At 39.1% G+C, this 72,089-nt stretch overlaps 4 protein-coding genes across 9 annotated transcripts in view; 2 read left to right on the top strand and 2 right to left on the bottom strand.

Moving 5' to 3' along the window:
- Positions 1–18,049, bottom strand: part of ano3 (anoctamin 3) — a 50,481-nt gene extending 32,432 nt beyond the window's left edge. The window contains exon 1 of one of the 4 annotated variants that reach the window (XM_034685080.1): positions 17,544–18,049. In XM_034685080.1, the coding sequence (XP_034540971.1) occupies positions 17,544–17,658 (115 nt within the window). In that variant the 5' untranslated portion in view covers positions 17,659–18,049. The remainder of the gene's footprint in view (positions 1–17,543) is intronic. The other 3 variants (XM_034685078.1, XM_034685081.1, XM_034685082.1) reach the window with 3 other exon arrangements.
- A 15,413-nt stretch (positions 18,050–33,462) lies between these two features.
- On the top strand, positions 33,463–42,528 carry svip (small VCP interacting protein). Of its 2 annotated transcripts, none has more exons than XM_034685130.1 (5): positions 33,463–33,598; positions 33,907–33,970; positions 36,585–36,635; positions 37,432–37,545; positions 39,325–39,374. In XM_034685130.1, exons 1-5 carry the CDS (start codon positions 33,576–33,578, stop codon positions 39,328–39,330), a joined length of 258 nt encoding a protein of 85 aa, XP_034541021.1. In that variant the 5' UTR covers positions 33,463–33,575; the 3' UTR covers positions 39,331–39,374. The 2 variants fall into 2 exon arrangements, with proteins under 2 accessions (XP_034541021.1, XP_034541020.1); XM_034685129.1 differs by lacking the exon at positions 39,325–39,374 and adding an exon at positions 41,443–42,528 and having other exon boundaries at positions 33,465–33,598.
- A 2,495-nt stretch (positions 42,529–45,023) lies between these two features.
- LOC117814009 (growth arrest-specific protein 2) lies at positions 45,024–67,505 on the bottom strand. 2 transcript variants are annotated; one of them, XM_034685113.1, is made up of 8 exons: positions 67,282–67,505; positions 62,476–62,637; positions 59,818–59,948; positions 54,876–55,020; positions 53,467–53,530; positions 53,119–53,323; positions 52,917–53,024; positions 45,024–46,537 (listed from the first exon to the last, which is right to left on the bottom strand). In XM_034685113.1, exons 2-8 carry the CDS (start codon positions 62,618–62,620, stop codon positions 46,325–46,327), a joined length of 1,011 nt encoding a protein of 336 aa, XP_034541004.1. In that variant the 5' UTR covers positions 62,621–62,637; positions 67,282–67,505; the 3' UTR covers positions 45,024–46,324. The 2 variants fall into 2 exon arrangements, with proteins under 2 accessions (XP_034541004.1, XP_034541005.1); XM_034685114.1 differs by having other exon boundaries at positions 54,876–55,017; positions 67,282–67,502.
- Positions 67,506–68,812: 1,307 nt separating this feature from the next.
- On the top strand, positions 68,813–70,466 carry fancf (FA complementation group F). The gene is made up of 2 exons (XM_034685112.1): positions 68,813–68,901; positions 69,193–70,466. The coding sequence occupies exon 2, from the start codon at positions 69,244–69,246 to the stop codon at positions 70,273–70,275; it is 1,032 nt and encodes a 343-aa protein (XP_034541003.1). The 5' UTR covers positions 68,813–68,901; positions 69,193–69,243; the 3' UTR covers positions 70,276–70,466.
- The last annotated feature ends 1,623 nt before the right edge of the window (positions 70,467–72,089 follow it).

Here is a 72,089-nt window from a genome sequence, read left to right as displayed (position 1 = left end):
TGATTCAAAAGTGTCAGAACCCAAAAAAATCCCAATAAACATTTGTTTGATCTCATTATTAACTCCATTGAAATCAATATTTAGTGCATTGGTGTTCTTTAATTCTCACAGATCATGGTTTAATGAGGACAATTCACTCATATTTTATGAAAATTCATGTTAAAACTTTTTTTTAAGTACATTGGAAAGTGATTTGGGTGAAATATGTCACACAGTTGCAAAGAAACATTTTGTATTTGACACTTCTGACCCATTTTAGGCTCCACTTTGACTGCAGGGTCAAATTGACCCACAAATAGTAACTATGTAATATAAACCAGGGGGGGTTGCTAATGTGTGAAATTAACCATTTACATGTTGTTCACATTAATTAAGCCAAGCAGAAACATACTTTCAACATTTTGTGTTAGATTTTTTAACTCTAAAATGGGTAAATTTAACCCGCAACATAACAGGAGGGTTAAGCACGAAACCTTGAGTAACGCTAAATGACTAATGGTGATGATGATCAACATAAAAGAACAATGATTGGATTATGGGCCAATAAAATCTCACAAAAGTAGATTCAAAATACTGACCAAAACAACAATCATTAAAGTAGAAACATGCCGGTCTGTCTTTATGTATATATTTACAGCTACATTATGTTTTACATATTTAATTGTTAATGAGTATCAGTGTCATGCTAAAATCAAATGTCTAATAAATAGTGTTGTACTGAAGGGAGAGAGAGATACACCAGTCCATTAATCCGATGTTCGTTAATTACCTTCTTTTTTAAATTTTTTTTATTCTTTCTTTATTGAGGAAGAGCAAACACTTTACAGTCAGTAGTTATTCTACAGCAGAATGTAACATGTATAGTAGGCAAAACATACTTGGTAGTTCTAAAGCAATTTAGCTTTTCAATTATTATTTTTTTTAAAGAACTTAAGACATACAACAGAATATGTGAAGATTACATTTTAAGGGTATAGATGGAAGAGATTGCAGAAATCAAATAAAGAGCAAGCCAAGGATAAAATAGAAGTGAACCATATCTTCACTCCTTCACAACACTCAGTCAGATGAAATCTGGCCTCACAGGTTTAACATATTCTGTCCATTTGGACCAGATTCTGTAAAATCTTTCCTTTTGAACCTTGAGGGAGAATGAAAGCCTTTCCAGAATATAAATTTGATATATTATTTAAATCCAGTCATCAATAGCAGGGGGATCAGGTTTCAACCATTTCCTTGTGACAGATTTTTTGCTTGCTGCCAAAAGAATTTGTGCTAATTTCTTATCACTTATATTCCATCCATCACAGAAAAAGTCACCCACATAGACTGTGTCACAACTAAAAGGGATTTTAATTCCAAAAGTATTATTGACGTGCCTGTGAATGTTATAACTGGCCAAATATGGTAATGATTGACGTTCATTAATTACCTTTTCATTTGAAAAACAATCATTAAATCTGTTTTTTGTAATGTTGTCATTTTTCAGTTCCCTGACTTCACTTCCACATACCTCTGTAATGGCGGCTACTTTATGGCACCAGTGTGCCACTGACTGCCTTGCATTGTTCGAATCGGTGCAACAGTGAAGTCGTACAGGGTTTGTTATAGTGTATGGGGTTCACGCACAGTCAGGTTGTTTACCTAAGTAAAGAGAGGGATCCAGACTCTGCTCTCACACTGTGAAATGGATAGCATACAATCTAAGAAAGAGCATACAACCTTTATTGATTCGGAGATGTCTCAGAATCTTTACTGGTGAAGTCTATTTGGATCAAATCTGGATCACTGGGACCTTTTCTGTTGCAGCAGGATGAGGTGCACATCATCAGATTTTTAACAGGTTCAAACATTAATGTTAACTTCCATTAACATTAAACAGAATTAACAGAACAATGATCAAAGTTAACATTAAGAGATTAACTACAGAGTACAATCTTTGATGAACTGTCCACCTCTGACTATAAGAGATCAGTTTCATTGCATTTATTTCCTCCTTAACCATCCTGTTATGTTGTGGGTCAAATTGACCCTTTTTAAAATAATAAAAACAAATGTTAATAGTATTTTTTCGGTATGAAACTTCTTCTGCTTGGCTTAATAGGTGAAATGAACATATTAAATGAAAATGGTTGATTTCACATATTTGTAACCCCCCTTGCATGTTTATAGATATAGATACTGTTTGTGGGTCAATTTGACCCAGCAGTCAAAGTGGAGGCTAAAGGGGTCAGAAGTGTCAAATACTGTTTCTTTGTGTGACATATTTCACCGCATTCCCACACACACCCACACACAGACCTTTTTATTTTACTGTATTTCCCCCGGGATAAATAAAGTATTTCTGATTCTGACTTAAACATGAATTTTCATTAAAAATGAGTGAGTTATCCTCATTAAACCATTAAAGAACACTATTGCACTGAATATTGATTTAAATGGTTAGTAATGGAGTTTATAATGAGATTAAAAACTCTCATGGGGGGTGGTTTGGGACTCGCAAATGGAGTCATAAGCCAGGCCATATCTCATGTATAAACTACAACATTTTAGCATAAACAGGATAGAGACTTAAGCTAAATATAATATAAAATATGCTCAGCAATTAGTCATCCTTTTCTTAGGGCAGGGGTTCCCAAAGTGGGGGTCGAGACCCCCTGGGGGTTGCGAGAAACAAATGGGGGGTCGTGAGATGTCTTCCAGAATGTTTATTTTTAAAGTTGTCTAAAATAGAACATTTCACCCATTACAATAAAAAATATATTTGTCTTTTACTGAAAGTAGTTTAAATAGGTCTTGCAATTAGTTAAAAGAGTATGTGTTTAAATTTTCAGAGAAAGTTGGTCATCATCATTTGTGCGTACACATGGAAGTTCTAAATTTGTTTGTAGTGTAAGAACAAATTCAAGTAAGAATATATTGATGAATCCCAGATTTGTGCTTCAAACACACAGTTTAAGCACGTATTTGTGCGTACACACTGTTAGTGAATGAGGCCCATTGTTTGTTCTTGAAGCTGCTTAAGAAGTGCCATGTTTGGATGAAATCTGGCTTCATGTTTGTTTGTTTTCTTTTCCTCCACCTTGTATTTTCTGTCTGTATAATTTTATCTCATCAGAGTCGGAATGAACTACACTCCCACTATACCAAGCTACAATAAAAAAATCATTTGACCATGACTGAAACTTAATTACAGCACTACGTAGATCTAATGCATGAACTGAACCGAGAGTGGAAAAAGTGAGGCAGGGTGAAATCAGTCGAGCCATCAGCAGCGTGTCCATCCTTTTATGGTCTCCAGTGCTGGTGATAATGCCTGTCCTTCATAGAGGAGTGCATTAAACCATCAGCACTCCCCCTCCATTAAATCACTCAGCTCAATAAGACAAGCAGCATGATGATGCACCAAAGAGCTAAACTACTCATACATGCCTGTTAGTGCTGCTTTCATTTTAAAAGCAGACACGTGTGATAGCGGCACTGATTCATGCTGTTTCAGAGCTCTCTCATTAGCATGTCATTGTTTAATTAAAAAGTAGCAGAGGTCTTTTCCAAGGTTATTCAAGCAATAAAGGAGCAATATGACGAGAGTGGGGCTGACAGATGATGAATAAGTGAGTCAACAATACTGTAAAGATGAATTGTGAAGAGAAACTGGATTGTTAATAACAATAATGAATATCCAGCACAGGAGGCAGGTCGACCTTCACAGCAGGCAGCAGCTCCAGTTCTGCAGCTGCGACACATTTATTCATGAAATGAATGAAGGCGTTTTCGCTCTCTCTCTTTCTTTCTTTCTTTCTCTCTCTCTCCGTCTTGTAAATTGGAACGTGACCTCCAGCGAGGAATTCTCGCCTGACCTTCCTGAAAACATTCAACTGCATTGATAATTCACTCTCAGCATCCTAGGGGTATGTACTGCAAGCTGCACAATAACTCATTCTCAAGTCGTAGATCGCAATGGGACTTCCCTGTGCTGTTGGGTGAGAACAGAGCCAGTTAAAGATGTGAGCTCAGAGGCCCAGGGGAACCTCTAATCGCACTGTTTATTAACTGCAGCCCCTCAGAAATGAAATGAGTCAAATTTGTGAGCTCCGGCTCCACTGTTAATAACTGAGAGTGAAAACTAGAGAGCATGGTGTGCATTGAAACTGCTTGCAGCTGGAGTTGAATCCACTCATAAAACAGTCTGTCCTATAAATAATATACAAGGGCATACACCAATCAGCCACAGTGTTATGATCACTGAAAGGTAAAGTAAATAACATTATCTCTTTACAATAGCACCTGTCTGTGGATGGTATATGTTAGGCAGCAAGTGAAGCCTTTTTCCTTAAAGTTGATGAGTTGGAAGCAGGAAAAAGGGCAAAGGAAAGGATGTGAGTCCCTTAGACAAGGGCTAAAATGTGATGGCTATATGACGGCCGATAAGAGATCAATTTAAAACTGGGTTTTAAACACAGGGGATGAGCTGAGCAGCATCCTTTGTGGCCCCTACAATTACTAGTGATTTAAGACTCAAACAACCCCACTCAAAAAAACTGAAATATCCCTTTAAAACAAAGCTAAGTGAAAGATTAACATTTCAGTCATATTGAAATTTTGGAAAACTTATACCGTAGAAAACTTTAGGGAGCTATTTATTTATTCTCAGCCATACAGACTCTGACATGAACAGTACAAAAAAACGGACTACCTCAAAACTTGTACATTATACATTTGCACATTGCACTAGGACATAAATAACTTGATCAGTCCATGCACAATATTTATATTTGTACTTATATTTTTATATTTATTACTAATGTCTTCCTTTAATTTTTTGTTCTTTGTGGCTTTATACGGGACCTGAAAAACGAAATTTTGTCCCATATCATGCGACAGCTTGTGTTGGTATGACAATAAAAAACCTTAAATCCTTGAATCCTAGAATCCTATGTATTTGTTTAAGTTTTCATTTAACTTTATAAGACATGCTGCTGAGACTGGGCTCTCCCTGCACTTTTGTTAGAATTCTAAAACAAAGATGTCTATTGTCTAAGATAAAAAAAACCTTTAACATGTTGCAAATCTGAAAAGCTGTTTCATAAACATATGCTTAAAGGCATTTAAATGAAGTTAAGTGTTGGAGTTTGTATTATTCAAAATTTTGACAACATTTTCCCTTTTACTGCAAATAAATATTGGCTCCAAATATCGGTTATCGGCCTCCTTGACTACTAATAATCAGCATCAGTATCGGCCCTGAAAAAAACATATCGGTCTATCTCTAGTCATCAGTACCGACCAAAAGTGGTCAAAGGAAAGAAAACCAGTTATGGAAAGCCAAGGCTCATTGATGCATGTGAAGGGTGAAGGCCGCTGAAAAAGTCAATGGTAGTTCTGAAAGAATGCGGCTAATGTCTCAGTGCCAGATACCACAGCACACCTTCAGATGTTGAGTTGAGTCCATGGCCCTTTTCAAGGCACAGTAATTATGTCCTTGTAATATCTTGCCTTCAGTAAGAATGTCACATGTGAGACCATGGGACCAAGTCGTCCCACTGTAGTATCATCCAAGGTATTAACAGAGATGATACAGGGGGCGAGATGGTCTCACTGTGAGCCGGTGGAGCAGGCAGAGTGGAACAGGGTTATGTGTATGCATGTGAAGCTCTCAGTGTGTGTTTACTTCTTGTGCTACGGCAATGCCTTGTGAAATCACACAGTGGAACAACAACATCAAGGTGCTGCTGGACCAATATGAAAGTGCAATGCCGTGATGACAGGGTAGCTGCATTACAGCTCTGTTGTATTCAGAATATGAAAGGGCTCATGTCTCGTCAGGTGAAGGCTGTTGTTGGAGCCATGAAGGATTGAATTGTTTATTGTTTCTTATTTTGAAGTGTAGGGTCGTTTATTGTTTGTATATTTTTTGTGGTGTTATTTTGTTGTTTGTTTATGATATGGTTTATTGTGGGGTCATTTAGGTACTACCAGCAATCCTTGCTCAAAGGTATATTTGTCTGTTTATCCATTTGTCTGTTATTCATCTATGTTCATTATCTGTCATAATCATAATCTATTCATCATTCTATTTACATTAAACTTCATATATTATAAAGGAATTTGTCTGTATATTCATTTCGAAACAGGGTGGGCCACCGTGTTTGTAAAGAATTCATAACTTCAGATTTAAATTGTACGGGACTGATTAAAGTTATTAAACGTAATCAAAGCTAATTGTATAGATAATAAAGCGTGACTTAGTCCCAGGTTTCGACCCTGGGTGGTGCCCCATTGATTTATACCAGGAAAAGTATACAAAATATTAATTTCATAATTCATACATTTTTTGCTTTTAGGGCGTCTGACACTAACTAGGCCCAACGTCAGCCTCTCAGCAGCTTTTGGCTCTTTGTAGTTGCTAAAGCTGTTTTGGCCCCAACCTGATAAGAGGGGGCCTACACAATGTTAGGGGGATGGGCATAATACCATTGCTAATTGGTGTAAGTATTTAATCAATCTATCAGTTCTTTTAAAGAATTATTTTATGTTTTTATTATTTTATCATTTTCAGAACAAAATAACAAAATTCAAGGCTCATTTTTAGTACAAAGCAGATTTTCAGATAAAGATATGTACTGTTGACCCTTCCCCCAAGCACAGAGAAAAAAAAAAAAAAAAACCAAATAAATGAAATAATAACAAAAGACCTTTGACTCAAAAAGAAATGACACATGTCAAAAAGTAAGATTAGCAAAGACAAAAGAAACAACCAAACAGACAAATAGCAGAGAGAAAATAACAAAAACAAAAAACAACAACAACAACACAAGTTTTGGCACATAATAATAAGTCGTCCTCCAACTCCCATCCATGAAGAATTCCATGAAATGTGATTTTGGATTCGTCATCTCTTATGTAGTTCTAGGCACCATTTTCTTCCACTCTGAAGGGTACTGGCCTTTCAACAGTGTATGTTTGAGGTCTGAAGGTAAATAATCCAGAACAGGATTTTAAGGAATGAGCCTTCATTGGTCCTAAGAACTGCACTTATCCTTTTAGTGAGGCATCACATTGAAAATCTCCCTATACCACAGTGTGAGTGGGGGTGGGGTGTCTTTATTTTCTTGCTTTTAATGCCGTGGATCAGATTTGAACCCTGACTGCCAGATTCAAGGCAGCCTCTGTTACATGGGGCATGCGCTTGAACTGCTGAGCTGAATCAGGGCTCCGTCAATCAATTTTCATATACACTAAATCCGACTGTGCTCTTTGTTATATTATTCAAAGAGACTCAACATGAATCTATGATGAGTAAGCACTTGGCAACAAGCAGAAACCTCGAGCAGAACCCAGACTCATTGTGGGACAGCCAACTGCCAGGACTAGACGGGCTGAGAAGGTGGCAATACTTGGCACAAAATATGACACAAGTAAGCTTTGAATAAATTCATTTGTCAAGTAGAAAAATTTAAACTGTCCCCATGCCAACACTTAATATCTCCACACTTTAATTACTTCTGCAGTGAACATCAGTACTATGTTCCTCTTCACTGCTTTTCATCTTTTAATCAATTACAGAAAATCCAAATTTTCAAATCAATCCTGAGCTGCAGGTTATTGCATAATGACTGTGAAGAAACATATTGTGCTGTTTACATCAGCCATGTCAAAGAGGCAAGATTTTATGGTCCAGTGAGTCACAAAGTTTGTTTCTCCCTGCAACAAACCCACATCAACAGCAAGCTTTACGAGAGGCAGGAAAAACAGACTATTTACCCTGTGCTTCCAGCCTAAAGTGCCAGTTTCACTCTCTCTCTGTATTATTTGATGCATTTTTATTTAATATAACTGTCAAGTTAGAAGACCCTGCGATCTTTCTCTCCATTATAGTGATCAATAGCATATGGCTGGTGCTTCATATCCGCACAGTATTGTCAAAAGGGTACATTTACTGGATTCCAAGCTGTGTGGATAATCCCAGGAGACGTCGACAAGGCTCAAAATGTCTGAGATGATACATCAGAGCACAGCTAGCTAATGGGGCCTGTAGGGGCGAGGCTCAAAAGTCCCAAAGGATACCAGAAGTTTAATATAGACGCACAAATTGGACAGGGTTTGTGTTGTGTGAAATTGGTCCTATGGAAAATTTATCCCAGGTGCAGATAAAATAATATTACTGGCCAGATTTCTCAGCCTCTGTGGAAATTTAAGATGTGATAGTGGTTATCTGAAGATCACTGCCCCGTTCTGAAGATTCAGTTTGGTTTCGTCATGCAAGCACACGGCGAACTCTGCCCCCGTTTAGAGCAGTTTCTGAAAACAGTGCATTGTGTAAGTCAATATAAATATATAAAGGGTTCATCTAATGTGAAATCCTGTGTTTAATCTCGCTTTGCACTGGCACAGGCTGGTTTATCAGGAGAAAGATAATCCTGTGTGTGTGTGTGTGTGTGTGTGTGTGTGCACAGATTCCATGTGTGTGTGTGTGTTTATATTTCAGTTGGTATAGGAGTCTGTGGGCTGTCACAGTGTTTGTGAATCCTGCGCAGAGAGGTGGAGACGCAGTGGTGGCGATTAAAAGAGAAACAGATCAAGAGACCCAGGAGGTGGACGCTCGCTGAGCTGTGATGCTGGGAAAAACACCTCCAGATTTTCTGTGCATCAGCATGACACAGGGCCTGTACGACAATCCTGTGTGTACTCTCACACACACCCACGCAGACCCAGAGGAAGGCGAGCTGGACGGGTTTCAGGGAAGGTCGTGATCTGGGATTTGGAGTCCTCCTGTGCAGCTTGTGCATGACGTTTTTGTGAAGTGAGATTAAACAGAATCTATGTGTGGGTTTGTGCATGTACAGAACACCGTTGTTTCTGCTTGTGTCAGACAGAGAATTTAAAAAAAGGCAGTTGTGTTCACTTCATACATTTTTGTTATGTTCCTCATGTTTATGTCTGTCATTAAAGCGAGCACATCCCAAGCAGTGTGACATCATGCCTCTTCTATATGTCTGTGTGAGACTGTCGCCAACACACTCTAAGCCAGCTGGATGAAAAAATTGTATCATTTGAAAAACATCAAGGATTTTATGATCAATTACAAGCTGTCAGATATCGAGGAAGTGAAATACGCGCTGAAAATCAGTTGGAGGAGTGAAAAATGTGTAAAAAAAAGGAACATTACTTTTGCTTTTTAGTCACGTTTTTACCGCAATCACTGCCAGAGACCTGAAAAGAAGCCACTGAGACTTTCTCTGCGAGGATGTTGCACAATATAGCAAACAGAGAATTCAGGTTAGTGGGTTGTTTCCCATCATGCCTCTATGTTTCTATACCTTCAATTATTCATCCGTGTTCAGCCCACAGCGCTTTCAGTGTCACAGCCAAGGAACATTCTGCATCAGGACGTGTTTAAGCCCAACACATCACTGCTGCCTCCAAGTACAGAGGGCATTTCAGGGGATCCCTGCTGCAGAGGAGTGGGCAACGAAGAAGAACTATTTCAAAAACACACACGCTCAGAGAAGATGGTCCAAACGCAGCCGTGGTGTGTTTATAAAATTGATAACGTGGAGGCGAGGCCGAGGCGAAGCCTGCAGCTTCACCTACAGAAACGTTCTCCAAGCAATTAAAGTGTGTTTCATCCTCCGTCTGGCACTGTATCAAAGAACGTAGAGACGGAGCAAGCTCACGGGGAGCATTTAGAGCGGTATCATTAGCTCAGCTGAATATTCTGCTCATATCTTATGTTACATAGCAAGTGCTACAGGCACATCAATGATTCCTGCTGACCAAGTATGAATATCAAATTATGACTGATCTGTGGTGCAGATAACAAGAGCGCTTCACAAGATACAGACCTATATAGAGATTTCTATTTAATTATTTAGAAATGTGCTAATGTGCTAAAACTAATCAAAAAAGAAGTAATAACAATAAAAGTAAAGATTCAAAAAGTAGTTTGAGGTTAGAGTGTTTTTGAGGTAACCGCAGATAATCATCACAGTTACTAAAGAAAAGCTGCTGAGCCACTAATACATAGTAAAACTGTGACTGCAAGTTTTTAGCTTAAAAGGTCCGTTCAGAACACCGGTGTAATGTGATTTTCTATTTTGGAAAACTATCTTTTGAAATACCACAACAGCTCTCAAAAGCTCATTTATTTAAAGCCACGTTAAATATTAAAGTAGTATCCAAAAGACATTGTTGCAGACACAGAGTGCATCTGTTCTCATTGGGTAAATCTACATTTTTTAAGGCATTTTTCATACTTTTTAGATAGAGGAAATGTGGGGCATAGAGAGCCTGGAAAGAGCAGTGGCGGTTCTAGACCACTTTTACTGGGGGGGGGGGCAGGCTGGGGCCAAGGGTGTTGTCAGAGGGACACATTCAACCCTGACAAAAGAGACTGAGAATGGCGAGGACCAGCTGAGAACAAACTGGCAAAAATCAGTGCATCCCTATACTAGACATATATACTACTGTATACTATATCAAAATACAGACTGACAGCAGCTGTTTGGCTGTTTACACTCAACATGAGTCCCTGAGCGCTCTAAGGGACTGGAACCAAGTGCCACACGCATGTGTTCCGCCTGTAACATCGGCACGATACTGAAGCTTTTTTATTGTATAATATTTGTTTGGTGTGGAGGGGGGCAACAGGGGGGTCCAGGTTCAGTTTTACAGGGGCACTGGCCCCTGTTGGCCCCTCCCCAGAACCACCACTGGGGAAGAGGTGCAACATGCAAAGGTCAAGGCTGGCTGTTGATCTGCTGACTTATGGTGGAGTCCAATTTTTTGTAGAAACAATAACTTATGTTATCAGGAAAATATACATTATGATGAACACACATGGTGGCTATAAAATGGTAGTTTTTTTTCCAGCCAATGAGATTTATAGAAAAACTGCCAGTTTGTTTTTTTTCTTACAAAAATAAGAGAAATGGTGTGGCATGGGTCAGTGAAGAAGGTCTCACACTCTGAAATGGATCTGAATCCAGCTCATGAACAAGCTTTTGAATTCCTCAACAATTATAATATTGACAAAATTCTATCACTTTTCTAAATTAAAGTGAACAACACAAAATGCCTTCCTCTTGTACATCATTTTTCATCAAAATTGTTTGTGACGAGAAGCTTCTGTGTTCATTGTGATATTTCAGTCTTAACCTTTAGAACTCCCGCTGGTGACTGTCTGCAGCATAGGTCATAAAGCCCACCTCCTTCATTATAAAAGATGCAATATAGGTCAAAATAGAAAATTAAAGTACATGGGCACTGGTTTGGCCTTGTGGTTAAGTTTAGCGCCCCATGTCCAAGCAATATAGTTCTCAAGCAGTTAGCCCGGGTTTCATTCCAACCTGCGGCCCCTTTCCTGCATGTCAATCCTAACTCTCTCATTGTTTACTGCTTTATCCACTGTCCTGTAAAAAAAACAAAAAAATAAATAATAACATATCAAATCAACATTTGTTTTGGATTAGTTAAAGATGCTAAAAAGATGATTGATTGACAACTCTGTTGACAAATGCAGAGGAGGAACGGTGAGAGAAAACACAAGCCGTGTGTGTCCGCCTCAAATCAACACAAGAATCTGTTCTGCTGCAGATTGTATCCTCCTGAGAGGTCTTTGCGATTTTATGGGTGAGTTAAATGTGTGTTTTAGATAGCAGAAGGGGTGTGACGTCAGTCTCGCAGCTCCAGCAGCCGGATCGCAATATGTCAGCGCTCATCAAGGTGGTATTTGGCTTCGCTCCTCACAATGGGAGGAGATGGAGCTGTGCAGGATACAGTCGATGTTTCAGATTTGATGCATGCAGAAAATGCAAAACTGAGATGATGAAGCTTCAGCGAGGCAAATTCATTTTTACACATCATCCATACATTATCTATACAGCTTATCACACTCTGGATGGGTGGATGGGTGGAGTTGATGTCAGCTGTCATTGGGCGAGAGGCTGTAAAGGTTACCAGTCAATCACAGGGCTTTCAGATGGAGACAGTCAACCAGGCATGCTCACTTTCACCTTGAAATGAGAGCCACCAATTAACCTAAGAGGTGTGTTTCTAGACTGAGGGAGGAAATATTATGCATACATGGGGAGAACATCCATGCACACACAGAAAGGCCGGGATTTGAACCAGGAACCTGTTTTGCTGTCTGACTGCACCTCCACCAGCTCATTTCTACATCAGTACTTTGTTGAAGCCTCTAATTGCAGCAGTCAACCTTTTTTAACCTCTAAAGGAAAACACAACTTCATTTCATGGTTCACCATTAAAACTATTCACCTCCTTGAACCTTCTCTTTTTTATTTTCTACATGATTTATTCACAGTGGACAGATTCGGCCTTTTGGACTCTGATCAACAAGTTTCAAAATCAAAGTAAATCACAGACACTCCGCTCAGACATGTTGTCTGTCTCGCACGTGCAGCCAAGCCACAGCAGCCTGACCGCTAACACACCTCAGAGCAGATGGCACTTTTTAGCCCCGCTTTAAACGGTTCAGGACCTCATTACACAATCCTGGCATGACCTCTAAGTTACATCATTTGTGCAGCAGCAGATTAAGCATCTTTCTTTTCTTTCAATCTCTATATTTTACCCCCCACTGCTGCTTTAACGTCACAGCATCTCTTTTTGAGTCCTGATTGCTTCTGGTTTCTACTACGTCACAGGATTTTCTGATAAACCTCAGCTGTCCACGTAAACACCTCACCGGGGACAGGAGCTGCTAAGGAGCTGCTCAGGAGCCACTCTGTATGTGCAGTGACAACAACACAGAGCGCAAAGTTCCCACCAGAACAATTCAATACCAACAGAATTAGTTTATTTCTGCAGACGTGATCAAAATGTTGAATAAGTTTGGTTTCCAGCTGAACTTCTGCCGGTATTGTTCTCATAACCTAGCAACAAAAACAAAGGCTGACTATTTAAAGATTGTGAAAGTGGTAACTGCCACACTGTAGACACACACACACACACACACACACACACACACACACACACACACACACACACACACACACACACACACACACACACACACACACACACACACACACACACACAGAGAGAGAACAAAAACAGCCTCTTTGTGTTGTCGTTTCGTAAACTGTCTACCTGGCATGCTACAGTATGAACAGGCATATTTATGCACAGCTCATCTCACATCAAACTAATGTCTGCCTTACACTCTGCAGAAGCCTGTGAGAATCACAGAGGATACTGTGGACTCGCTCTGCCCAAATCTGCCCTGAAATTAATGTCTCTATCTATAAAACCATCTGCCGGCTTGCATAAGAGGACAGGTGGCCTGCTTAGGACTCTGCGACTAAAGGTTCACGCATGAACACACACAGGTTCTTCTAACACACATTTACTGTACATGAACACTGACAGAGTTCAAAAAAGGACCCTGCAGCTACAAGACCAACACACCTACGAACAGAACACTGACGCACACTTTTTTATGTGACAAAGTAAAATAGTCCATATATTGTTTCCCAGAGGGAGAAGAGCAGGATGTTGTTCTTAAAACAATATTCCTTAAAAAGTTTGTGGTTAGTGCTGCAAACTTTGCCTCTGAGCGTGCAAAACATCAGATGGCTGAAACTTTTTTTTGTTATTGATTAATCAGACAAATTCATTCCTCATAAATAAATTATTCTGATCCAGACAACAGTCAAAAAAACCTATCCAAGGATAATCCAAAATTCTAATCATTCAGCTCACTGGCTTGTAAAAGCAGAAAAATGAGCAGTCTCACACCTGGTAGCCAATAACTATTTAACTTTTGTTATGTTTGCTTTAAACAAATAATCTAGACCAGAGGCTCCCAAACTTTGCCATGCCAAGGACCCTCATTAGCATGAGCCTCCAGCAGGGAGCCACTACTGCAAGACATCTTGAAACGTAATTATTATGATGGAAAATATGAAAAAAAAAACATAACATGTAACTTTTTTATATATAATTTTTTTTAGTTAAAATAATGTTATTCGGGGCGCTGGTGGCCTAACGGTCTAAGCGCCCCGAAAACAGAGGCTACAGTCCTCGTCGCAGAGGTCGCCGGTTCAACTCCCGGCCGATCGACCATTTCCTGCATGTCTTCTCCCACTCTCTACTCCCCACACTTCCTGTTTCTCTTCAGCTGTTCTATAAAATAAAGGCAAAAAGGCCAAATATATATAACTTAAAAAAAAGTAGTGTCTATAGTTGTTCCTGGTACAGCTCCATTCTGATTGGCTAGAGTGTAGTGTTTTGTTTTTTTTAATTAAAAGATTTGCATAAAAGAAACACATTTTCCAATATCCAGTATTCATAACATCTATAAAACATAAAGACATTCTTTCTGTATATTAAAGTGTTATTGTGATACATAATTGTATTCGTTGATTTTGTTTTTTGTTATATATTCCTCATCGTCCCTCCAAGTTTCTGCGCCCCCTAAGCACCCCAGGGGAGGTGGGGCCCCCACTTTGAAAACACTCGTCTAGATTATCTGTTTTATTTCTAACCATAAATTAACTGATCATTATTGGTGAGTTATGATTAGGGCTGCACAATAAATCCTGTTTTTTTAAAGTTGTATTTTTTGGGCTTCTACACCTTTATTTATAGAGGTGTAGGAAACCAGGAGAGAGTGGGGGGAATGACATGCAGGAAAGAGGCCACAGGCTGGATCCGAACCCAGGCCACCCGCTTCATGGGTGCGCAACTTGACCATTAGGCTAAGTCCGCACCTTCAATAAATCATATTTTAACTGTTTTTCACATCAGGAGCATTGGCAATAGTTGTTGAATGTTCACGTTTGCTGATCAGCCACTTCAGAATGTCTAAATCAGCCTACGATAAGAACATGTTGAAGCTGGCTAACAACATCGTCTCTAACTCTCACCATGTTCTAAAGAGTGATCACACAGAGTCCCATGTTTTAATAAGGTCAGACTGAAGCACTCTTTTGTACACCATTCACTCTGAAATTGAATATGGAGCTGAATCTCAGATCAAAAGTATGTTGAAGGCCTCTGTATTTTCTGTTTGATGTTTAAAATGTTGCTTCTAATCGTGTGTCTTTTTGTATTTTGTCCTCTGTATTTGTAAATGGAGCTGCTGTGATGCAGTCATATCCTCATCATCATAATCATAATCATCATCATAATCATCATCATTGTGATAAATAAAATCTTTATAGCTTGAACAAGCGATGCTCTCTCACTCAACGTGAGCGCATTTCATTTTTAGGAAGGAGGCCTGAGTATTATAGTTCTGCTTTCACAGCATTTTTAGTCAAATGAAGCTAAAGCCAGCTCAGCTACTCTCAGATAGATTATATTTATTGCACTTTATTTTGTTATCACAGTACTGAATAATGTTCTCGCTCAACACATGTTTTTCTCATATTGTGCAGTCCTAAATGATACATGGAGAACGAATAAAGCCTTACTACAGACTACGTGATAACTTAACCCAGACTTTGTGTCATTCTTGTTTAACTTGAAGAGTTTGAGAGGTCAGTGTGTCAATAAGTTTCGTCAATGTGCCGATGATTAATCTGAGTTCATGATTTGTCTGCCAAAGAACATTTGAAATCCACCCAAATCCTGCAAAATATCAGATGGTCGTGAGTCATTCTAGTCTTGAAGTCCAAATGTGGTTTTATTTTCTCGTTTTTACCAGCTGGGTGAAATCAGGAGGAGAAACAGGCTTTAATGGCTTTTCATAAGCAGCCTCTTTTAATGCAAAAATGCTTCCTCACCTTCAGCTCGGCAGAAATCTTAAGAGAAGAAGTGTTGAAAGAGATTTCTCTTTAATATAAAAGTCTCTTTATTGTTTACTGGTAAATTTTTCAAGAGAGTAACAAGAGAGTTTTCATCACCAGTAAAGTGAAAACAGATGAGTTGGAACACAAAGCTCCATTTTCAGACCTTTCGAAGCTCTCTCAGGGTGTTGCTCTTTGTCTTCAACAAAGTGCAGCATCATTTGGGGATTTTTTTTGCTAAAGCACGACTTTGTGAGCCAATGTTCACTCTCTTTAATATCACCGTACTGGTGCACTTAGCACTCAATGTAAAATTGAGTGCGCCCTCACGCCTGTGGTCAGATTTTTTCACATAAATCTGACCATGTTTTGCTGCTATGTGTTTCCTCTTGGCTGGACTGAAGTCAAGTATGCCTTGGACTGAAATTTATAGCATTGTGAGCTGTGATTTTATCTGAAACAGTGAATCAGTGCTGCATGGAAAAATAATGAGATTATAAACAAAATCCAAAGCATAAAAATGTCTGTTCAAATATTAAAAATGAATCCAAACACATTACAGTTTGATGTGGTGGAGTGAAAAGTGTGCATGTAGGTCAGTTTCTCGCTTTCCCCCTTTTTTCCTGCTCCTTTAGTTCATTTTCATGCTCACAAAACAGCTTAGAGAAATAGCTGATAAGCTAACAGCCTCTTCAGCGGGACATCTCTCAGTCATGAAATTTCAAGCTGCTCAGCTCAGCATCTTCTCATCATCTCTCAGACATTTGCATCCTTCAAAGCCAGGTAACACAAACAGGTCATCACTCCACTGTTTTGTGAGCCTGTGTCAGCATGAAAACAAGTCGTTTCTTCCCCATGCATCTAAATATAGACATCAAGCACATGAATAATTAAGACAAAGTGTTGGAGTGCTCACTAATATTCTATTATGAGCTGGACTGAGGGTTTTGAAATCAATACTGGAGCAGCAGAGGACAAAGATGATCATTCTAAACATGAAGAAATTTGCTTCAATCTTATTTCACTGAACATGATGATGTAGGTCAAACTTAAAAAGATGTGAAAAAGAAACAGCCATATTATTGTCAAAGCACTTTCCATCTGAATCCTTGACAGGGTCTTTCAAAAAGCCTCAAATAATCAATATCCTCTGAGCGTAGATTTTCCAGACAAGTGCACGGAAAACTCTTCTGCAGATTTCTGCACAACAGTTTGTTTCTCTCCTCCAGGCATACACACACACAATTTACTGTTATCACTGCGATACTAGCCTGTTTGCACTGCTGCTGTGAGTGTTTATTAAGCAGGTCCCGGGAGCAGATGCATTATGACTGTGAGTGCAGCTCAAATCACTGCAAGTCCAAAAAAAAACAACCTTTACAAGATGAGCTCTGCTGAAATTGTGCAGAAAGGTCACAGAACCCTACAAGAAACCACTGAGCTGCAACAAACATGGTCCAAAGAGACTCTGGAGCTGCATTTAATTCCTGGGACATATCTGTTACTTAGAAATATCTGCCTTATACACTGGATCAGTGTTGCCCCATGCTTTACAATAATGGCTCATGTGATTCAGCCAATGTTAGATAAAGTAGTGGATAAAATATCAAAGCGCACGAGGTTCACGTTTCATCCTCCAACTCTGCGTCACTCACAGCAAGTACAGAGTCCAACACTTCAGAGTCTCACCTCACATCTTAAACTGTTTAACTACCAAGGAAAACTCACCACACGCACACACTCAAGATAAAAAAAAAAACACACCATCATCACATTATAGCGACCAACCTTTCTGCTGCTTGAAGGACTGGATTGAGCCCGAGTGGTGCACCATTGCGGCGTTCAGAGTGATCACGGCGTTAATTGAATCCCGTGTTAGAGAGAGCAGGAGTGCAGAGTACATGGGAAACTATGATGATGGGGGTGCGTAGGTGTTCTCGCAGCTCCCATCCTGCCAAACGATCTCACGGCCGATGCGCAAACCCCAGCAACACCTGTCTGAGAGCTCCCCCTCCGCCACCAGCAGCACCACCATCCACGGCTGTTGTCATGGTGACGGAAGGGAGGGGAGGTCCTGAGACGGTCCCCCCCTCCCTCCCTCCCTCTCTTCCTCTCTTCGTCCTCAGCCGTCCTGATTTACTGACTCAAAGTAAGCTGCGGGAAATTACCGGAGGGCAAGCAGATCTCAAATGGAGCGACAAGAACGTGTATCGATCTGGTCATCAATCATCGTCTTTTTTCCCGCGCGCTGAAAGCTGCCTGCACCCCGAGGCGCCACGAGCGTCACATAAAGTGATGAAGAGTGTGAAAAATATAGACAAATATGATGCAAGCAGGGCTCGCTCAAAACACGGACCTTAGGGTATTATGCAATAGCCAACCATCTTCATTATTATTCATTCATTTTCAAATTTGAGTCCAAAATAATTTTGCACTGAACCACATTCAGAGAATTTGTATTGTACCATTCTGCTGCCCTAAACACAGAACTAAATCTGAATAACCTACGTACTGTCAACCTAAATCAGTGGTGGACAGTAACAAAGTAAATTTACTTGACTACTGTACTTAAGTACATTTTTTGAGTATCTGTACTTTACTTGAGTATTATTTTTTGGGGAACTTATTACTTTTACTCCACTACATTTCTATCAGTGATCTAGTTACTCACTACTTTAGCTTTGAAGTCAGCTCATGAATTTCCTTCTCTTTTCTGAAATCTGATCCCTAAGACAGTAAAATGTGTTTTTGTAGTTCTGTTTGTCTCAGTGTTTAGTCGTGCCTGTATATCGTGCATCTCCACTGTTGAATGACGCGTAAACACAGAGCATCACTCAGATCAGGCAGTTCATGTAGGCTATAATTCTCCACCTTAGCACCCATGGCCATATTTTCAGCCCGTGTTAGACGTTTTTAAAATGAAGAATGATACGTATCGTTTGAAATGTTCTCCCTGTTTCCCACTCTGCCCAAACATACAAAAATTGACTGTCCAACCTAAGAAAGCGCATTGAGCTACGTAACATTTGTTTCATTCCAGATGAACATTTCAAACTAAGTTGTCTGTGCTTGGGGTAACTTAGTTTCTGTTTTTATTCCATGGTTTAGTTTCTAGAGATTTCAAGTAATGGTTTCTAGATAACATAATGTAACCACTGTGGCTCAGTGGGTAGAGTCGGTCGCCTATCAATCGGAAGGTTAGCGGTTCGATCCCAGCTCTGGCAGTTACATGCCGAAGTGTCCTTGAGCAAGACACTGACCCCGAATTGCTCCCTCTGTTGTTCAGAGGTGTGTGAATGTGTACGAATGAGATTAGCTAACACTGATGGTTCCTCACTACATAGCAGCCTCTACCATCAGTGAGTGAATGGGTGAATGTGACGAGTAGTGTAAAAGCGCTTTGAGTGGTCAGAAAGACTAAGAAAGTGCTATATAAGTACAAGTCCATTTACCATAACAGAATGTACCCCTATGTATTCTTGACTGCACTGATATATTGTGAAAAAAGTACTTTGAACACCTTAGCATTTTTAAAAGCAGGAACTTCAGTACTTTAACTCAAGTAATAATCTGACAGAGAAACTTTCACTTGTATTGGAGTAATATTTGAAATGGAGTATCTATACTTTGACTTAAAGGTGATATATCACGCTTTTTTCATCAAAATATATTGGTCTAAGAGGTCCCCAAAACATGTCTTTAAAGTTTATGCTCAAAAAAACACTTTGAAATCAGATTTTGGCATGCCTGAAATGCCCTCTTCTTCAGCCCTCCTCAGAACGGTCTGTTTTCCCTCTGACCACGCCCCCTCAGGAAGTGGATGTGCCCTCGGCTCTCCAGCACGTTGATCTAATGTCTACATGTTGGCTGAATATACACGGCTACTCACAGATCGCATTACTTCAACCCTCTGAATCTGATCCAGAATCTGATCCTGACGGAGAGGCGCCTGCAGCAGGACCTTTCTGAACGATTGGTCACAGATTTGGTGTTTCTTGTTGTTTTATTTATCAGTATGTCGACGTGTGTCTTGGTACACAGCTACGAACATGTAGCTAAGTAGCTATGCTAACTAGCGCTAGCACTTATCCATGATAAATAAAAATCATCCGCTAGATCTTCAAATCTGCAGACGTGAGGAGTAAAACTGACCTCTGCCAGAAAGGCGGCAGGACCTTTCTGAAGGATTGGTCACAGATTCTGTGTTACTTGTTGTTTTATTTGTCAGTATGTCGACGTTTGTCTTGGTACAAAGCTACAGCTACAGCTACGACATGTAGCTATGAAGCTATGCTAACTAGCACTAGCACTTTTCCATGAAAAATAAAAATCATCCCCTAGATCTTCAAATCTGCAGACGTGGGGAGAAAACCGACCTTTGTGTTTATTAAGACAGCCTACAACTAGCATGCCTCCCTCCTAAGCTCCTTGTTAGCACACATTTGTGCAGGGAATGAAAAACGGAGGAGGTGTTGAGTTGTATTTTATACACTCTATGGGCTGAACAAGCTCCGAGCTCTGACCTCCGTGACAGACCGGATATTGTTGTGACGTAACAAAAACACGGAAGTCTGAAACGGCTCGTTTCAGACACATTTACAGAAAGGTGGAGAAATCAGAACAGGGGCGGAATGGTTTTTTTTCAGTCTCTGGGGGTTTGTAGACATGCCAGGGAAACATATTTCAGGTAGAGAACCCTTAAAAAGTCGATTTTGCATGATATGTCACCTTTAAGTAATGAAGCTGTGTACTTTGTCCACCGCTGCATACTAACACGTATTACTGAAGATAATTCAGAATGGATTTCACATGAACAAGGTCAATCAGTCCAACTGGACACCATAATCTTTTAAATACACAGATGGCCACATGTGTTGGGAACAGAATGAACTAGTTTGGTGTCTGACATATGGAGTCAGGCTTAACTCTTAAAAAAACGTAAATGAATCCATCATGAAAACGTACAGTATGTTATATACCATTTCACTTTATCCAGGCTGAACTTGCTCTGTCAGACATTTAAGCCTCTGACGCTGTGAGAAAAACTCAAAACAATCAATACTATAGCAGGGCTGACTACTACAGCGCTCAGCATGCAGCAGAGTGGCAGAGGGGGGATTCCTGTGCTGGGAGCAAATATTACATTAGTCATGAAAACTGAGTAGAGTGCAAAAGGTGTTTCTGTATTGTTTGATAATGTTGTCACTGATGATTTTGATTTCATGCAACTCAGCCAGAATGATACATCTATTTTTTTTCCTGTCTTATCCCATCTGTGGAGAACTTCTGGTAATAGTCGATCACGGCAACCTCTGTGAAGAAAGCAATAAATCTTACCTATGCACCGTTCTGTTCTGTACATGTGTGACTAGCGTTTTTAGTTAGAGTGTGCGCATCTATTGGCTAAACGATTAAAGGTTGCCACTAGAATAAGAGTTGGTTAAAAGAGTTAATATTTTATGAGTCATGTGTTGTGTCTAAGCTGTAGCGTAGCCACCTGCAACTAGCCAGGGCTGTAACTCTAGTTACTGGTGATAAAGATCTACAAGCACATATGACTGATGGTAGCAGCATGGTGAGGTTTGGCAGTATTTAGCTCTAGAGAATGAAAATATAGCTGTATGTATGTAGTGTTTGGTCATATAACCACTCGACCAGATCAACGTGTAAACAGAACAGGTATGTTGTGGATGTTAACCCTCCTGTTATGTTTGTTTCTCTGGAACAGCAATAATGTTCCTGGGTCAATTTGACCCGGGGCATATTCAATTATCCAAAAGTGTCAGAAGCCCAAAAAATCCCAATACACATTCATGTTAATCTAATTTTTAACCCCATTACTAACCATTTAAATTAATATTTAGTCCATTGATGTTCTTTAATTCTCACAGATCATGGTTAAATGAGGATAACTCACTCGTTTTTCCATTAAGATTAATGTTAAAACTTGTCTTAATGTACATTGTAAAGCCCTAAATATAAATACAATAGTTTTACATGACATACATTTTTTTTTTATGAAGTGATGTTGATAAATTAACACGACACCTCTTCTGTCACATGCTGCCCAGATTTTTTATGCTGCATTTAGCTGGTTTGCAAGGCATATATTGTCTAAAATAGACTTTAAAAAGGGTCAATTTGACCTGCAACATAAAAGGATGGTTAACCTGCAAGGCGGATCGAAGGCGAGTGGTGCTAGCTCTGCTAACTATAGGCACACTCGTCAAACCATTTGAGCATAGTTTACCTGAACACTCCACCAACTTGTGTTTTGCCAATGGTTTTGATTAGTTAAATAAATGTTGCTTAATTTTGACGGTTGTCTAAATGTTGTCTCACCATAAGACTCATTGGTTAGTCTGAATCTACAATTCTGTTTAGACCACAAAGAAATAAGTTGCTAATGTGAACTAAAGGCTGTTCTAGGCTGTTGACATCAGAGACATCGCTTAATCTGTTTTGTAACCAGTTAAAATTCTTAACAGGGGCTTTAACTGAGATATTTCCCTGTTTGAGTTATATGCTTTGTGACCTTTTTTTCATTGCTTTCATGGATGTAGTTCACTGGTGTGACTCAGTTATCATCTGCATCCCCATCATTGTGCAATTATCTAACTGTCTATAAGTGTTATTGTTGTGTTTTCATAAATAAATATACATATTTCTTTGAAAAAAAAAAGCCTGGGCATAGGAGTGTAGTGTTTAAATGTTTGTGTTGCCTTAGTGGAGCTTTCATTCCTTCAGTTTAACATACACCTGTGTGTGACGTATATAACACGTCTATTTCTGAGAGTCCACTGATTCTTATTCACTTTTGCCTTCTTCTTCTGGTTGTTTTTCTTCATTGATATATGACATTAAGAATAGGAACAGGAAGCCTCTCATTGCTAATCACACTTCCAGCTTAAATAGGTACCAAACCTGCACTGTAGTGAGAGTACGCAGGGAGATCACAGCATATTGTCTCTTTAACACTTTGCTTCAGGGGTTGAATTGCTGAGATCTAATCCTGGTTTATCTCCAAGGTCACTGGTTTTATCTCAGACACACAGACCAGCAGACCTCCATCAGGATGTGAAACTCCTAAGCGGGGAAGCCCTGTGTGTTTATGTTGTTTCTGAGCATGCAGACACTGTACTGACTGCTGTGATGTGGTCATTCATTGCAGGGTCACAATAACTCAGGAAGCAGATCTGTCTGTGCCCTTATTTTAGTGTTTAAGTCTGTGTCTGTGCTGGTATTCTGGGGAATAGTCTGGCATCTGTCATAGATGCAAATACCATCTGCTTTCTCCCAGCTCAGCACGCCTCTCCTCCTCCCACCGCTCTCATGTTTACTGAGGACTGGTGGCGGTTTCCAACCCCCCTATAAGATGTCATTGAATGCACCTGCTGAATGCATTTCTTCCTCTGAGCTGATAAACAAGTAAGCAGCTCTTTTATGGTCAGTCCCATATAAAATTGTAGCTCCTCTACTCCTGCCTGGGAGTTTAGAGATGTAGGTCAGATGATAGAGCTGCAGCAGGAGTGAAGTTTTAGATAAATCATATACTGCCACCTTGTGGTTGAAAAGCCAAGCTGCCAGCTTTTAGTAACAAACTAGTACCTCAGAGAGAATTTTCATTGCATTCTACACCTCTGATTTGGCATGCAGCACCTCTCTTTTTCCATATAGAGGCTCTTTGTTTGCATGCTGTTAAAAGAGTCAATCAACCATCCACTTCTTCAAGAGTCTCCTGAATGATAAAGACCTTGAACATCAACACCAGCAGCTACATTACTGCTGAGTGTTTCTTCTGAGGATGAGCAGCGCAGAGATCGAATAATGAAGTTTCTTTTTTTAAAGTTCAGAACAAATTGTTTAACTGAGGTTTAGAACTTGACGTCTTTGAACAGGTTAAAAATGCAACATAGGTTTTTTCACTGACATCACTCTATCTGCTATTTGACTCATGACTTAACAGCTCTAACATAACACCTAAATATATTTATTTACAACATGAAAAGAGAAAAGCAGAGGATCCTAACTTATCAGAAAATGTTGCTTTGCTTTAATAAAAAATAGATGGTCGTTGCTGAAAGTTGGATAACAGGTAAGAAAAATATTTGTAATCTCATCCCACTCCTTGTTGCTTTGTGTTGTATACGGCAGCTAATATTGTTGTTGAGGTTTACTTTACAGATTTTCTGTTGCTTTTCTTGTTAGGTTGTTCACCTACCAATCAACCAATCAGTCATCATCCTCCACATTCTTAAAGCACTGTCTGCTCTTCATGTAAAGTCTGTAAAACTCCTGTGTGCATCAGGCAGACTCACCGGACAGCAGCTCGCTCTCCGTCTCCGTGCCTGCAGAGTGGGAACTGTTGGCGAATGAGGAGCTCCAGGACACCGAGTGGCTGATGGGGATGGGGACATGTCTGTTGGAGGCATGACTCTCCAGCAGGGGCAGAAACATACAGCTGTCCTGATTGCATGATCCTGGGAACACACAAATTACATATAAGTGATCAAAGTGTGAGTCTAAAGTGGTTGTATACACTTATCTATTAACAGTGTTATTTTGAAGGGCATGGTTCTGGTTGAGTTTAAGCGAGTAAAAGCTTTTCATGTTCTGATGAGACAAATATGTAGGTGATCACAACAGCCCTGCTCCTTGTTTTTCCCTCTCGCATTACCATCTTCATACATTTTTGAACACTTCTTTAAAATTCCTTTTTGGTCTCTGATACCTGACACTGACAGGAAACAAAGAGTCCTCTGGCTTCCTATAACCAGCTGTCTAACTCATCTGATAGCTTAGTCAGAACTAATGAGACTTTAATCTTATTGAAACAAATATGAGTGACGAATTACAATGATTTCTGGACTCAACATTTGTCTGAAGCGTGGTTTTGTAACTACACCCCAGTTTGTCTTAAGTTCAGAAAAATAGATTTATCTTTTTTATTTTTAGAATTTTCTTTTTCATCATTTCTGAATGATTTTGCTTGTAATTGTAAACCGATTGTAGCTACAGAGTTAGGAAAGCTTGTGTTTAAAGGTAAGGGGTCGATTTATTATTGTCCTTGACCGATTATCAGGGCATTTCATTTAACAGATCCTCGATAATTATTATTTTTTTTTAGTTATGTATTTGGTCATTTTTGCCTTTATTGGATAGGAAAGCTGGAGAGAGAAAGGAAATGTGGGGAGCAGAGAGTGGGTGAAGACATGCAGCAAAAGCCAGGAGTGGAACCTGCGACCACTGCAACCAGGACTATAGCCTCTATATATGGGGCGCACGCTTAGACCAACTAAATTAATCAACTAAAAAATATAATAACTCCTGTATTTGATGTTGAAAGTTTCAGTTTTGATTAATCATTTATTAAAGACGTTTAAGGAAAGCCTTGCGTTGGAGCGTTTCATATTGCAAATTCAACCTTTTTTTTTCTTCTTTTTTTTTATTTGAAATCACATGCGTTCACTATTGTATAAATTACATTTGTTACTTATCATCTATAGTGATTCACCTAGTTTTTAATGTTACAAGACAGAACTTAATAAAATAATATATAAAAATACTTTGATACTCAGAAGAAAGTTTGAATACCTTAAACAAAGGAAGGTCTATTTGTAGAAATATAAGACATCCACTTACTCCACACTTCTCAAATTCAACATTTTGACAGTGTTTTCCATTTTTGCAGTAAATGCATGTCGGTTCGAGATATCAGTTATCAGTCTCATGAAATACTTATAATCTGTATCTGTATCGGCCCTAATAAAAGTAATAGTTGTGTTACCATCATGCATTATGCATGGCCATTACTGAATGACAGCGACTTTGCACAAGTGTCTTAGGTCTTTTGTATATAGCCACAGAGCCATTATGCTTGGCTGTGTTATATATAATACAAAGACTACCATTCTTAATCTTAAACAGGTCACTGCCAGGGTGAACCAAGTCAGCATACAATAATGCATTTTAATTTGTTTACTATGAAAAATACCGTCTACAGTCAGAGATTTGATCAGCGTGTGCTGACGTGTGCTCCTTCCCCTCATGTGTGCATTCGGCTTCATTAAGACGGACAGGAAGAGCCGCGGGGCTGCACTCAGAGTCCAAACACCATGACTCAGAAACATTCAGAGAGACTTTTACATCGCAGAGTTTTCCTCCAACAGGTTAAACTCAAACATCTCCCCTTCAGCACGTCTTCCGAATGGGACCAACAAGAACGTAACACATGAGCCAGATGTGCACGTGAAAACAGAACTTAACTGAAATGTAAAATTCTGCTTCAGGTTAGTTCATGACAGCAATAACAATCACTGCCAGAGGGTGGTGTTGTGCAGTCCTGCAAGAATGGAGGGTGGTGTAATACAGGTGAAAACGCAGAAACACAAAGAATGGAAATAAAAGTAATGTATGCTTCACTGACGGACCATTAACAGAGATTATTGCATGTGAGCGTCGGAGAAACATTCACATGGAAACTGCTGAGTCCAGAAAACTAAAGGTTACAAATCACTTCCCCTGCAATGTGCTTTGTCCATTACAGCATGTCTAAGTGCAGTAATAGTCAGTCCTGAACATCTCCAAACTAATGAGACAGGGTGTAGATCGATTGATGAGCAGGTGCTTCCTGCATGAACTTCCTGGCACATTGATTATTTATTTAAACAAATACATTTCAGGGCTCAGGATCACCAAATTCCTCTTTAAAGTAACTGTGAATTTACGATGAGATGGTGAAGAAAGTGTGACTCCATTAACCACGAAGGAGTACCACAGCCAGACTGTCTGGACAATACTATTATCATGATAACTAGGACTAAAATATTATCTCCTAAAAACTGTCACAAACCATTCCAAGACTTACCGATTAGCTTTATGATATACTAAAATAAATGTGAGTGCATAAACACTTTACTTTATGGAGTTTTTATCAGCTGATAAAGAACGTGATCTGGTTTGAGTGCAGCAGGTTGGACAATGTCTCTTGTTAATTGAATAAAAAGGGCATCAGTGTTTATTGCTTTAATACAAACCACCTAAAGGGGGTTCATATCCATTCTGCAGGGCACTCATCATGCTGTGTTTCCATCACATGATGGCTACTCCAACCCAGCCTCTGTGCCTTACATCCCTTAAACAGCCTACATTAGAAAGCAATGATCACTTAGGCAAAATGAATGTCTCCATAAAATCAAACACACATGTCTCTAACTCTTATCTAGAGTGTTCTTCAAAAAAAATCAAGACATGCTAAATTGCATTAAGAAGTGAACATCAGAGCCTTTAAACATGATAACAGACTGTGACTCTTATTGTAAAATGTTACAAAGGTGAGAGAGCTGAGACTGTTTCTCACAGAAAAGTTGTGGTAGCTCTTTAGTAGAAGTTTGAAAACTGAATTTTCAAGATTCAAAAGTGAAACTCTTTTTTCTAATCACTTTGTCAAAGAGAATTTGGGGGGATATTGGGGTTAAAAACAACATACAAACATACATCCACAAAATGAATAGATGTTTTGAGCTGTGAAGGAAGCTAATGCAAATATGGTACAAAACGTGTCAGTATATTTGGTCTTGTTTGGTCCTGCAGCACAATGCAAGAGTTATCTTGGGTTTAACAATAAAGATAAGGATAAACTTTATTGTCCCCTGAGGGAAATTTGTCTTGGACCACAGTAACACCCAAGGTTGCCATCAACACTGTCACACCAGTAATGTTCCCTTCAAGTCAGTGTCAGTGTAAATTACTAGTTTATATTGCACCTTTGTAAAATATTGCACTTAACCCTTTTGGAGAATAAAACATTGCAACAGATCTGGTTTACAACGATGGCAACGAGCCCAAAGGAAAAATAAAGATGGAATATCAATATAAAGCAAATATATAAAAGCAGCTCATGCACAAGAGAGAATGAAATAGAAACCGAGGGAAAAGCAAGGATTGTAATTCTATTTTTGTCAGAGGTGTTTTAAACTCAGGGTTTTAAATCTGTCTTTTTGGTTACTTCATGACTGTAAGGGTCCAAACACCAGGTTTCAGTCAGGTGATTGGTTGCATGCTTGATGATTCTTATGTCTGTTGTCCTCCGAAGATGCAATATTCAATGTGGAGAGTGATTTGATGAGTGACCTGGTATACTGTGGTAGAATAGAAATCAGATAGGAATTCGTTTCAGTAGAAATTGCAAATGCAACTTTAGTTTTCTTCTACCACATTGATATTAAGCGAGAAAGTATGTAATATTGAAATTGCAGAATCGTAAAATTGAAGTCGCAGGTCATTCAAATTCAAAGCCCCATCCGATTGGAATAATCAACCCCCTTCTCTTAAATCCATCACCTCCATCCACTGTTTTAAATCAAATCTGTTTTATCATTTAAAAACAAGCTGCTCCTGTTTCTGACATGTGTTAATGTGCTTTTCTGATGCCTTTCTCTTTGTTGATGCTGTCTATTGTCATGGTTTTGTTCAATGGTGGAGTGCTGGGTGGGTCCAGGAGGAGTAAGGGTGAGGTAGAGCGGTCTGTGTTTGTGTATTTGTGTTTGTTGTGATTTACTGTTTTGTGTGCATTAATTTGCTTTGTGTTTTTGTTGGGACCCCCTTGAAAACGAGATGCTGCATCTCAAGGGGCTATCCTATAATAAATAATGAAATATTCCTCTGAAGACTCTTTCTTACTCTTGCTCTTGCTTTATTTGTGTACGGCTGCCCAGAAACACAGTGTTGGGGGCTAAACGCTGAGGTACCTCAACCAGCATCACATGCAAAATAATTATACTTTAGTAAACACTTCTCCCAGCTTCCAGCAGAGCCACCAAGTCACTGTTTGGCCCCTCGTCCCTGTCAGAGTCTCTCTGCACACCACTGAACATTACCCACATGGCTGAACACAGATGAAAACACTCTGCTGATTAGCTGTTTGGACATAGTCGCTGTGATTTTGTACTTTTTTTTTTTCATCTTTGCCCGGGGCGGTGATGATTTAGATGAGCTAATAAAAGAAGCAGCATTCATGCATTAAAGCGCTCATTAAGTTAGATGACGCTGGACATGTTTGTTGGATTTCCCTAGATAACAGTCACGCTTGCCTTCGTTTTTCTTGCCATGCAAACACATCATTGATAAAATAAACAGCAGAAACTTGAATTAAATGTCCAGTTTGAAAAGAATCATATTTAATTCACATGTAGACTCCTTAATTTAATCATTCATGGAAAATAACACAAGGTGTTCTAAAAGAAAATGCAAATTTAGCTTCATTCATTTGCCTGTTCATACTTCATTAATAAATTAAACCTAAAGGATCAGTTTGCAGCTAATAGATGAACGTGTTTCACACTGAACTCGTCAGCACTTATACTCTTTACATGAAGCTTATTCATTTGAAAAATGACACTGTAATTCACAATTAGAGGCGAAAAGCATTGAATTAGTGTACTATGTACCAGAAGGTGGTTTTGTGTATGTTGTAGGGGGTGTGTCAGAGAGATCGCATGTAGGCTATATGTTACAGTTACACATTCAAACACAACACAATTTGATGTACCTTTCAGTCATATCTGAATAATAATAATAATAATTACATAAGTATATATATATATATATATATATAGTAATGTGAGTAGATTAACAGCAAAAACACTTGATACTCAATAACTTTTTATATAGCCTACGTATAACAGATCTAGTTACGTCAGTTTCGGTCAGTGGTCCTCTTTCCAGAGTGAGTGGAACCTACCTGAAGAGCTGCCCAGAGCCTGAGACACCTTCACATCCATTGCATGTAGCCTATACCTGCGCCTTCAGCACGAATCCTCCACAAACACGCTTCCTGATGGGTAAACTTAAAGAACTACAAAAGCTGTACAACATCGGGAACCTGCCATTCCCAAAGTGCACTTCGCTTTGAGTTGTGATGAATACCCGGGCGGTGCAGAGGAGAGAAGACGGATAGATAGATGGGTGGAGTTTCAAAGTGTTGTCTAGTGAAGTGGGGTGCAACGTTAAACTCTAAAGGTATCGATTGTAGTATATTGATTGAACGGAACTCCAACTATACAGCATCACTCACTTCAAATCGTGGTTTCTCCTTAATCTATGGGACCGGCAGCAGATCACCACTCTCTCACTTAATCTCTATGTCTCTCTGGATTACTGTCTCTTGTGGATTACAATTATTCAGCTCTCCTATTTACGGAACATATGGAAGCATATATGTACCAAAATTAAAATGGAAAAGAAAATTTGAAAATTAAATTGCATTAGCAGAAAAGCTTTTAATTTTCTAAATATGTTCGCATTATTTGACTCATAAATAAATTAATATTCAATAATCCTATTTGCGTTTTAATTTTCATCTTCAACAATGCTAATTAAGTTACACAATTAAAATGAAAAAGAAAATGACATTTTGCTTTTTAATTTTCAAAAAATGCCCACAGAACAGATAACCTAGCCTAATAATTGTTTCTATCATAAATTAGGCTAGCTGACTTTAAATTGGAATTTACCTCAATATATAAATATAATCCTAAACCACTTCTCATACATAAATACACTCCTCATGCAATCCAAAATTTCAGAATAATTCTCAAACATATATTTTATTATTTTTAAGTATTGCAGGCAATACAGGATTTACCCTTATTAAGACTTGTTTGCACTCTTCATTTCTTTGTAGTTCATCTGTTGGTTGATATTTTCAACCAGGTGTATAATATACTTCATGTTAGCTCTATGTTATCAGTTGGGGAAAAATGCTTTGTTGTCTTTTGCTATGTTCTCATTTGTTTAGCCCTGTGTAATAACACAAAGGAAACACTTCATGGCATCTCTTTCACGGGCTGCAGGCCACAACACCCCTCTCTGTATTTGTTGTGGTTCTGTGAGTGAATTCCAATGCAACCATCACTATGTTAAGGTCAAAGATGTATAATTTAGATACCAGTTAAAATGAGTCTTACACGTGTGTCAGTCTTTCGCCACACGGCGGTGCTGTTAAACCAGCTATCGTCCATGCATTTATCTTTAGCAGACTAGACTACTGTAACGGGGTCTTCACAGGACTCCCTAAAAAGTCCATTAGACGGCTGCAGCTCATACAGAATGCGGCTGCTCGAGTCCTAACAAGGACCTAGAAAGTAGACCACATCACTCCAGTTCTTAGATCTCTACACTGGCTTCCTGTCTGTCAGAGAATAGACTTTAACATCCTGCTGATGGTTTACAAAGCACTGAATGATTTAGACCCAAAATACATTTCTGATCTGCTGCTACTGTATGAATCATCTCGACCTCTGAGTTCATCAGGTACTGGTCTGCTTTCAGTCCCTAGAGTCAGAACTAAACAGAGTGAAGCAGCGTTTAGTCATTAAGCACCACATATCTGGAACACACTCCCTGAAAGCTGTATGTCCGCTCCAACTCTCACCTCTTTTAAATCAAAGACTAAGACCTTTTTATTTGCCACTGCCTTCCTATCTTAGCTTATTCTAGGTCGCTTTAAAGGCAATTTTTAATTTTCTTTTTCTTTTCTATGTTTCATTATATTTGTCATTTTAATTGTGCTCTTTTATGCTTATCTGAATGTTTCCAATGCTTTTAATGTTTTAATGTAAAGCACATTGAATTGCCCTCGCGTATGAAATGCACTATACTACGGTGGCCTTGAAGGACAAAACAAATTTACAAAAGAAGAAACACTTTTACAAAGATGGAGATGAATTTACATTTTGGAAAACATTTTTACATTTTATAAAAAAAATTACATCAGCAAAACACTTTTACCAAGGCCAAAACAAATATTCATTTAAGGAAACAAATTTACAAAAGATGAAACACTTTAACAAAGTTGGAGACAATTTTACAAACAATGGAACTCTTTTACCGTTAAGTTTGACTCCTTTTAGCCTGAGGCTATGTGGTCTGAGGCTGTTTCATCTGAATTCTGACACATTATGAAGGTTTTGCGGAGACATGGTGCTTTTCCATCTGAGGTCTGACACCTCTCTCTTAAGGCTGATTTATACTTCTGCGTCTCCCCTACGCAGCAGGGGCTGACGCGGACATGAGCCCCACATACTTGTGCGTCGGTGTGTCCGTGTCGCGCAGCAATTCTCTGCTGAAAAGCCTGAGGGCAGTGCGGTCTCTCTGATAGCCGGCCGCCTGCTTCCGGTCCCGCTACGATCTCTGTTTACTTTTCCACAGAGTTTCAGAGCGTGTTATGTTAATCTACAGCTGATACATGTTGCGGTTTATCATACAGACATGATTACATGAAGAATAGAGAGGAGGAGATGAAATACACGGCCGATGTGCGGCCGATGTCCGGGATCCCGGAAGTGTTGTAAATGCGGGAAAGACAAAGCCGCCGAGCGGACCAATCACAGAGCTTGCGGTCCGCGTCGGCTCTACGGGGAGTTACATTTTGGAGGAGGTGCACATCAGCTACGTGCGTAGGCCATGGCGTAGGTACGGGAGCCCAGCGGACCCCTGGCGTAGGGTACACCGTTGATTCAACGCAGAAGTATAAATCAGCCTTTAGACCCGAGGATGTCCTAATATGTAAATCATGTCCACCTCTGTTTGGTTTCTCTCCATCAAAACAAGCTGAATGACCCCTCACTCGATCACTTCTGGATCACTACTGGTATTTGGTACATTCCCTTTCTGTAAAAATGAAATGTTAATTTGTTTCAGAAATGGTAAAAGTGTTCCGTTGTTTGTAAAATTGTTTCCAACTTTGTAAAAGTGTTTCATCTTTTGTAAATTTGTTTTCTTAAATGTAAATTTGTTTTGTTCTTGGTAAAAGTGTATTGCTGATGTAATTTTGTTTTACAATTGGCTTCCAGTTAAATTTAGGATTCATTTTAAGGTTCTTGTTTTTGTGTACAGAGCTCTGCATGGTCAGGCTCCTGAATATATCGCCAACCTGCTCCACCCCTACCTCATCAGTAGGTCACTCAGGTCTTCTGACCAGGGCTTACTGGTTATCCCTCGAGCTCGTCTATGAACAAAAGGCGACCATGCTTTTGGAGTGGTGGCACCAACATTGTGGAACGCTCTTCCTGTAAATATTTGTTCAGCTGTCTCTGTTGTCACTTTTAAAAAACTCTTAAAGACACATTTATTTAAACAGGCCTTTGACTCACCTTGTATAGACAAATGTTTTAATTATGCTATTGTCTGCTTATTTTACTGTTTTATGATTTCATTTTAATTTGAATATTTTTCCTGTGAAGCACTTTGTGATTTTATTCTATGAAGGTGCTATACTAAATAAAATGTAATTACTTACTTACTTATAAAATGTAACAATGTTTTCTGAGATGTAAATTTATCTCCAACTTTTTAAAAGTGTTTCATGATTTGTAAATTTATTTTCTTAAATGTAAATTTGTTTGGTCATTCAGGGCCACCGTACTGTACAAAATAAAGTTGCCTTGTCTATCAAAGGAGCGTGAAGCATCCAGCCGCAGCTTGACACCCTGAGCTACATTCAAAACCATGCTGCACACATGCAGTCTATGGTTGCACATACTATTATACGATTTTAAAAACAAATCTAATAAATAAAATTGTTAATTAATGTGTGTTATGAACGAGTAAGACCATAACTGAACAAGTTCATTTGAGTGTCAAAAAAATAAAGTATTGATTAAGAAATCCCTTGCGAGTAGAAACCTCCGTTTAATGAACATTTTACAACGTAGTGCTGTTGAACACACCCCAGCAGAGTAGACATCCAGTTGAATTGTGACCAAAACAAACTCAGAGAATAGATATAGGGGGCTAACTGTCACGTCTCGCTTTTCCCCAATGCCAAGGCAATTAAAGAAGAGGTGTGTAGAAGTATAATTCATTAAGCTTGGAACATAGACTGTATACATCTGGAGCAGTCACTAGGCGTGTAGTTGTAGTTAGAGCTAGCTGTTAGCCAGAATGCTATGTTAGCTACCGTTATGCTAGATGATTTGACAGCTGCAGTTGGGAGTAAAAGCTGTTGCTTTTGTCGGCGTAATTATCGGTCAAGCAACTTAAACTGGCATCATTTACCAGCTAGTAAGAAAGTCGGCTTGTTTAGCTGATTAGAGACACCGAAAACTCACTTTCTACGTTGCTTTTTACTGCCTGAAATACCAACCTGAAGGATGGGGATGTGCTTACCGTGCTTCGGTGGAGCTGCGGACGACGTTGTAGTCACCCCTGATCCCGTGAGTTAATTTACACAAACTTCTCTTGCAACATCATGAAAAAAGTTTTATTAACATATGGATGATGCTGTATGGGTTTTACACAGGCCTTGACTGATCCTCTGTGGGCCACCATCAGGCCCTACTAGGTTAGGTTTATGTGTAGTAGGCGTTGACCGTGTCGTGAAAAGTAAACTCAGACATGTTAGGTTTGCTCCAGGCCTCACACTGTTATGTTTACTAAATACAGTGTGCTGTCTTTATAGTTTAAAGTTTAAATTGTTCTTCAGAACTATTGGCTAAAAGTTCATGAACGTATTAAAAATATTACCAGGACCAACTGTGAACTATGCCCGAGGCTATATGTTCTGAGTGATCCACAAATGACATCTCACTGTGGGGCCAGGGACTTTATTCAGACCAGTTTTATATAGATGGGATTGATGGCTCTTTGAAGGGAACCGGATCTTGAGGAGCCGTTCCTTTCAAAGAGCCGTTCAAACGACTGGCTCTTTGGCTCATTGTTTTATTTATTTATTTTTTTAGAAGTCAACCAGGAGTAACTCGTTTTTATCAAGGAAACAATCACTGGTAGAAGCTATAAGATAATATATAATAATAATATTTGGATCAAAATAATTCAAACTTATACATCCCACCAATATACGGTTGAAACCAGAAGTTTACATACACTGTATAAAAAAGAGACATAACCTTTTTTTCACAGTCTGACATCAAATCAGACTAAACTTTTTTTGTTTTAGGTAAATTAGGATTGCCAAAATTATTTCTATTTCCAGAGGTGTGCCTCAAATTAACTCAATAGTTGTCAATAAACCTATCAAATCCTTCCAGAGCCATGACATCGTCTGGGCTTTCCCAAATTGTTTAAAGGCATAGTAATCTTAGTGTATGTAAACTTTTGACTTTGAAGAAAGTAATACTAAAATCTCTAATAAATTATCTCTGTCATTATTCTGACATTTAGCAAATAGAAATAATTTTTTAATAAACCAGAAACTGGTATAAAGCGGAACCCCCGAAGAAAGAGCACTGGTTTGCAATCATTCAGGATAACTATATAATGTTACAATGTTACAATGTTACAATGTCATATAGCAAACGCTTTTATCCAAAGTGACGTACATACGAGAACAAGAACAACCCAAGCAAAGATCTAGACAAGAGGAAACAAGATCAGTAAGAGTAACAGAGTGCTTCAAGTCAATTTGGGTGCAGGTACTGCCAAGCAGTGTAAAGGCAATGCACAAAAGTAAGTAAGGATTATTTTTGTTTTTTCTTCAAAATAAGGAACATCTACAATGAAGCAACCAAACAATTTAAGACCTTCCATTATCATCATCAACAATTAACATCCCCACAATAATGACCAAAGTACCAAGTGCTGGGTCACTCAAGAGCTGAACACAGATTCCCAGAGTAGAGCAGGACAGTGCGGGTCAATTGTAGCTGGAAGACATGATCTGCCACTGGGGACAACAGTGGAGAACAGTCTAGCTAATAGCATAGTGCTTCCTAAAGAGCTGGGTCTTTAGCTGTCTTTTGAAAGTAGAGAGGGACTCTGCAGATCGAATGGAGTTGACCAATTCGACCCCGAAGAAAGAGCACTGGTTTGCAATCATTCAGGATATCTATATAATGGAAAAGCTGACGTTCCAACTAAAGCTCAGAGGACATACCCACGACAAGAACTGGAGGAAATGGACCATATACACGGAAAGTGAGAATAACAAATAACTGAACTGTTTCAAAGTGACAAAGAGGGATGACTCGTATACTAGAAATGCCCCTGGAAATGTTTGTGTGTTTATGTATTGTACTATAATTGTTTTCTAAAATGAAAATAAATAAATATAAAGTATAAAAAAAATACATTTATATATAAATACAACTAGTATAAAAATTAAGGACATTATAAAAATGTGAATGCAAAATTGTACTACCCCACCTGGTGTTTCTACAACTGAACTACTTTACATACAGGAGCTCAGCGTGGGCAATCTGCATATAAAAACGGCTCCCAAATGAACGGCTCGCAACGGCGAATCGGTTCTCATCATTCACTTAAAAGAGCCATTCAAAAGACCGACTCGTTCGCGAAAGTCACATCTCTATAGTATAATGGTGGGAAAACAAATCATAATGAGAAACTGGAGGAACCCCAGTGGGCCCTCTTTTTATGAGTGGTTCACTTCACACGAGCTGGCAAAGGTAGCATCATATGAACAGATTTGGTTCAGCTGTCAGGATATGGTAGGGAGACCATTTGAAATACATTGGTAATGTGGATTGAGCTTGAACTAAGGCACACGTACTGTATTAATTGGAGTAGATCATGGTGCATGTTTGCTTTTGTTTTCTGTTTTTTTTTCTTTTTGCTGTTGTTTTTTGTTTGTTTTTTTAGCTGTGGGTTTTGATTTCGATTATTAATTATGAATTAAATGTGTTTGTTTTTATTTATCTGTTAATTTATATTATTATTATTTCATTTATATATTGTGTTTCATGTAAAAACAATATTAGATATTTGTTTTTCACCCATATGTGATAAGTCTTATGTACAAATCAATAAAATACTAATAACAAAAAAGTTTAAATATTTCTTATTTTGTAGGACACAAGGAGGCGACAGTTGGCTGAGGCCGCTGAGAAGAGACAAAAAGAGGTAAGTTAACTCATAACCGTGACTCCATTTGTGTCAAGGGATGAAATACCAGCAATAAAGTTTACAAATATATGCTGCCAGCTTACAGGGAACACTTAGCTGAAAGTAATGTATTTTATTTTACCAGGCAACATAACTCCTACCATCTTGGAGGTGGTATTTTGTGTGTGGTATTTGTAGTTTGTGAGTTGTACAATGTTATGGTATTAAAAGTGTTTTAAGTACACTTGTTTTGACTAGATGTACACCCCCCCCCCCCCCCCCCCCCCATTACACACTCATAGAAACCCCCTTCACAGTAGATGCACTTAATAGTATGTTGAGTGATTCTTTTATTGTACAGAAAATCCACTTGAAAACCCGTAAGCAGCATGCTAAAGTAGTATCAAGGTAAGTAGACCTGGACCAGACTGAAAACCCCTCCTCTTTGGAATTGGCTGATGTCTCAACTACCACATCTTTTTGCCCCAAGTCACTGTTTTCACCCTTAAACCTCTTGACACCCTGACAATTCACAACCCTCAGTGCAGATGAGAGCATTGGGTCCTAACTCAGTCACGTGTTCATTAGCTGCTTCATCCTGTTTCTTAATTCCCTTACTTTGGAGTTGAATGCCCTTTCCCCGGTTGTGATTGAATAAACCTTTCTGCTTTTGAACAGGTTCTAGTGAATTATTCAAAATGCTTTTGGATAACATGCATGTGTTTTAGACCACTTTTACATGCATTTAAAGAAGATGTAAGATAAAGCAGTCCCCCATTAATTAGTGCTTGATCTGATTTCTTTCTCCTTTCAGACAACGTACAGGGGTGTTAAAAATCCAGAAGCAGTCGAGAGGAAAAGGAAAAAACAAGAAGAAATCGAAAAACAGGAGATGACCACCTCTGTGTCCGGAGGTGGTGGCTTAAGGGTACGTATTGTGTTTATATTAAAGCTGAGTAAAAGAGTATTATACCAACTCCTGATTAAAAAATGATGACACCTAGTGCTGAACTGACATGTGTACTAAAAAATTTAAAAAGTTATTATTATGGAAATTACACTCTCAAAATGTCCAGACCAAGCTGTGTTCTTCCAGCCCATCAACAACACTAGTGAGACCTCTTCAAACTGGGGGGTACATAGCTTGCTAGCACCGACTAATGTAGAATTCTCATTAGGCACAACACTAATGTAGTTTTCCATCCTCTTGTAATGAACTACTCAAAGTCAGTTCTTCTTGCTGCCTTGAGGCATTAGTGGCTGTTGGCATTCATACATCCATTATAGCAGCACACACACCTTGTTGTCTAAGGCTACTGCTGTGAAGGCAACAAAGAGTTTGTTCTGGTGATAAGAGTAAACTTTTAAAATAACAGCATTTTTTGGTGCAGGGTATGACTTACTTACACTAATTCCTTATATCAGGCTTTATTGAACGCCCTTCAAAAACTGATAATGTTGTCAGAACAACTCAAGACAGTGTTCTGACATCATTATCAATTAACAACTCAAGACAGTGTTAATTCCCAAATGTAGCTGACAAAGCTGCATCGCTAGCTGGAGTCCTGGCTTGCATGTGTCTCCCTGTTGCATCCAGAGCAATCATCTACTCGTGAGCCGTTGTATGTTGACAACAACTATATTTTGATGTTCCATCAGTATCAAAAATCCCACATTTTAGAAGATGATGCAGGATTTCATGATAAAAAACAAAATTCTAACAGACACGGTAAAAAACTGTGCGACTCCAAACCAGTCTAGCTTCCACTGACTCCTCCCACTGTCTGTGCCACACCAAGCGGCAACCTCCGGTCTAAAAATAAGAGTCAATGCGGAAGTGTTAAAAGCTGCAGTTCATCGAGGATCCGCTTGGGGCTGGCTCCAGAAGTACCGGAAGTCACATACACATGAATGGGAAAAAGACGATCTTTACAGCAGAAATAAAAAAATTTACAGCCTGGTACAAAAGACGAATGTAGTCTGGATAGCTAATTTCTCGATGTCCTCTCACTGTGAGGGGGGTGAATTTTTTTCCAACGCGGCAATTTCGAAGATATTGAGATTACTAGTCTTCCAATGAGAGGCACAGCTGACTGTGGGAACACTGCAGCTGTTGGCTAGGAGGCTCAAACTCTGCCTCTTTACGTCACACTGGCTCGACAGAAGCAATATGGTTGCTGCTGCCGATTGGCTTCAAAACAGCGTTCAGAAACAGATGGGTGACGTCACGGATACTACGTCCATATTTTTGTACAGTGTATGTGCCACACACAAATCTATATTAAAGAGACAGTGTCTTCTCATCAAAAAATGAACTATAATAGCATGTTAAAGCTGGGGTTGGTAGTCTCAGAAAACTAGCATGAATTTGAATGTAGCATTTCCTCAGGACTCTGTCTAACCCCTCCCCTCCTCCCTCGGAGCTCCTCCAAAACGACGCCCCCCCCCCCCTCACATGTACGAGCGACGCTGACTTGTGACCATATGATGGTGACTGATTCAAAACCAGTCCTCACCAAAACATTATCATAGTGAAAGTTAGAAACACAAACAAACATGGCTGCTGTTAGTACTCACAACTGTCATGCTAGCATTATCCAGTTGTACCAGTGACATGATATCAGGAGAAAAGTTATAATACATATAATACTGTAACAGCTCCACTGTTTGTTAAATGTGTTCAATGTACATGTTCCAATTCCTACAGTGTTGACAGTCAGTGAAGGCATCAGAAGAGGTGTAGAGAGTGCGAGCAGGAGAGAGGAGAGACAAGAGGAGAAGTTTTTCATTCATTCAAACATTGATTGTTGCTTTGTTGGTTGACGTGTTCACAGCCGACAGTGACTGGTTAGTAAAACTCAACGTGTTCACCAATCGGCTCGTCATCCCTACAGCGTCCGGACGGACGCTACAATACATATACATTTTCTGTAGGACTTACTAAATGTCATTAAGTCTTTTGCTTGTCAGAGCCCCCGTGGTGAGAGCTTTTTAGACTCTGATCTGGACTACAGTCCTGAGCAAAGCATCTCATCTGGTCAGAGGGGACAGGCCCGAGGTCGAGTGAGAGGGACAGCCAGTAGAGTCAGGAGAAGCAGAGGCAGGGGACGGGGACGAGGAGTACACGCCGGGGAAATGTACGCGCAGGAGGCGGGCAGAAAGGCAGGACGGAATTTGAATGGTTCAACATTTTGGCATCCAAAAAACGGTGATTGGTTGGTGTTTTCCCAGGTTTTCTCCGGCTGTAGATAGCAGCTTTTCTTCGCTCTTTTTTAAGAACACATTATGTATTGATTGCCATCAGGACATAAAGATCATTTTAACCAGTATAACAAAAAGTGGATCTAAATCTGATTACCAACCCCAGCTTTAAACAACCAAATGTAATTACAATTCTTACATGCTTTACCACAACAATTTTCAACTATACTAACGCTAAATAAATCTATAAACAGTCATTAACAATTTGAAACACTATTTTGCCCCATACACCAAGCTAAAGAAATCTTGTTAATCTTGTTAATTATTAATTTAAAGAAAACTAATTTAGTTGGTAGTCATGATAAAACAAACCTCACCTTTGTCAGCTGTATTTCAACTAAAAAACTGTATCTTACTTGTCAAATATTTGGTATTTGTCAAGATGGTAGATATTTGGGTATAATTTCTTAATAAGAATAATTCAGTTGTTGTGCACCGTTGGCCTGGCTGTCTAAGAGCGTGCCCCATAAATGGTCGCAGGCTTGATTCCAGCCTCGACCATTTACTGCATGTTTTCCCCCACTCTGTACTCCCCTCATCATCTGTCTCTCTTCAGCTGTCCTATCCATTAAAGGCAAAATGCCCCCCCCCCCCCCCCAAAATAATAATAATAATTAAGTTGTTATCCAAAAACTGTTATCTTGTAAAATTTAACCCACTTAGAATAAGATCTAAATGTGACACCAACCATACATTTCAGTCATCATCTTGTGTATAATGATCATCAAATGACACTAGAAAGGTTGCATTTCCTAAAAACAAATGCGTTGAAATGCTGAAGCTGAAGGCTGAAAGCTGTGAAACACAGCTGAACATGTGGAAAAGTAGTAGAAGTAGTTGAATTAGTGGACGTAGAAGAAGTAGAAGAAGTGGAAAAAGTGGAAAAAGTGGAAGAAGTGGAAAAAGTAGAAGTGGAAGAAGTGAAAGGAGTGGAAAAAATAAAGTAAGTGGAAAATGTAGAAGGAAATTTGTGGATTTTCTGGCAATTTTTCCAGAGGCCATGTCCCATTGTTTTCCCAGCCTGCCCACTCTAAGTTTTGAACCTCTCACTCTGCTCACCAGAGTTCCATCCCACACACATCAATGTTAAAGTGAGGGAAAAGCTGAAATTTAATGCATATTTGAACACAAATCTGTGAAACTGTGAAAGGTATCAAAAAAGTGAAACAAGTGTAGATAGATGAAAGTCTTATGAACAGTTTAAAGTTTGAATGGAGTCTATAAGTGAAAGTATGCTGAAGCTATGAGCTGTAGATGTTGAATAAGTTGAAGTGGATTTGAAGATTCTGCCCCATCTGTTAAAATAAAGTTTAAATAAAGTTGAATAATTCAAAAAGTATAAGGGTTGAATATGTGAAAAGATATAGCCTGAAAGAGGTGAAGGAGCTGAATAGTTGAAAAGTTGAACGGTTAAAATCGGTCAAAGTTTGAAGGCTGTGAAAGCGGCAACGGAAAGTGGAATAATAAGTTTAAAGTTTAGGAATAACAATATGTTGAAATGCTATAATTATGTCTCTTAAACTGTAGATTGCTCTGACGATTGATTCCATGTTTTCTTCTCCAGTGGCAGGTTGGCTGAAAACGCAGATTGTGCAACCTGAAGTCTTGGTTCTAAAGTCATAAAGAACATGAAGTATTGCTGTAAGATGACCTGGGAGAAGTTTGAACTGCTGACTGTTTGTTTTTTATTTGATTTCTTTGCATTTTTGATGATGTTATGACAGCTGACATGTTTCATGAAGAACAATCTGAAGTGATTAGAGACAGTGAAGCAGGACTTAAGCTCTTGTTGCCAAGTTACACGTGCTGGTTTGAACCTTTGGACATCCAGGGAAGACAAAGAAATGTGCAAGCAGTTATAGGTCCTACTGTACAGTAGTTTTAATAGGTTATTGATTGAAGAGTTGTATATAACCAAGACTAGATAAATTATTTGATTTTAAAGTCCAGCAGTATCTCGGTTGACTGATATCCTGTTAAGACAAAGCTTTCCTCAACTCTCAAGTTTTTCCATTACATTTGATTACAGTATCCACAATCTGTAATGAGTCTGACACATTTCAAACAGTTTATGTTTACAATACGCAAGTGGGCTTATGTAGGATTAGTTCACAGTAATAAGCACCCTGATAACTTTTGATTATTTCACCTTAGTTAGGGCTTATTGGCAACACAAAGACCGGTGCAAACAGCTACTTACCTTGTGCACCTGGCCTTTTGAACTTTGGACTGGGCTTTGCCACTGCCACTTTAATAAGTCCTTATCATTATTTAGTTTTCTGCACACTTTGAGTTTGTTGCATTGGATTCTTATGTATACAAAACACTAATGCAATGCTTGCTTACTTTAAATTATTACAAGAATGCGTTTGTGAGATGCCATATGATGAACGGGAGCTAATGTTGGACATCTATTTGCACAGTTTGTCAACATTTAGTGAACAGCAAAGATCCTCACTCTTACACAAGGGGTGATTCATGTAACTGAAGGAAAGGAATAGGTTTGTACAGCACATGTAGTGAAGTAGATTGAATGAGCGCATATCTTACGGCCTTCACTCGATCCTTAAATGCATCTGGTGCTTTAAACATTTTGTAGAACAGGAAATCCAGCCAATGTTATTTGCTACAATAAATCCCGTTTCTGCTACTGTTGTGTGGATTTCATGAATAGATCTATTACATACAAAGATGATTCAAGAGTCAGAAGAATGTTTCATTATAAGCAGCATTTTTTTTTCTTTTTACACTGTAGTTTCTGTACAGTCATGGCCAAAAGTTTTGAGAATGACACAAATATTACATTTTCACAAAGTCTGCTGCTTCAGGGTTTTTAGTTTTTTTTGTCGGATGTTTCTATGGTATAATGAAATACAATTAGAAGCATTTCATAAGTATCAAAAGCTTTTATTGAGAATTACACAGAATTCATGCAATAAGTCAATATTTGCAGTGTTGACCCTTCTTTTTCAAGACCTCGGCAATTCTCCCTGGCACGCTGTCAATCAACTTCTGGACCAAATCCTGACTGATGGCAGTCCATTCTTGCATAATCAATGCTTGGAGTTTGTCAGAATTTGTGGGTTTTTGATTGTCCACCCGCCTCTTGAGGATTGACCACAAGTTCTCAATGGGATTAAGATCTGGGGAGTTTCCTGGCCAAGGGCCCAAAATCTTAATGTTTTGTTCCCCGAGCCATTTTGTTATGACTTTTGCTTTATGGCAAGGTGCTCCATCATGCTGGAAAAGGCATTCTTCATCACCAAACTGCCCTTGGATGGTTTGGAGAAGTTGCTCTCGGAGGACGTTCTGGTACCATTCTTTATTCATGGCTGTGTTTTTAGGCAAGATTGTGAGAGAGCCCACTCCCTTGACCGAAAAGCAACCCCACACTAAATGGTCTCAGGATGCTTCACTGTTGGCAAGAGACAGGACTGATGGTAGCGCTCACCTCGTCTTCTCCGAACAAGCCTTCCTCCAGATGCCCCAAACAATCGGAAAGGGGATTCATCAGAGAAAATGACTTTACCCCAGTCCTCAGCAGTCCAGTCCCTGTACCTTCTGCAGAATATCAGTCTGTCCCTGATGTTTTTACTGGAGAGAAGTGGCTTCTTTGCTGCCCTCCTTGACACCAGGCCTTCCTCCAAAAGTCTTCGCCTCACTGTGCGTGCAGATGCACTCACACCTGCCTGCTGCCATTCCTGAGCAAGCTCTGCACTGGTGGTAGCCCGATCCCGCAGCTGTAACACCTTCAGGAGACGGTCCTGGCGCTTGCTGGACTTTCTTGGGCACCCTGGAGCCTGTTTGGCAACAATTGAACCTCTCTCCTTGAAGTTCTTGATAATTCGATAGACGGTTGACTGAGGTGCAATCTTACTCGCTGCTATAAACTTCCCTGTTAGGCCCTTTTTGTGCAATGCAATGATGGCTGCACGTGTTTCCTTGCAGGTAACCATTGCTAACAGATGAGGAACAATGGTGTCATGCAGCATCTTCCTTTTAAAGTGTCCAGTCACTCAATCATGACAGATTGATCGCCAGCCTTGTCCTCATCAACACCCACACCTGTGTTAATGTGTGTGACACCTGTGTGTCATTGAAATTATGTTAGCTGGTCCTTTTGTGGCAGGGCTGAAATGCAGTGGAAATATGATTTTGGTGATAAAGTTCATTTTCAAGGCAAAGAGGTACTTTGCAATTAATTGCAGTTGAGCTGATCACTCCTCATAACATTCTGGAGTATATTGGAGCAAATTGCCATTATAAAAACTGAAACAGCAGACTTTGTGTTGTAAGTATATCTTACAACATATATATATATATATATTATTGATTATAGAGTCTGACCACTGCAGGAAGAAAAGACCTGCAATATCTACTGTACAGTAAAAGCAAAGCAGCTCACTTGATTAGCCTAGCATACTAAAAACTAAAAAGCTGGCCTGGCTTTGTATGAAGGAACCAAAACCTGAACCTCTTAAGCTCTCAAATACACTATATATCTTGATTAAAAATTCACGTAAAAAACTGAACTGGTAAAATTAGATGTCGTACGGTGGTTAATGTACCAGGTTACTTTTCCAGAAGCAGCAACTTTCTGGTTTTAGGTGACTTAAGAATGATGTCACACAGCCAGGAAGTGACTCTGCTTACCCTAAAATAGCAAGGCGTATAACCCCCTGATAGAATTATGTAATTTTAACTTTTTTTCAAACTAATATTATTAACTTGTTTTTTACCTGAAGATAGAGGCAGGCTAGCTGTTTCCCATTATGCTTGACTAAGCCAACCAGCTGCCTGCTGTAACTTAATCTTTTAGAAATATGAGGGTGGGACACTTCTTCTTGTTACTGTATTTCCAAACAAAACAGATTCCATCTTTAAGTCGTAAACTTTTCCACGTTATTTTTTTTGAAATACTGAAGTTGTATTATAGTTTCAACTCGGCTAAAATGTGATTTTTTATTATAGCAAAAATATCGATATCATATTGGAGGTCAAAGTATCGCAATATATTGGTGTATCGATATTTTTTCACACCTCTACTTGTAAATATTACAAAGATTTTCATTCTGAATCTGACTCTTCTAAGTTTGGGATTTGGTAAGCACACTTTCCATGTAAAATAAAAATATTTCAAATTGCTAAGTTTAAAGTTTTGACAATTTTATTGAAAACTTGCCTCTTGAAACAGAAATCAGACTTGCGTATCAAACATACAAACCTTTGGATTACTTTGCATAGACACCGATCTCATACCAACCTCACATTTTAAGAAGACTTTGTGCAAACTAATACATAAGATGACAAAATGTATCTATTAACTGTGAGAAAATCAACTTGGAGAAACAATGATTGATAGCACTAGAGGTCAGTAAGATGCAACAAATCACAACATTACATAAATTAGTGATTGTACCGTAATGATAATCAAAAATGAACATACTGCATCGTGAACAGGTCATGGCATTTTATGAAACAGGTACTATCCTAACTAAATGATTATAGTATACAAATGAATTGCATAGAAAGAGTAATCTAAATATTGCTTAATTTTCTTATCCCATTAAGAAATACATTATAAACAAAAACTCAAAACATTTTAAGACCACTTTGGCTGCTTTCTAAGAGGATTGGCAGTGATGCAAGAATACTATACTGTGGAGTAAGAGTAAAACATTTGGTAAATAACATTTCTTTGGACACTCAGATCTCCACTCACTCCTCTGATATTTAAGTTAAAGTTCAATTTGTAACCTTAGCGGGATGCCCACGTAAGCCAGCCATGCTATTAGAACACTAAGACATGAAGTAAAATAATATCATTTAAATGGCATGATGATAACAATAGGACAAGACACTGCCCTAGATAAAAAATGTCTACTTACTTTTGAATATCGCACACATTTGCCAAGGAATACCGGCTCCTTAAAAAATGCAAAAAACTCCCCTTTTTAAATTTTAACCAAAAAAAAGTTCATCTTCAAACACACAAGCTCAGCCTGGTACTGCAGGCCGGATATATAGCATGAAAGGAGTAAAGAAAACAAAAAGGTCATACCTACTTAAAGAGATATATTGCTTAAAACACAATTAGTGATTGTAAAATCAACCCCAGATTTTACTGTACAACTTTTACCCACTTTACTTATTATATTGCCGGCCCATTTCATAGCTGTTTACAGATTTATTTAACTAAATATAGTACATTTTCATGGGTGTATTTGAGTGATTCCAGTCTTAATCTGCACATGAACACACATCACATAATTTTCTCTAACATGACCACATGTGTTTTCCATGACTCCAGTTGTGTCCGCTGCTGAAATTTGCTGTTAACAGGGATTTGTTTAGTTAGCTACATCCATTTAGGAGTAAACATTTGCAAGAGCTCCTCCTCCGTTGACTGTGTCCTTTCATTCATGGCACTCTGCAGTCTCTTGTCTTCACTTTTTGCTGCGGTAGTGTGCAGCCACCACCAGGTAGCTGTCAGGTGTGAGGTCCTTGATACTGGGGGACTTGCTAACGCTGACGGGGGAAGTCTTGCTCTCCACCCGAGAGATTTGGAGCATGCGGCATGGGTCATGTTTCAGCAGGTAGCTCTCAAAGGTCTCCCAGCCTCCGCCAACACGCACCATCACGTGTTTGTTGTGCAGCATCTGCAAAAGAGAAACAGGATGACAGTGTCACTTCTGATGTCTGTGTGTCAATAGAGGGCTTTACTTTGTTAATACCGACCCCTCTGCTCTATAGGACTAATGTCATTTCACTGATTGAAGCTTTCCCTCTCAGGCAGAAGCTGAATGAATAGTTAAGCATGGCTTTGATGTGTGAGCTGATTGATAGGCTGGTTTATGTCCCAGGAGGAGAGCTTACTCCATCTCTAATCAGCCTAATGTCTGGGTGAGCAAGCTCAGAATGATTGATCCATTTTACTGTTTGATTTCTGGAATTACCAAACACAAGTTATGCAAGCAGAGAAACGCTTTGAGCAAATTGCTAATACAAACATGCTTGCATACTCACAAAAGCAATGCAAATAAGCAATTATGCCAATACTTGAAAAAAATGTGCACTAAAATCCTGACCTGATCAAAGCAGGAAATCACAGAAGTTAATATGATTCATCCTGAGGAGAGCATGAATGTCCAAACCAACTTCTCTAAAAAATCATCAAGAATCTACTGAGAAACATCCCTGAAAACTACAAATGCAAATGTCAAGGTAGCATCATGAGAAATGTTAAGTGGTCTCTAAAGTCTTTGGGGTTCATCATCAGGGAACCATGAATGTCTATGCAACGTTTTGTGCCAAAGCATTGGATAGATTTGGGAAAATACTTTGCTGAAGAAAAAACTTTGACCTTCTGGTTTTTAAATTAATAGGAGAGTCAGGGAGTCATCATGAAGATGCATCTTCTGGGGACCAAGAAGTTCTGCACCCAATGTAATAGTAATGTTTTGGATTATAGGAGGATTTGATGCTGATGGACGTTGGTGTTAAAGGAAAGTCAGCAGCTCAACAAGGTCATCACAAAGATTCATCCTCTTTGGACCAAGAATGTCTGTGAAATATTTTATATAAATAGATTTTATGACATGGCGCAGATTTGGCCTCTAATAATAATATAATACATTTTATTCAAAAGCGCCTTTCTTAACACTCAAGGCTACTTTACAGAGGGATTAAAACACAATAAATAAAATAACACAATAAAATAAATAAAAACAACATGCAAGGTAACACCAAGTTAAAATGAAGCAGTGAAGTTAAACAGGGAATGCAGCTTGGAAGAGATGGGTTTTGAGTTTTGATTTGAAGAGGGGTAGAGAGTCAATATTTCTAATGTCTGGTGGGAGTGAGTTCCAGACAGATACAGGGGGGCAAGGTTGTGGATGGCCTTGAATGTGTACAGGAGAATTTTGAAGGAGATTCTGGATTCTGCCTAATGGTTAAGTTGCACATCCACATAGCAGGCAGCCCAGGTTCGATTCCAGCCCACGCTCCCTTTCCCTCATGTCCTTCCCCTACTCTCTCCCAATTTCCTGCTCTGTCCACTGTCCTCTGTTCTCTAAATAAAGGGGTAAAAGTCCAAAAATATAACTTAAAAAAAAAACAACCCTGAAATGTTAAGATGCTGCTGGTGTCACAGGAAGAGCCACCAGTTCAACAAACTTGCTGTGATTCATCCCCATTGGGCCATGACTGCCTGCACAATATTTCATGGCATCTAATAGTTGTTGAGACAAAGTGTTGAACAAACTGGTTTAGTGACAGGCCAACAAGCTGACACCGACATCTCTTCACACAAGCTGCCAGCATCTAACAAATATGATATTTGATCACTAAAAATGACGATATACGCTCTGCTTACACACGGAATTTCATGCATTGTTTATTCATTGTTCAATCTGCAGTATTTGCTTCCAAAAGGACGCCACCTGCAGCATCAGGGCACATTCCCAAGGTTGGGTACCATGGCAACGTTGGCCATTAGAATAGAGAGATGGAGGAATAAAAGGCTCTGGTATATTGGAAGCTTAGACTCACATTCCCCAGTGTGCACACATGAAACACGTCTGCCTCACTAAGGAGCCTTATCAGCCCTAAACCTCGTTAACACATCATTACAACTCAACTAAAGCAAACCTGTATATGACAAATCTTAATCAGAAGCATTAATAAATAAAGAAGCTTATTTTAAAGAGTAAAAGGAGTGTGTGTTTCTCTTTAAGAGCAGAGGGGTTTCAAACTAACACAGAGCTGTATTGTTTGATAAAAAGGGTAAACTACCTCATGAGATTGTCACCTCAGCTTGGCCAGTTATGAGGCTTCCTGCCCTCCAGCAGCCAAACATGCAACATTTATAAGCCTCTTACAAGAATCAATCAAGGGGGCACTGGAGGGCCAGAGCTCCCAATCATCAACCCCAGGCCTGAAGGCGCAGTGACTGTAGGTTTAATGGACCTGTGTGATGCAGAAGGGTTTCAATCACACTGTTTTGGGACAAGACCCTTTCTGTAGCCCATTCCTTCTTCTCCTCTTCCTCACCCTCTGCAGCCCAAGAGAAGGACAGAGGCCTGAGGGGCTGAACTCGGACAGCCCTTTCCACAAACACTGCCATGTCACTCTGCCCCCCTTGTTGAGGCTACAACCACCTCATTTATTGCAGGAGCTGAGAAGGTCAGTCTCTCAGGCTGGATAGATGATTATTGTGGACTAGACTCATATATTCGCTGCATGGCCCTGTTGTCCTGTGCAGACAGAGGCTCGGCCTTACTGCATTCATGCCTTTTCAGTGGAAGCAGCTGCTGGGGGGACAAAACCATCCAAGGAATTTTAATTAAAGCATCTTGACTGTGAAGAGTGCTGGCTCAGAGACAGAGGAACAGAGGTTTAACACTTGTTTAGAGACTGATCAAATGACGTTTCTCACATTCTGTAACTTTGACTTATGCATACACAAAAAAAAACCCCAAAAAACACAACAGTACTGTTATGACATTTGAGAAATTTAACATAGCTAATTTAGTTTACTATAACGTCCAGTACATGTCCCCCTCCTCTTTCTTTGTTTGTGAGGTTTCCTGCATGTTTCTGTGACTTAATAATTCTATTTCAATTTAATTTCATGTTCATATCCATCCTTTCCAAGCCCTTGGAAGAAATGGTGTGATTTATTTAAGATAAGATAAGATATTACTTTATTCATCCCCCGGGGGGGAAATTCAGTTGTTACAGCAACCCAGACATAAGTACAACCAAGAAGAAGTTTTAATAAGTAAAATAAAATAAGTAAAAATAAAAATAGATAAATATAAATAAATAAATAAAGATAGAATACAATCTAGATACAGTTGTGCTCATAAGTTTACACACCCTGGCAGAATGTATGATTTATTGGGTAGTTTCTGTTGTCATTATAATATAAAAGAGTAAACACAGTTGTTTGATAAAAATTATGCTTCACCCAACCACTAACCATGAGTGAAAAAAATAGTTTTTCTCTTATCATTCATATTCTCTGAAAAATGGCCAAAAAAAATCCCAAATTCTGCCAGGGTATGTAAACTTATGAGCATATATATGTATAGACAATGTTACAAATGGAATTTAGATTACTTGCAGTAATTACAGGCAGTATTAAAAATGATTCAGTAGTGACAGGTTGACATGTTGTGATTTCTACCATATATTGAAGCAGATTTCCGTGACTTGATATGTAAGGCAGTGTAGATGATACACTGTACAGCAGACAGCATCAGAACACCGTGAGCCACTTGTCCTTGGTTGCTCAGCAACACATCGCCGACTGAAGCATTCAGTCTTTAAAAATGCATCAAATGATGATAAAAATATAGCTCTTTAATGTGTCTTGTGTTTTCTTGTAACCTGAAACTAGATTTTTTTTGTTACCATTAATATATTAACAGAGCTTTGTTCATACGTAGCTTGAAATGATTAGGGTTTAATTTGGTTTAGATTTAAAACAGCAGTTGCAATATAATGTGCTGACAGCAGAGGACATCCAAGAGTGAATTCTTTTTGAACGTCTTCACATCCTGAGGATACCGTCTGCATGAATCACATTCCTAGAGGTGTGAATCCTGGTTGTGTGTTGCCAAGAAACCAGGATCTCAAGGGGACCAATGCTACTCCTCTAATCTGCGTTAGCCTCCATTTTTCTTCTCCAATACAACCGAGGGGCAGCACTGGGTGATACAGTTAGTTAAATATTTTCCCTTTTAATAACTTGCTGATCGGACCATATGGAAATGTGTGGGAGTGATTTCATTTTATAGCTCGTGAGCCACATTATGTTTGGCTGGAGACAGACATTATCAGAACACCGTCACCAGTAAGTGAGAGCTCACAGCAAAGGCGGGCACTACAGGCACAATGAGTTGCTTTTATCCCCAAGCCAAACCCAAGTATCAAAACACCACCATATGCTGAGGGAAAGGAGAGCAACTTTTTAGTGCAATGTGAAACCGTATTGTTTTCAACACAAGAACAGATGTGGATTAAATCCGCAAATACAAGAAGCAGTATCATTTTTGAGAAGTTTTCCCCGGTTTGTCAAAAATGAATTGATTATTGATTCATTCAAAACCGATTTTTCAGAACATTTGAGGAGGGGTTTTGTTCTTTAAAGCTCTTTTGAGGAACTTTTAGCTGGCATGAAATTAAAAGCGATGCCTTTTTATGACATACAAAAGCAAACAAAAACCACAAACAACACTAACAATTTCTGTGTTGTAATTGTTAATGCCTGTGACCACTGCGAGAAGATTAGGGTGTAAGACTAGACAATTGACAGCTTGCTAAAGAAACTGCTCCCTCAGATCCTCCGACAGGTCCCTTTTGGAACTTCCAAGGGCAAGTTAAAAACCAGAGGCGACCGGGCCTTTGCAGTCAGTGCCCTGTCACTCTGGAATGACCTGCCTGAAGAGATCAGGCAAGCCACATACTTGTCCTCTTTTAAAAACACACTTTTTTAAATGTACTTCTTAACTCATCACTGACTTTTTAAATTTCTGCATGGTTTTTATTATTGTTTTTTACTTAACTCATTTTAGCTGTCCTTACCTTTGTCATGTGCTTTAGTGTTTTCACACACTGTCTTGCACTCTGTCAAGCACTTTGTAAACATGTTTTTAAAAGTTGCTATATAAATAAAATGTATTATTATTATTATTATTATTTTTTTTTTTTTTTTTTTTTTTTTTTTTTTTTTTTATTATTATTATTTTTTTTTTCCCAGTGCAATATTCCCAGTGCATGATATATTTGACAACTAATAGAAACAAGATGAGATTTTTACATTTTTGCCATGTCATCTACTAGTGTTGGTCCACTGTGTTTTATGAGGTCTGAAGTCAACGTAACCATCTACAAGAATATTTTAGAGCACTTCATTCTTCAATCTGCTGACAAACTTTGTGAAGATGCCAATTTGCTTTTCCAGCAGGGCTTAGCACCTGCCCACAATGCCAAAACTTCTTAACTAAATGGATCACTGACCATGATAAGAAGTTGAAAATTTCTATATTTTCAATCCTTTTTTGAGTGATCTTAGGAAATATTCTAATAATTTTAAATGCTGGATTTCTGATTTTCATAAGCTATATGGGATATAGATTAGTTTACTTTTTTGAATTACATTATTAAAAATAAAACATTTTCACGATATTACACATTTAAGTGATGCACCTGTATGTCCAGGACAAAATTACTTTGTCCACAGGGGAACCAAAATCAACACAAATAGAAAGTTCCTTGTTTACCAAGTATCTGCAAGTACTGGTTACTTTACTACATTTTGCATTTATAATGTGATGCATGTCTGAACAAAAAGCAAACAGTACACCAAGCACAGCAGTGGAAGAACATTTCTGACTATTTTTTTAATGTTAAGGTAGAATACCTCAGTGTCAAAGGAAAAATTAGGAGGAAAATACAATAACTTATTAATATTAAATAATTCAATATAAAGGCTTATTTCACTGTTAAATTGATATGTCTATCATATAAAAATGCTGTTAAATATGTATATAAATATTAGTTTATAAATCCCGAAAAATTGACGAGTCAGCTAAAGATACTGGTTGTATCATGTGCTTGTAACGTATTGATCTCTAGTCATCAGTAATATAAACGTCAAATCAATGAGGAGGAATAAAAGGGACGATTTTAGCCCTGAAATATAGTTATGTGTAAGTAGCAGAAGTAGTATTAAGGTATTAAGTAAAATAAAAAATATCATAAAATGTACCTTTAGTACAGTTGATTAATGTGTAGTTATAATAAACTGCACTTCTCTTACCATATACTGCCTATATCTTATTTGAGTATCTAACGCTCAGAGAACTCATAACTGTATTTTGAGGTGAACACATTTCTGTTGGGGTATTTGAATTTAAATAGCAGTAGGTCTGCAGTAAAGGATTTAAATTCTTTTCACCACTGTTCAAAAATAAAAGCCTTTAACTAGCACCAGATGCTACATGAATCTAAACCTTGTTGTTATAAACTCACCCGAATAAAAAGCATCTTCTCTCCCACACGGTATCGACCCTGTGAATGCCTCTCCACACAGAATTTATTCAGACATCTGCAGGGCGGGTCATCAGCGATGTTTCTTACCTGTAATGAAAAAAACCAAACAAACACATTAACACATTTCCACCTCAATATCAAAAGTAGAAGCAGAACAGAGGGTAACACACTGCTGACTTACAGCATCATCCAGCAGCTTCCCTGTACTTTTCTTGCTGGAGCTGACTTTGGTTTGAGTTGGAGTAGGAGACGGGGAAGGAGATGAGGAGGGAGATGGAGGGAGGGGCTGTGCTGGGGATACAGGTGATGGAGGTGGTGGAGGAGCTTTCTCTTCTTGTTCAATCTCTTTCTCCAGTTTTATGAGGCCAGGAGGCTCCACGTTGTATCTGGACCAAAAGAAACAAAAGCTAAAGTAACTCCACACTGTAACTGAGTACTGAGTAAAGATAAAGACAGAGACGTAAAAGGGTAACTTGTCACGGATAAACTGTATTAATTACATAGAAAATCTAAAAAAGTTAGGTCATACCTTGATGCTATCCGTCCCAACTCTAAAAGGCAGAGACACACTTCACGTGGCTGCTTATGAAGAACTACAGGAAGAGATGAGTTTTACTGTTAGGTACTTACTGCAAAACACATGAACTATATCTTGTAAACCAAAGCTTGATCGTAAGGCAACTGGACTGGTAGAAATTCTTGAAGACGTTTCACCTCTCCTCCGAAAGGCCAGTTGCCTTAAGGATCAAGCTTTGATTTACCATGACCTGGATGACTGAGAACCTTCACATACATATATCTTGTAAACAGGCAATGAGTGAGGATGAGTGGCTGCATGATGGAAAGAGGCACATTAAGGTGAGCTTACATACTACATGCATTCAAACTACTCTCGCTGCTGCAACCATGTCATCCCAAATCAAAGAGATTATATACAACCCCTACCTGGCATGAATACATTCACGCAGGGTTGAGGTGTTTACTCTATACATGATGTACTCTATCCATCAAAAATGTATGACGAGGCAGTGAGAGAGGGTACAAGATACATGTGACACAGCACGCCATGCATTTAAAGACAAATATCCACTGCATGATAGCAAACCTTGACTTCTTACATCTACTGCTGAACTGTAAATCCACCAAGAGAATAAAGGAAGAGAGAAAAGAGGAGAGGTGTTGATTTTTGCAACATTTGCAACATACATGTGTACTGCATGTAACAATGTAGTGTTTATAGCTTACTCTCTGTGTGAAACTTGGCCTCAGAAATGATTTGCATAGTCAAAATTGCTTGGTGACGGCCAACCAGCCATTTGTAAGATATTGCAGGAATGTACATATATTTCTGTCACAGGCAGGGTCACGTAGTGTTCATCAGATTGCAAGGATCATATTTTAGTCAAGGCATATCTTCACTGTGGAATATTTCATTGACATAACACACAAAGAAATCCCTGCTATAGATTAGAGACATACACTGGATAAGAAACTGTATGTGCTGATGAGGAAGAAGGCAAAATGTCCTTGGCTGAGGAAAACATTTGCATAGCGTTGGCCTACTTTCTCTCTAACTGACATCCGCTTTTGTTTTACTTCAGACATTTCGTGCATGAAGGCAACATTATAGAGGCTCATGTCTTAAAGTTAAGTGGAGCCGCTCCTATGTGCCCTTCTGAGATGTGTGCAGATGTTAAAGAAGTTGACAAAACCCTGGAGATGTGAGTCCACTGAGCCTCAGAGGGGAGGAAAGGGAAGCAGTCCAACCTGCCTGACACCCTACCTGCACAATCAGGCTATTCACACGGGATAGAAATCTGAGTCCAATGCAGCAGCATGACCAAAACTCACTGTATTGTGCTTTTTTACTGACCTCCTTTTTTTTCTTTGTTTTGTGTTTTTTTTTTTAAGTTTTTGGCTGCAAAAGAGTACACTCACCTAAATCCTCTGACTCAAACAGACACGTCTCTCCAACTCCAACCTTACGACACCAGGACAGGAAGTTGGCTGTGTTGTCCCGTGCAAAAAAGGAGCCAGAGGGAGCGCTCTGCCGACACGGTATCTTCCGATTAGGAATACTCTGCTTAAGACAAAAAAAGCTGTGTGGATTTTGGTTCCAAAATAGTCCTAAAACGAGTAATAATCCTAACTCTCATGGAGGAATATTACTTACACAGATATATAAACTTTCACTTTGTAAACAAAACAAACCTCCACCAGGGCGACTTGTCCTGCCCAACTCCCTGAATTTCCCATCAAAACATAGAGTCACACATTTTTTGATCTACACTGATTTCTTCCCCATCTGCTGAGGCTCTGGTTTCAGCTCAGGATCAAGGACTTTCTCCTCACAGATCAATATGGGAGATGGCGGGTTAGGCTACTTTACCAGGCCTCTTACGATTGGGGATCAAATGACATGCTTATGGGTTGCAGCCCCCACGCAGTCTGTTTCAGGGAGATTTATGTGCCTTGCTGTGGTTTTATGCAGGATATGTGCGTCTGTGCTATGAGAAAGGTGCAGTGAGCTCATGCTGGAAGTATGCAGGCTTTTGTGGGTATTTTTCTTTTCTTTCCAGGCTCTCTCTTTCACTTTTTTTCTGAAATCCCCTTTGTTGTGGAGTTACTTTGCATTCCTTTAGTAATAATGACAGCCACATTACCGTGGTCATTTGCTTTAACAATCAGGATGACATATTATATTTCTGTGGTGGCTTGCAATAATAAATCTGCACCTTCAGAAGACTCAAAACTCATAAAAGAGATTAAAAAGATGGTGACCACTTAAATGTCGTCACCCCTATCACTCAACACCAGAATTATTCATATTTCATAAATGATTCATATCCTGATTATTGTAGGCCAGAGAAGCTGGTGAATAGCTGAAGTGACTACGTCCAGGTTTTCTACAGTCTCTAGTTTGATCTAGAAAATGGAGATGATGTTTTATAGCCTGTGTCAGGTTAAACTGACATTTATACATTTGATTAAAGCAATATGTAACCAGCACAGGCATGTGGATATTAACCTGCAAGGAGGACCAAAGGCCAGTGATTCTAGCTCTACTAATGTTAACCGCACTCAACCAAGCAGCAACCTGTGGTTTAAAAACATGAGTCTAATGTAGAATTGCTAAAAACTGCAGTTCATCGAGGGTCTGCTTGAGGCTGGCTCCGGAAGTACCGGAACCCACATACACACCAATTCAAAAAAGCTGATATTTACAGCAGAAATAAACATGTTTACAGCCAGGTACAAAAGACGAGTGTAGTCTGGATAGCTAATTTCTTGATCAGCACACACTGTGAGGGGGACTTTTTTTTTTCTAACGCGGCAATTTCGAAGATATTGAGATTATGAGTCTTCCAATAAGAGGCTTGATTGATAGGCGGGAACACTGTGGCTGCAGCAATATGGCTGCCGTCAGCGATTGGCCTCAAAAAAGCGCTTCAGAAACAGATGGGTGAAGTCACGGATACTACGTCCATATTTTATACAGTCTGTGCACTCACCAAACCAACTTGACATTGTTTACGAGCACACCTTATGATCACGTGTTTAGCTGTAGTAAATAAATTGGGCTAAATTGGACTGTTTTCTGGTGTTTTCTTACCTGTAGACTACTCTGTTAGTCTGAATTGTAATTTTAATCATAGGAAATCAGTCACCTCAGAACATCACGACTTCAAATACCTTATAACTCACACTTTTCTTTCTAAATGTAATAATTTCTGTAGTCCTGCAGCATATTGCCAACAGATATACTTACCATAACCTGCACATTTCAATATGCTTGCTTTCTCGCAGAGTTACATGAGAAAACATACCACAGCTCATATGCTACAGCTAGCAGTTGGCTATGGTTAGCAAAAACAAGGGTACACAGGTAGCTCTTCATTGTTAGCAAGTTGTGTTCTTTGAGAGGGTGAGGGGTCTGGTGGGCATATTGACCTTCAATTAGTCCTAGCCAAGAAACAATCTATGCTAAAAAAAACAGCTGCTTGTATTTTTATTTATAAATTATATAATGCTGCTGTTGGTAGGAATGGTGTAAAAAACGTTACTTTTTTTCTGCTGGGTTTGGAGAAAAGGTCATAATACCCATTGGTACTCATCTGTAAGTGAAGTAATTTGAGATTATGGCGAAATCTCTGTGTTTTCCAATGCCTTTGTATCAAGCAATGTTATTATTCCCCTCGTTCCCGTCCTGATTGGTCAAGAGGAGGCCCCATTACATCACCCTGATTTGCTGGGAAGCCACTACTTCCTCATTGAACGGGAACAACAATCTTTTGTGGGCGGGGTTACGACAGCAGAGAGGGGAGGGGTAGTGTTGACATTCAAAATCTCTCTCAGAACTGATGTTTATATCACGACTATCAACAGCAGCTTTAATTTATTAAAATACATTCAACATTTTATTTATCTAGTTTTAAAGCACTCTGGGAAGATATGACAATAACTTACCTTATCTATTTATCAGATAGAAGTGTACATAGTGTGTATACATCTGTAATAGTAGCCATATTTTATTCTATTTTATTTTATTTTATTCTATTTTATTCTATTCTATTCTATTCTATTTTACCTTTATCATTGCTATTATTATTGTTATTATATTTTTTACTATGTTAGTACATTGTTGTTTTCCCCTGTCCCATGTTGTAAGCTGCTGTAACAAAAGAATTTCCCCCAATGGGGGACCAATAAAGTATATCTTATCTTATCTTATCTTATCTTATCTTATCTTATCTTATCTTATCTTATCTTATCTTATCTTATCTTATCTTATGTGCTATTGGACAATTCTTGGTTTATTATTCTTTTGTGTCATGCTAGGCTAACAGGGTGCTTGCTAGCTAACACATATCGCAAATAGATAGGTACAATTTTTAGTATGACAATAGTAGTTATTGAGGCGGTTGTATAGCACTTGACAAATAGGGGTAATGTGGCAAGAAGAAATATCACCTTCAGTCATCTGTGGCAGATACCAATTGAGCTAAAGTCGTGGGAAGATGAGCAGCAACTACAAAGGGATGTTTCTCTGCTGGAATCACTTAGGTCGACCTCAAAGCGCCAAACCAGCGTACAGGACTTCAAAGTAGATAAAGGTTTCGTTTAAAGTGGTTTAAAATAAACAACTACTGCTCATAAAGAGCCACGGTCAGCTGCTAAAGCCACAGTTGTTTGACATCAATTATGAACTTTTAATGACATAAGATGGTACAGAGTATCAGGCAAAGAGGAGGGGATTAATCTTTCATGCTTCATTTAACTATAAGCACTTCATGTGAGCAGTAAGTATCCATTATACAGACAAACGGTGATAAATCATGCTTTTGCAAACACCATAATAACTTAGTTTTATTTCAAAGCCTGTAGCTCAGGGTAAAACCACTATCTTTGTGCTTCTAGGGCTCCTATCTGTCTCTTAGGTCTACTCTGCTCTCCACCATCAATAGGCCCCTCTATTTCAGTGTTCCACCGTGACTGACCTCAAGTGTTTTCTCACATCTGTGCAGCTACACTCACACTGAGATCAGGAGATCTGCCGTCATCAGCACAGTGATACCTCAGTGCAAACATCAACAACTCAGAGCCAACTAAAGACTGTAACTTCCTTCCCGCTGGACAGAAACACACCCTGATCTGTGTTTCCCTCCGCTAGAAACATGAAATCCCACTGGGCACCAGATGTCTGCTCAATGTGAAAGCAAGTATATGTATGTCATCTGTGCATTAATGTTTGCAAGATAATGTTTTTATCATATCCAGCACCAGAGAGTGAGTGGATTTTATTAAACTTTGAGCCCTTGTCAATGCAATTTTTGGGTTTGAAGGCTACTATTCGTGCAAATGATCTCAATGTAACATCTCTATGGGCTTTCAAGTGAAATAAGTGATCAGTAGCACACTGAAGAAATCACACTTTTTCGTGGCAGCTTTGATGCTGATACAATCTAAAGATTTGCACCCTAATCTTTTGTTTTCTGGAGCACTGACCCAGTTAACTACACTGTAGCACATTACTACTGGTTTAAATTACAGATGACGACATGCAAGGTAACCCTTAAATATTTTAAAATTCATTAAACCTTCCCCCAATGCTCATATGAAATGAACGTTTACCATAATGCTGCCAATTCTCACTGTAGACGTGGGGCCCCCTCAGCTAATGTGTTCTAGCAAACCTTTACTTTCTATTTTTAGCTGTCTTTTTTTTTCCTTTTTCAGCCTCCCAGACCCCATCCCCTATCCTCCATCCAAACTATTATGCATAGGTTTCTGAATTTGTGTAGCTTCTTTTATAGATGGGATTAATGGTTATTGCTGAGCTGACAAAAGCTACCAACAAGTAAAATCCAGGACAGAGTGGATATCAAGTTCAGTATCAATTAAGTTGTACTTAAGTTTTCAGTGACTTTTGTTTACTCTGCTTAGAATTTGATACCACTAGTTATTTGAGAATGGAAGTCTTTTATTGATCTTATTGAGGAAAACCTAATACTTGCTGTTTCTCGTCTCTGTGAGTCAATATAACTTCAATACTAATGATTTTAAGCAGCCTGAAAATGAAGGGGATTTCAATAGATTAAAGTAAACTACTATTATTTAAGCTAAAACGTGTTGCTTTTCATTTCTGTATTTTTTGTTTTTCAAATTTTGAGGAAATATATTATAATAGTTTTGATCAGAGAGATGTTGGTCAAAATTGTCCTATAAATGGCTGCCTAAATGGTGGATCTTCTCTCACTGTCTAAAATCTATTGAGTTATGTAAACCCAAAGTTGATCCAGGGGCACTTTAAGCCAAGATGTGACATCCTTATTATTATTTTCACTGTACCAGATTACTGCAATCTCCAGGTTTTCTGTACCTTGCTGTTTCCATGAGCAGCCAGGCCTCCATTACTCTGCCTGAACTTCTCCTGCAGTGTCTCAGCCAGCTGGCACAACAGGAAGCCGTTGTCCAAGCGATCCATGAAGCTCTCTGCTGTGATTTCCAGACCTAACCAGGGGACACATAAAGAAAGCAAAGAGTCCAGCAATAAATCCAACATAAAAACACTCATTTTAGAATATATATATATACTGTATAAGGATATAAAATACAATTTCCAGACCCAATGTTATTGACTCTCAGAGACTGCTTGGCTGATTGAGCTTGGCCTGAGTGGCTGGGTTTAAGCAGTGCTGCAGGATCCAAATGTGCAAATATTACAACATGACTTGAGGGAATCTTAGGGGATTTTTTGGTTGTGTAGCATGGGGTGGCAAAGACAGGGTCACATGCAAAGTGGGCGTCAGACTGTGCACAGTAAAGCCTCATTATCCTGCACGGTTGCAGAAATAGATTAGTGATCAACATGTGGTGTCCAGTTGACTGACTTCCAGACGACCATTCCTTCTCAGTTAGATCATCATGAAATAGGAGGTGGTGGCAGGGGGGTGTCTGTGGAAAGAACCCGTGGAGATTTTTTTAAAACCCTTCTCTGCCTCTTATAGGAGGAGGGGTCTTGGGGGTTTGACGTTTAATGAGTTCCAAATGTTGTGATTGAGCCCAGAAAAGAGAGATTGAAATCTTGAGAAATACTAAGTGAGCTCTCGTCTTATATTCTCATACTCTCCCTTGCTCAATGAAGACCAAAACTTCCCAAGGGCTCTCAGAGAAACACCTAAACTCTAATACTAACTCCTATAAATTGCTCACAACAACAGTATGACTCATATGCCTCCCACTAGATCATCGATACACCGCGCTGCCCCCCCTCCACCTGAATGTGTAAGCATGTCGGTGCCTTGTTCCAACAAACTGTCCAGATAATGTGTATTTACTGGAAACAGATGGATGCTTCTGAAACATGTGTGTCCAAAGGTTTGTTGTCCTTGATCCCAAAGCACAGCAGCCCAGAGCTTTCCAGATCAGCTGGTTGAAGTGCAAAGACACAATAAACGCAGTCCCCAAGAGATAACAGAGAAGATACTCAAGTTGTTAACACATGCAGGAGTCCGTTTTGGGACTTGAACAGGCTTCCAAAAGATTTGAGAAATTATTGTTGGACTGAATAGAGTCTGGAAGGCATCCAGCAGAGTAACTATGACCAGTATTAACTATATAAAATGTAGTTTCCGATAACTCAAAAGCATATTCAGAAGCAAAACCATAAGTAGATTGGTCTCTTTTTAAAGACTTTAACAAAACATGGGGATAAAATACTTGTTAACAAACACTTTGCCTCTAGTAATCCAGTGAACCATTACTGTATTATTGATATAAAGCCTAATCTCCTGGAGGAATCTGAAGAATTTGCATTTTGCTAACAAACATATCATTGTGTTGTCGGTGGTATTAAAGCTAAAGAACCTGATTGGCAGCTTATCAGGTACAACATTAAACTTATTTACTATTAATAACTTTTTGAGTTATAGAATCTACTTTTATATACCTCGTGCATAAAAATCAAGCGGCAACCTCCAGTCTCAAACTATGAAGCCAATGCGGAAGTGTTATAAACTGCAATTCATCAAGAATCTGCTTGAGGCTGGCTGCAGAAACACCGGAAACCACATGGACATGAATGGGAAAAAGATGATCATTGCAGCAGAAATAAACATGTTTACAGCATGTTTCAAAAAACGGCTTGGCTCTACGTAGCTAATTTCTCTATTGGCACACACTGTACGGGGGTGAATTTTTTTCTAACGCGACGGTTCAGAAGATATTAAGATTGCGATTTTTTGCCCCACCAGGAACAGATGGGTGACGTCACGGATTCTACGTCCATATTTTATACAGTCTATGGTAAAAATAAACCACACTGAGTCATCATTAGCTAACCTGATTTGTCTTTTCTTTCATCACACTCACCCTGTTAAATCTAAGACTTCAATTTCAAATCAGATCCTGAGAGTGCGTCATGAATTTTTTTTTTGACTGTAACATCGTTCAGTATGTACACAAAAAAGAGTCATTTATTATGTTAAAGAAACCCTACACAGAGCCTCTGCTGATTTTCACTCTGCTTCTTCTTCTCCAACACTGGGTGTGCCTCATATGAGAACTCTTAATGACTCCCATTATTCACTTAAGATGAACCTATATAGCACAGAGTGTGACCAATGAATCTCATTCACAAGTGTTGGGGACTTTCAAATGGACTGTAATGAGGTTCAGATTGATTCCAGCTCCCTGCACAGGTGCTTACATCAGCTATACCTGTTCGATTAATGTTGAAGACGAGGACATTTCCCAGAAGCTATCTGTAAGGCATTGTTTTGAATGAATCAGCAGCAGCGCCTTGTATTTGTAGGCCAAGTTAATAATGTTTGTGAAAATTAATAATTGACCCAAAACAGAGGTGCTTTGTAGCTATGATGTGAAATATAGTTATTAAAAAATAATGTTGTGAAAGGCATTATTCCAACACAACCTGTATAGCTATATGATATGTTTCATTAACAGACATTAACAGGAAGGATTGAGTGAGATGCAAATACATATGCATGCATGAAATCAGATGAGTCATGTTGCTTACCGAGAATATTGTTGAGCCACAGGGCGAGGTCTTCCTTCATGGGCAGCAGGCTGGCTTCATGTCTGCTGGCCAGCCACTGGTGGTACTGCTGCATGTCTGTGAGGCCGGGCCTGCTGGGCTGTTTGGGGCTCAGGGAGCTGCACATGGTTCCCTACTGACAGCCTAAAGAAGAAGAAGAGGAGGAGAAGGAGGAGGAGGAGGAAGAAGAGGAGGGCAAGTTACACAAAGATGACAAGCACAGTGATTCAGCCATCTGTAAGTAGTGTAAATAGGAAACCTGGAAAACGATACAATAAGGTATCATCTGTGTAAAAAAAGTGCATCAGATCTACAATAAATAGGTCATACCCGGAGACCTACAATGTTCATGTAGGTATAAATATTTCTATGTATTGGTATGGAAGCTTGTGTGTATAATGTACATTTATAAAGGTCCAAGGATGTCTCTATCATATTCTAATGAAAGAATAAATTGACTAAACTTTAAACTTCATATTCATTATAAATTAATCTGTATTATTAATCTATAATATACTGCATATGTGAATACAAAGTAAGAAACCAGGAAAGACAATCCAAACTTTGTTTCCAAAGTCTAGGGTGGTTTCATACGTGTCCTATTGACCGATCAGCAGTAACACAAAGACATTTATTTGGCAACAGCATTTCATAAAACCAAACTACTTTTTTTAATTACTAAAATTATCCATTGACAAACAAAATACTTGCATTTTAATGTCCTAATTGTAGACTGATACATCATTCCAAGCTTCTACTGTATTCAATTTAGCTCTTGGGGAACAAGTTGTAAAGGTTATGATTTGTCATGCTAACATCCAATGTAATAGCTTCCAGAAGTTTTTTTTTATTGTCATGCATGATCTAATATTATCATAGCCAGTTATCTACAATAAAGAGAGCCAGAGTTTGGACCCAATGTTCCCAACAGATCTAGGGAAGAATAAAGGAGACAAAGAGCCCCAAGTGTTTTTGTCCTCCACACCACAATCCTGGTTTGGTTTACCTGATGACATGAAATGCTCTCACTGACCCTGACACTCAGTTCCTCTTCGCCTTTTCACTAGAAAAGAGACACTTTTTCCGCAGCCAGACTCATACAGTGGGAGTTCTATTCAGTAAACAGCCGACAGGAACAAAGAGCTACTTCAGATTACCCTGCACTCTATGATACAGTCTATCATAGCGCCTGAATCAATCCAGTCCAGTCCTCACTGCTGCAGGTTTTATTTTTCAGCCTGATGAAGAAACTGCATGACATCAATACTGAGAGCAGATATTCAAACCGCTACTTATGAGCTGATCCTCAAAGCCTGATGCAGTATTGTGCTAATGTATGCCAAGTGTTCACTCAAGGAGCTTTAATGTGAGGATGTTTAGATCCTGTGTCACTCCATTAGTGGTTTTGCTGCTGAGACAAGTGAGTAAATGACAAAACAACTGGGCACCAGATGTAGGACATGAGCAGAGTGACAGCACACTTCAGCAGTTAGAGAGGGGCAGTGGGCCTCTACACAATACACACTGACATCATGGGGAAAAAAGTGTGTCTGATGCAGAAATGGCTACTAGTATCTGTTATGTGTGTTGCTGTCTGTACCATAGACTGTATAAATAGGCGGCAACCTCCGGTCTCAAACGATTAAGCCCATGCGGAAGTGTTACAAACTGAAGTTCATCGAGAATCTGCTTGAGGCTGGCTGCAGAAACACCGGAAACCACATAGACACCAATTCAAAAAAGACGATCTTTGCAGCATTAATAAACATGTTTACAGCCTGGTTCAAAAAACAGCATGGCTCTACGTAGCTAATCTCTCTATTGGCACATACTGTATGGGGGGCGAATTTTTTTCTAACGCGACGGTTCAGAAGATATTGAGATTAAGAGTTTTTGCCCGAATAAGGACATGACTGACTTGACTCCTGGAAGGGAACACATAGCTGTTGGCTAGGAGGCTCACACTCTGCCTCTTTATGTCACACTATGCCTGGTTGAGTTCCGCATTTCCAATATGGCTGCCACCATCGATTGGCTTCAGGCAGCTCTCAGAAACAGATTGGTAACATCACAAATACTACGTTCATTATTATTACAGTCTATGGTCTGTACATCTCCTCTATTCACTCTGTTCTCTCTCTATGTATCACACCTCCTTGGCAGACGGCTGTCCCCCAGTGAGTCTGGTCTTGCTCAAGAGTTCTGCCTGTGAAATGAAGTTTTTCCAACTTCTTTCTTGTTGTGGATTAAAAATATTTTAAACTATATTAAACAGAGTCCAGTCTACACTTGCCCCAATAAGTGTCACCAGCTAACTTGTTTCAGGATTTGTAGCAGTAAAAATAATAATTGATGATATAGACACAGACAAAGGAAACTTCAAGGATTAAAAATGGTGTCACCACAAAGATAAGAAGACTTTTTAAATACTTTAATTATTCCAATGGTGGTTTAGAATGAGAAAATTTGATTTTAAGAAGATAGAAGACAGACAAAACGGGCAGAAGCTATTTTCTAAAATGCTCCAAATTGTGATTTTTTTTTTAAAGTAGGTCACAAAGAGCCTGACATCTTTTCTTATTTATTGTAACAGAAGTCTTCATTACACAGATAACAGGTTTTAGATTTGACAGTTAGATTGTTTTTATCTTCCTGTATTGAAACTGTCATAAAACCTGTTGCCTCCAGCTCTCCAGAGCAGAATCAACGACCTTCCTAACAGTAGGAAAAAGCATCAGGATATTTGATGCAAATCATACGAAGGATTTATTCAAACAAGGAAGTGAAGCTGTGGGAAACAATTGTTTCATAGTCTGAGAGTGCTGAAAATTTCCTCTGAATACTGAGTGAGTGTATCACAATGTGAGGAATCTGACCTTTAAAGCTGAGGAACATTTCGAGGTCCCTGTGGAGTCGGCAGTAACCATATCTCATTGAGGTGCAACACTGGACATCAGGACCTTGATGTCCAACCAAGGCCGTCTTATCTTCATGAAGACAAGAGCTCCTGGATGCACAAATACTAAACTGTGGAACTCAGCACTCACACACAGGTGCTACATTCCCACGTCCACTGTGGTGAAGGCTGACGGACAGAACAAGGGCACTGGGACAACTTCTGATGTCTCACAGGACAAGACTCCTTCGTACATGAGCATTCACTGGATTTGTATTTAAAAAGCAAAGAAATAATAAAAAGAGTATTTGACCCTCCAAATAATTCTGCTTTACAAAAAAGTCAAATTCTTGGAATTCTTTGTATTCAAGTAACCAAAAGGAAACCTTTTTTTCACTAGAGTTATGGGTAGACATGTGCCAAAGATTAAACAGCTCACTTTCCATTGTTCAGACTTATCTAGGCTGTATTCTCATACTGCCTTTTAACTTTTCCCCCAGTAAAAAATCCCAAATAAACAACCAGTTATTGTTAAACATACCTGGTTCCTCTCACCAAACTGTAGCCTGACCTTTGAACTGTGTGGCCAAAAACACAGCCAACAGCAGCTCTCTGCTCAGCTTTATCCCCTGTTATAGACTCGGAATCTAAAAGTAGGCTCAAATGGATCCAGAAAAAGATAACCCTGACTGCCCAAAGATATTCAAATACACAGAAATATCCAAATATATATGTTATCTCAGTCAGGACAGCCTCGTGACTCCAGGGAAGCTGTCATAACCTGCCACGGTCGGCTGCAGATTGCTCCAGGAAAGGGCATATGGATGGGAACGCGACTGCTGAATCACATCAATTAGCAAAAAACAAGAGCAGCTCTGTCCTCATAACCCTCACAGCCCCTTCATGCCTTTCTCCTTTATGGTTGAAAACTGGTCTGGGAGCAGATTTGTGCATTCAAATGAAGGAAGTCAGCAAGTTTTCACTGCAAAAATGGGCAGTGAGGGAGTGTTGTATTCAGCTATCTCATTGTGTCAGCTGTGTGGTCTGTAGAGCTTCCAGGAGAGTGATTTAAGTACGTTATTGTTCTGCACAATCTCACATATAACTATGGGAGGCATACAATAAGCCTACAGCACAGTGTGTTTCTGCACAATATCATGTTACACATTCCAATAAAACTACTCCTGTGTTAATTGGTGAACCACAGAGTGTCATAAATCATGAGCTGTGATCCTACACTGATTCATTCTTGAATTTAAATCATTGAAATGCCATTAAAACCCTTTGTCTTGTAAAAACTTCAATAATCAACAAAGTGCTTCTTAGCACAGACATGTCAGGAATACTTAAAAAGTAAGAGTATCTGTACAGTGTCTAATTTTAGTGTGATAAAATGTTTTAATACAGTTTGGCATTAGCCTCTTAAAACCCTCGGCTGCATGTTTGTTTAATAGCTGTAATAAGATTTTAAAGCTTTCTCCTCCTTTACAACTTACACATATAAAAACAACCACAACATACATCCACTACTCTGGAAATAGGATCAAGGGAGGACGCCCCAGCAGAGAAGCCACTAATTAAAAACAATACTAAGACTGAAAAGAAGATCTGTCAGGTTTTTTCAGATGCTCTGAAATACTTCTGAGATAAAAAAAAAAAAATTTGAAAGCTTTTTGACTGAAAACAAAACTGAGACTACTTTCAAGTAAGAGTAAACTACAAAACATACAATTAAAACTCACAACACTGGTGAGACTAGCTTGGGAGTTTAAAGTGCAAGATTAACTACACCCAAAAACAGAGTGTGCATAGAGACTTGAAAAACTCTGGCAATAATTCTGCAGAAAAATGTCTTGCATGAGACCAAAATAAGGCTCCTTGTCTGTGCTCACCCTGAGGGTTCAGCTCGCTGATTGTGCACCTTCCTCTCTCTCGTCCTGTGAGCTGCTGGATCCCAGTTTTCATGCTTTTCAGAGCGGTGCACCGACCCACAGGTTAGGCTCCAAAACACTGAATCAGTGCGGGCTGGGGAGGTCTTTCTCACTGCGCGTTTGCACAACGATCTAACCGCACACACACACATAGTATGTTCACACAGCACGCTAGCTGCTGCTGCTGCTGATGGGAGGGAAGTTTGATCCTGTTGGCACTGCCTCCCTCCTCTCCCCGCTTTGTTTCGCTTCATTATGACATTTCTGGACTCAATTAAGAGGGTCAACGCGAGAAATTCAATCCATCGACACACATCATTTACTGGATGTATGTGGGGGTTTGTGGGCTACAGACCCTGTCAGATTTTTAGCTACGTTTTCATTGTGTAAATATGAATGAGACAGTTTTTGTTGTGATCACATGATAAGTATATCAGTGGAAACATATGAATCATGAAAAGGTCTGCTTTAGGAAGTGCATGAATATAAGTTATTTTTTGTAAATTGAATGGACTGGACTTTATCTCTAAAATAGTATTAATTATATCGTGTAGATAATTTATTACACAAATATGTACACTGATGATGTGTACATTAAAAAGTGTGGGGGGAAGCTGGAGTGCTATCTAAGTCTCAATGCCTCAATTATGCACATCTTTTTATTGAGATACAAACAAGGTATCCATGAAGCCCAGTGCTGATCAGTCACTGATATTAGAGGATGTTATAAATAAACACCAAACGCAGTTAGCAGTCACAGGTTCATGGGAAAAGTGAGAGACATGCGCAAAGGGGAAAAAAAATAACCATTTACTGCACATGGTAAATAAGTGAAGCATGGACCTACAACAACAGCCTGTGTTACTGTTTTGCTTTTTAGGTTAAAGAAAAGATCAAGGTAAACAAAAAGCTAAACAAAAACAATAAAAAAACAACAACAACAACAACCATTATAAAACAATCCCTACCCTGTCACTGCCAGTGATTATTTAACTATAATCCACATCTACTTTTTTTTAATGTAAAACTACCTCTGCACTACTCACCACTGCACTATTATCATATTATGTTTAGCCTGTACATATTAGTCATGCCTATTTGTTTTCTTTTGTATTTATAGTTGATGTTACTGTTATTATTATATTTATGTTTGTATTTGTATGCCTTACTCTTATGCCTTGTACAAAGAGAGCACAGTTTACCAAGACAAATTCCTTGTGTGTTCAAACATACCTGGCCAATAAAGCTGATTCTGATTCTGATTCTGATTCTGATCTGAAATACTTTCCCCAGTCCTATTAAATATCTAGTTGTACATCTGGAAGAGAGAGATGATGAAGCTGCATCTGAATCAGGGTTTTCAAGGTTGTGTACAGAGTTCAGAAAAGGTCCCCAAATTTCAATAAACTGTGCATTTGAATGTTGGAGTGAGAATCCTATTTTAATTCTGCACATTTTGCCTCAACAAATAACTTTTGCTTTTATTTTGAAGGACACAAAAGTTGGTGAACAAATGCACTCAGTTGCGCATGCGCACTGGAGGAAGCGGCACCAGAAGTCAACCCGACTAGAGAATGACAAGTGAGTACAAAGGCTTAAATGTAGACTTACTCTTGATAGTCGTTTAAGAAGGTGTAATACTCACTTTTACACTCACTACGTGACGCTACATGTTTTTAAAACCCTACTTATTCATACATATATTTTATTTTGAAATGTGCCACCGGAAGTCCTGTCAAACAGTTTGTTTACTTGGCGCTGTTCTGTCTCAAACTAGCTTCCAGCTAACCTGCTAACTAGTCGCTTGTTCGGAAACGTTTGCTGTGGTCGGTGGAAGACAATTCGGGTAATATTTGTGTCTTCCCTCCGCAGGGAGTCTCCAGCGGCTCTCTCGGGCTGAACTATGTACGTAGAGAGCGCCACATGGAGGCGGTGTTGAAAAACTTAGCGAGCGCGGCGGAGCTGCTAGCTGTAGCTGCGCACAGCTGTGTGGTGGAGCAGTGGGATAAACAAACTCTCACCAGAGCAGTCCACTGGGCACGGTATTGCGAAAATCTCTTTTCCAAGTTTCACAACAACCCTGCGATCAGGAGGATTATGGAAAAGCAGCTGCAGCTCACAAATCAAAGTTTGGGAGGAACTTTTCCTGTGTACACTGAAATCTCCTTCTCTGACCTCTCCCAGTGTCAGCACCTGCTGCTTGCTGGGCTGTTGAACAATCCTAATCTTCCAATCTCCATCGTTAAGATACTCTTTGACGCAGAGAGTCCTGTAAACACCAAACAGAGTGAGTATCAGGATGTCACCGGCTTCTGCAACCAAATCATTCAATGCACATCAGCTTGCAAAGTCCTGAGTCCTCTCACAGACCTGTCAGCTGTGGGTGCTGGTGCTGAAGTGCAGGGGGTGATGCTGATAGAGAAACTGGGCGCTCTGTTGAGCCAAGGCAGTGAAGCATGCAGGGTAGAGCGCTTTTTAGACTCTGCCCTCCAAGGACCTGAAGGAGAAGCCGAACACTTCTGTTTGGTCATCGCTGCAGCTTTGCTGACGACCCAAAACTCTGCAGCACAAACTGCTGCACATGGTTTTCTCTTGGACTGGCTGCAGAAAAAACCCAGACTGCTGCAGCTCACGTGTTCCTCACTACCTTCCAAACTTCTGACTGACCTGGCAAAAGAGCACCTGGAATTTAAAGACTCATACTGTAATGTGCTGAAGAAGTGGGCCTCTGAAATGGAGTACAGCATAACTGAAGGTGACTGGGTTCAAACCAGCACAAACCAAACTGTGTCCTTCGAAAAACTGACTGAGCATTTTCAGGCCTTGTTGTCCACCAATTCCTCTCTGAGGGAGGATGTGGAAAAAGAACTACATGCTTTAAAAATGTCTGATGGAGACTTTGATGTCAGAGGTCTGAGTGTTTGGGGAGACCTACTGTCAGTGTTGAACAGCTGACTGTCAGTCTTCTGGTTTCTTTATGGCTGTATTGTTTACATGTATTTATATCTTGATGCAGTTTGTTGAGATCTGAGTGTGGATATTAATAATTTAACATCAGTACTTAATATTTAATACTTCATGATGCCAAATAAAATGTTTTGACAGCACCACTTAATAAAAGCAGCAAAGTGAAGTTTGGCAACAAATGCTTTCTCATGTATCATTCTCTACTTCCTGTCGGATAGTTTCAATCTTCATTCTGCCACTTTTATTCTTTATAAGGAACATGGGTAGTATTGTGAGTGTGGATACACTATTGGTAAAATAACTTTGGTTTCCTTGTGTAAATGAAAAAAAAAACAGTTTATAAAAACTGATCATTTGTAGACTTTTGTTGTCATTTTGTTCACTTGTGCATTGTCATCATTACAATGACATGGCTGTATGAATTGTCATGACATAATGTATTGGACAATGTACAATGTACAATGTGCAAAATCAGTCAAAAATGAATAAAAAGTTGACTAAAAAAAAAATGTACAAATAGAAATATAAAATTGCCAAAACAGTGCAATACTTGCAGTATATGGAAGTTGTGAAGCAACTCAGTGTAGATTCCACTGAAATCCACAGTGGATTCTTCTTTCATTGATATTCTTGATGCTTTATACTGTATTCTTTTCAACTTTACAATACAGTACACAATTAAAAAATAAGTAACAACACAATGTACATATTTACAGTTTGGGCAAATATTAAAAAAATGAATAAATGATGACATTACTGGAAAATAATTACACTTATCATATTTTTTTAAAACGAAGTGCTTCTTTGTTTAATCTGATTTCCTCGTTTTAACAGGTAGGGACTGATTCAAATGAATAAATGTAAAATGGAATAACTCACTGGGTTTGGACAGATGGTAGTGTCACGTGCTGCCTTGTAATGAGACGTAGCACTTGACCTGACTGAATTAAAGGGAAAGTAATTGATCATCACTGAATAGTTTACACTTTATAAATTGGTCTCTGGAGATTTTAGGCTTCATTCAGCATCATGAATTCATTTTACTGCCAAATGATTCTAGATCTGCTGTTTTAAATCATGGTATAAATATTCTCACATTGTGCAAACCTGCAGTGAAAGCTGGGTTTTTAATGTGATCATTTTTTTAGAATAAGCAGCTGTGGAGAACGTGCATTACACAAAGAAAACCAAACCATTGTCTGAACTAATTTTCTGACTGTTCACACCTAAAATTATTTCTCACACACCATCTGTCAGTGTTGCCTTTTCACCAGAAACTGCGCTCAGTCTGAATCTAAAAAAATTTGATTGGGCCCATGCTAGTCATGTGACCAGACTGCCAATTCACACATCTCAGCACTCAGCCCATGTGTCAGAGCACCTCTGCGGCGAGGGATCGGCTAGTGAGATCAGGCGTCTTCAATCAAAGCCTGCACAATAGCTGGTGTGTGACACAACCCTGGCAGACAGCGGATTAGACACCCGTCCACTGTGCAGGGAAACACCAACATATCCACGGCTCGTTTAACACGCCGTGAAAGCAATCCACGTAGAGACAGACACGGGTCAGTGAGTAAAGGGCAGCATGTACACAACCAATTTATTTCCACCAGTGAGGAACATATGCATCAGGCTGGATGGAAACCAACACTGATTAAAGGGCTCTGTCACCTGCTCTGTTATAAATACATGCAGCGTCACTTCCAGCTGATTAATGTAGATCACATCTGAGTCAGCTGTGTTGATAAACATGTTTGGAAACTGGAAAAATACTTCTGGGTGTCTTTACTTTACTTTGTTCA

Source organism: Notolabrus celidotus, chromosome 6 (genome assembly GCF_009762535.1).
Source record: "Notolabrus celidotus isolate fNotCel1 chromosome 6, fNotCel1.pri, whole genome shotgun sequence".
Taxonomy (NCBI): Eukaryota; Metazoa; Chordata; class Actinopteri; order Labriformes; family Labridae; genus Notolabrus; species Notolabrus celidotus.
Note: the sequence above shows the minus strand (reverse complement) of the source record. Positions and strands in the feature narration are given on the sequence as shown.

Bases quoted from the DNA above. Each gene is read 5' to 3' on its own strand.
- LOC117814009 (XM_034685113.1), bottom strand. From the start codon at position 62,620: ATGTGCAGCTCCCTGAGCCCCAAACAGCCCAGCAGGCCCGGCCTCACA. The intron at 59,949-62,475 runs GTAAGCAACATG...TCCCCTGGTTAG, and splicing joins GTGGCTCAACAATATTCTCG to GTCTGGAAATCACAGCAGAG. The intron at 53,025-53,118 runs GTAAGTCAGCAG...TTTTCATTACAG, and splicing joins GGAAGCTGCTGGATGATGCT to GTAAGAAACATCGCTGATGA.
- svip (XM_034685129.1), top strand. From the start codon at position 33,576: ATGCCAAGGCAATTAAAGAAGAG. The intron at 33,971-36,584 runs GTGAGTTAATTT...CTTATTTTGTAG, and splicing joins TTGTAGTCACCCCTGATCCC to GACACAAGGAGGCGACAGTT. The intron at 36,636-37,431 runs GTAAGTTAACTC...TTCTCCTTTCAG, and splicing joins CTGAGAAGAGACAAAAAGAG to ACAACGTACAGGGGTGTTAA.
- fancf (XM_034685112.1), top strand. From the start codon at position 69,244: ATGGAGGCGGTGTTGAAAAACTTAGCGAGCGCGGCGGAGCTGCTAGCT.